Genomic DNA, 68,978 nt, shown 5'->3' on the forward strand with positions numbered 1-68,978 from the left:
GGTGTCCTGTATGCTACACAGCCCAGCAGCACTGTCACCCCCCCCCCCCCCACCCTCCCCTTTGCAACACTTTTGTACTGTCCAAATCAACTCTGTGTTTTTATATTTGAATCATTAACTCTGTGTTTTTATATTTGAATCATTAATAAGATTAATAAGAACCTTCATTCCGATGGGACCCAGAATAGGACAGGTAGGACCCCAATTTTTAAAAGTGAGGGGTCCCTGGGACCCACTTTTTTTTCGGCTCAGCGTGATCACTGGGTTATGAGGTGTAATATTAATTTAAAGTATTAATCCCGCCTACTTTGGTATTGGTTCCGCCTACAGTTGGTTTGGTGCCACCCACATAAGGCCACTTTTAGAAATTTTTCCAGGGCCACTTTTGTTTCCCAATCCGCCCCTGAATAGGGGTACCTGTAAAAATGAAAATTATACTTACTTGTGCCCCCCAGTAGCTGTACCCCTAGTAGATTTGCCCCCCAGTAGTTGTGCCCCCAGCAGCTGTGCCCCCTGTAGCAGTGCCCCTAATAGTTTTGCCCCCTGCAGCAGTGCCCCGAGTAGTTGTGACCCCCTAGCTGTGCCCCTTGTAGCTTTGCCCCCAGTAGTTCTGAACCCTGTAGTTGTGCCCCCAGTCGCTGTGCCCCCTGTAGCTTTGCCCCCAGTAGCTGTGCCCCTTAGCTGTGCCCCTTGTAGCTGTGCCCCAAGTAGCTGTGCCCCTTGTAGCTGTGCCCCCAGTAGTTGTGACCCATGTAGTTGTGACCCATGTAGTTGTGCCCCCTGTAGCTTTGCCCCAGTAGCTGTGCCCCCTAGCTGTGCTCCTTGTAGCTGTGCCCCCAGTAGTTGTGCCCCAGTAGCGCCGCAAACACGCACACATAAAAAATAAATACACACACAATACTTACCGTTCCTGCTGCGCTGCCTCCGTCTCCGGCCGCCGGCTCCTCTCTACTATGGGAGAGACGTCATGACGTCTCTCCCATAGTAGCGCCGCACAGACACTAGGGGTCAATTATGACCTCTAGTGTCAGTCAGCGACACCGGCTGCAGCGGGCGCCCACACAGCCCACGGTGTCTGCTGCAGCCGGGGACGGGGGGATTAGTATGCGGCCTGCTACTGATTGGACAGCGGATCCAGCACTGGATCCGCTGGGCCAATCACATCTGAGGGACTGACAGGGGCGTGCATTCATCGGGGCTGAATGCACGCCCCTGTCATTGAGGCACCAGTAAAGGTGCCGCTTCCCTATGCATTTTCAATGGACTTTCACAGCCCATTGCTTCGCCCTGCCCGCCCCCCGCTGCCCGGATTTTTAGTGTTAGCAGCGGGAGGCACCTCTCCCGCTGCCTCCCACCTTCAGACGCAGCCATATACACTGGGGGAAATGATTTGAATAATAAAAGAAAATATTTATCACAGAATCTGTGCTATAATTATCTTCTTTTTATTATTTTAATCATTATGCCTGCACGTCCCTGACACACAGTACTGTGTGAGAGACGTAGCACTGGCGATTTCTTACCCAGAAATCCCCAGATTTATACCTGCAGACTGTACCCCATTGGTTTTGCAAACCTTGCAAGTGACTGAGTGTTTTAGATTAGCTGATCCTTCCAAGGCGGCGACGCCCATCCCGATCCTCTGCAGCTGGAAGCTGCACAAACGTTTGCTGTTGCCTCTGAGACCTCTCCTCCCAAACATGCCTACAAGTCGTGCCCCTCGACAGCAGCCCGCACCTCCTCCGGAGTGACCGCGCCAGAGCATCCGGACAGGTAAGTACCACTGGTCCCGGAACCCGACCCGCCGGACCGTGACAGTGGATGGGGTGCATGAGCTCACACGGTTTTACACTGAAGTGCAGAAACAAGATGCAATTTTGCAGGATGGGGGTAATTAAATTATGCAGGGCAGAAAAGGAGGGCACACAGCTTTTTCCTCCCATCAGGAGGACTTGCACTCTCCACCATCTCCGATGTGCAGTATGTCATTCTGGTCTAATGCCTATGGCTATAACCAGGAGCAGTTCTTGGTGCGGGCAAGCAGTGCCTGCGCCCGGGGTGCTGCGGCCTGGGGGTGCTGCGGCCTGGGGGGCGCGGCCGCAGTCACCCCGCAGGCACCACCGCCTACCCGCACCCCGGCTGCAGCAGACGCCGTGGGCTGTGTGGGCGTCCGCTGCAGCCGGCTCCAGGGACAGACACTAGAGGTCATTATTGACCTCTTGTGTCTGTGCGGCGCTGCTATGGGAGAGACGTCATGACGTCTCTCCCATAGAGGAGCCGCGGGAGGCCAGACAGAGCAGCAGCAGCAGCGGTCGGGAAGCAGGAGCGGGGCAGTATTGTTTTTTATTTTTGTGTGTGTTTGTAAGCGGCTACTAAGGGGCACAGCGACAGGGGGCACAACTACTGGGGGCAAAGCAACAGGGGGCACAACTACTGGGGGCAAAGCAACAGAGGGCACAACTACTGGGGGCAAAGCAACAGGGGGCACAACTACTGGGGCAAATCTACTGGGGGCATAGCTACAGGGGGCACAACTACTGGGGGCACAGTGACGGGGCACAACTACTGGGGGCAAAGCAACAGGGGGCACAGCGATGGGGCACAACTAATGGGGCAAATCTACTGGGGCATAGCTATAGGAGGCACATCTACTGGGGGCATAGCTACAGGGGGCACAGCTACTGGGGGCACAGCTACAGGGGGCAAATCTACTGGGGGCAAATCAACTGGGGGCACATCTACCTGGGGCAAATCTGGGGGCACAGCTACTGGGGGCATAACTGTGGCCACGCCCCTATTTTTGACGCGCACCTCCGTCACGCACTAACTGTTTTACCGAGGGGGGGGGGGGGCGCAAGCGAAAACTTTCGCACTGGGCGCCACAAGGTGTAGAACTGGTCCTGGCTATAACGGGACGTGCTTTCCACGGTGCATATCTGAGGAGCTGCTCATTAGAAATGTATGAAGGGAATGTTTCTGGCCTAATCACGGGAAGGTGTGGACACACCCCTTATGCAAATTAATGTGGAAAAGCGCAGATTTGGGGGTGCTATTGTGCCCCTTAGCCAGGAGAAGCTGCTGACAGGTAAGGAGCACGGGCAGGGCCGGTGCTAGATTTTTCAGCACCCCAGGCAAATCTTCAGTGCCCCCCCCCCCCTTCCCCCCCAATACACGGTGGCAGCGTCCACAGCCACCGCCTGATAAATGTTAGTGCCACACCAAAGAGATATTTTCTCCCACATCCTCCCCCCTCAGATAGTTGCCAGCTGCAGTGTTGATTAGACTGTAACAGTCTATAGTACTTTTTAGATTTTCTCCTAATAAGTACCCGTCTTTTGCTATTATAGCTGCATAATCTATAATAGCAATCAGGACCAGTTCTAGACCTTGTGGCGCCCAGGGCAAACCTTTCCTTTGGTGCTTCCCCCTTCCCCATTGAAATCAAGGACAGTGCATGCCAAAGGCAGGTGGCAAAAATATAGGGGCATGGCTTTACGGGGAAGGGGAGTGACCACAGAATAGTACCAATTCACATTACACCGCACTGTAGTGTCCGTCAGTCACATTACACCACGCAGTAGTATCCCTTATACATACCAGGAAGAGAACCTTATACACATTATGCCAGGTAGAGCCCCTTTTATGCACCTAATCCCAGGCAGAGCCCCTTTTATACACATTGTGCCAGCCAGTGCCCCTTATAAACATTATTCCAGGAAGAGCCTCTTATACACTTTGCGCCAGGTAGAGCCACATATACACATTGCGCCGGGTAGAGCCTCGTATACACGTTACGCCAGGTAGAGCCCCTTATACAAATTGTGGCAGTTAGAACCTTTTATACACATTGCGGCAGGTAGAGACTCTTATACAGATTGTGCCAGGTAGAGCCTCTAATACACATTGAACCAGGTTGAGCCTGTTATATACATTGCACCAGGTAGCCCCTTATATGTGATGGTAGTGTATTAGAATGCTTAATATTTGTAGACACTCCCTTACTAATCTGTGTAAGCCTGACTCTTCAGTGATGGTCCCTGGGACCAGGGGGATGCTGGGAAGTGGGTGGTCCAGTGTGCAGTGTGCCTGGAGTTGGTGATGGAATAAACAGCACAGCAGTTAACTCACATGTCTCTGTGTACTGATGACTGGATTTACAAACGTATGAACAAAACATGGTGTCAGAAGAAGTTTAACTTGGACTGCTAGTGCTCTCAGAGTGTGAAAGAATTTTGCAGAAGTATGTAAGGCTGTGATACTCAGTGTCTGCAAAGCCTGCCGTGTGCTCCTCTCTTCAAACAGTGAGTAAACATGGATAAACTAGCTCCTCCAACCGGCATGCTGATGTCTGGTAACTTGTCTGAAAACTGGAAAAGATTTAAGCAAAGGTTTAATATATATCTTGCTGCATGTGGAGCTGATACAGAGGCTGATAAAACGAAGGCATCCATTTTCCTCCATGTGATAGGAGAGGATGTGCTGGACATTTATAATAGTTTTCAGTTTGCTGAGGGGCAGAATATGGTGCTATCTTCTATAATGCAAAAGTTTGAAGATTACTTTGTGCCAAGGAAAAATGTGACATATGAAAGATATAAGTTTTTCACATGTGATCAGAAGTCTGTAGATGGATTTGATCAGCATGTTACAGAGCTGCAATCACTCAGTAAAACCTGTGAGTTTGGTGATTTAAAGGATTCACTGATTAGAGATCGTATTGTCTGTGGAATACCTGATAATGGACTCAGAGAGAGATTGCTGAGAGAGCAAGACCTAACACTAGAAAAGGCAGTGACTATGTGTAGATCTGCAGAAATAACTAGATTTCAAGCCAAAAAGTTACACAAGGACGCTGATGCTGCTGTATATCTAGTGCAGAAAACAGAGCAAAGCAAATCTCCATTCTCAAGAATGAAGCAGTCTAAGCCACAGTCTAATAAGGAAATGTGTAGTAGATGTGGAAATGCTCACAATCCTAAAATGTGCCCTGCTTATGGTAAAACCTGCATTAAATGTGGTAGACTTAATCACTTTGCCAAATGCTGTCAAATTAAAAGTAAAACAACCAAAGTGCATGCTGTTAAACAAACAGATGAATTCTTTGTGGATTGCATTGAACTTTGCAGTGCAGATAAGAAAGAATGGATTGTCCCTTTAACTGTGAACGAGATTGTCATTCCCTTTAAGCTTGATACTGGCGCGCAGGTGAATTTAATATCATTTCAAGACTATAAGACTTTTAGAGTAAAACCTAAAATTCATCCAGCCAAAGTGAAAGTTACAGGGTACACTGGGGAGGAAATTTATGTGAAAGGTACATGCCCAGTGACACTGAAATATAAGGGACAACAGTTTAAAACATCTCTACTGATTGTGGATAAAAATGTGCAACCGATTCTAGGATTAAGTTCCTGTGAGAAACTAAGCTTGCTAAAGAAAGTTTTTTATGGTGACATCACAAGTAGAAGATGACTGCAAATCGATATTTACAGAATACAGAGACTTGTTTGAAGGTCTAGGTTGTTTGCCTGGAGAGCATAAAATAAATATAGACACGCAAGTTTCTTCAGTGATACACCCCTGTAGAAAAGTGCCGTTTGCGCTGAGAGTAAAACTGAAACAAGAGTTAAATCGCATGGAAGCCTTGGGTGTGATACAGAAAGTTGATGAGCCTACTGAATGGGTAAGCTCCTTAGTAATTGTTGAAAAGAAAAATGGACAACTCAGAATATGTCTAGACCCCAGAGATTTAAACAAAGCTATTAAACGAGAATATTTTAAACTACCAACCAGAGATGAAATCATGTCGCAATTTGCAGGAGCAAAATTGTTCAGTAAATTGGACGCATCTTCAGGATTCTGGCAAATGAAGCTAGATAAGGCCAGCTCAAAGCTTTGTACATTTAATACACCAGAAGGTCGATACAGATTTCTTAGACTACCATATGGAATTTTGTCTGCTCCAAAAGTATATCACAAAAAGATACACATGATTTTTGAACATATTCCAGGTGTTGAAACAATGATGGATGACATTATTGTCTGGGGATCCACAAAGGAAGAACATGATTCTAGATTGAGACAAGTAATGGAACTTGTCAAGAAAGTGAATCTAAAGCTAAACAAGGACAATTGTGAATTTGGAGTGAATACACTTACCTTTATGGGCGACGTGGTCTCGGATCAAGGTGTAAAACCAGACCCAAGGAAAATATCAGCCATAGTGAACATGGAACGTCTTAACAACAAAGACGACGTCAGAAGATTCCTAGGAATGATTACTTAGGAAAGTTTATTTCTCAACTCTCTAAACGAACAGCCTCTCTTAGATGGTCGTTGGACAAAGATAACGAGTGGACGTGGTCACATGAACAAGAAGAAAGTTGGCAAAACTTGAAACAGATCATTACAGAGCAACCAGTGCTAAAATTCCCGCGGATTGTGGCCTACTCATTGCCCTGAAGCCGGGGCCTCAATTTTTACTCATACCCCAGGCCGAGTGGTCTGCCCTCCCGGGACGCCTGAGGAGCCTGCCTGGACCCTGTCCCCTGTCTGGACGTCACTTTAGCCTGCTCAGTGCTCCTTACCGACCAGCAGGAGCAATCCAGGACTGGATTGGAGCCGGGCTGAGCGCTCCGGAGCCCGGGCGGCGGCCATCTTGGTTGCCGAGCAATGAGGAAAGACTCGGCGGGAGCTCGGAGGAGACATCCAGCGGCCCCCGGGTGTGCGCGGCTTGCTGACCCGGCTCCACTGAGGTGACTGCGCCTTCTCCTTCCCACGAGCTCTGGACGGGCGCCCGACCCCCGCTGCTGCGGGCGGACCGCCGGCCCGGCCGCAGCCCCCCCCTGCCTGTCAGACGTACAGCGGCTCTCTCTGCGGTTGCCCCCCCCGTCTACCTGGGGCCCTACAACCGCACCTTCCCGCACCCTGGGGTGAGAACTGCCCCGTGTGGGCGACGAGTCCCCCCCCCCCCCCCCGCTTGCTCACCTCTGGGCACCCGTGGGTCCTGCAGTACCCCTGCCCCTCTGCGAGTCCGTCCACGGCTGTGGGTGGCTCGCTGGGCAGCACAGGAGGATTGCGCAGCTTCCTCCGTTGCCGGGCAGCTGCGGCCTCCAGCCACTTTACACTAGATCCGGGGGCTGAAGTTTGAAGCTTATAATAATACGGTCGTAGGGGCGACCGCGACGGGCCTGGCCCCCAGCCCTACTGACACATCCCTCCTCCGTCTGGAATCCTCCCTTGTGGATGGGCTGCACCCCTCTATCTACACCTGGAGTTGCCAGGAGTTCTTTAAATTATAATAACCCTCATAGCGGCCTTGATTCTATATAGCCTGCCATCCAAGCCTGAGTGTCCCCAGTGTGCTTGGGGCGCTGGGCTGGAGCTCCCCCCGGTGTTTCTTTTGCGTGCATAAGAGGATGGCTAGCCTCATAGCCCGGTCAGCCCTGCTCATGCCAATGTAATACGAGAGTTATCTCCTACCCCTGCCCTTATCTACGTGATGTCTTGATAGTCCCTGAGACAGTGGAGCCTTCAGATTTTTCTATCTTCTGTGTCTGGAACCGTTGAGCTGTCTTCCTCTGTGCCTTATTATGCCTTCTAGACGCAGCAAATCGTCAAAACCTGTCCCGCAGCTTTCATTTTTCAAGTCATCTCCGAATATGTCTCGTCCTAAAGCTACCGGGACCTCTACAAAAGACGCAGTCCCTCAGACTCCTCCCTCTCTGAAGGCGCCCCCTTCTGCATCTACAGCCGCTACGAGTCTGGACAAGGTCGGAGATGGAGATGCCCTCACTGTGGGCACTATGAAGCTACTTTTGTCTCGCTTTAAGGAGGAGGTGGCGGCCGAGTTCCGTACCACCTTAACGGCATGTCAACAATCTATAGATGACCTGGGTGGCCGCACTGACCATTTGGAAACTAAAATGGAGGAAGTCGTGGGGTCCCATAACGGCCTACTGGACTCTCATGATGCATTAGAGGCGGAGGTGAAACTTTTGCGGGACAAAGTCACAGATCTGGAGGACAGATCACTTCGTAGCAATCTTAAATTGCGTGGGGTCCCCGAGTCGGTGTCACACAGCAGTTTGCACGATTACGCCGTGGCCTTATTTAAAGCTCTATTACCTAAGTCTCCATCTGCAGACTTCCTTATTGATCCAATACACCGGTTACCGAAGGCCAGAGCGGCTCCAGGCGATGCCCCTAGAGATGTCCTAATGAAGATGCACTACTTTCACGTTAAGGAGGCCTTATTGTAAGCATCTAGACCGACGTCTGACACATCTTCAGCCCTTCAAGGACTTCAACTCTTCGGTGATTTGTCTGCAGCCACCCTCTACAAACGATGATCGTTTCACCCTATCACTGCGGCCCTCAGAAAGGCTGATATCCCTTATCGTTGGGGTTTCCCTACCAAGCTGTTGATTCCCCGAGATGGCTCTACTGTCTCCATTTCTACTGCAGATGAAGGGGCGAAATTGCTTAAATCATGGAACATTGCAGGACCTTCTGCAGACTCCTCCCCCCGTCGACTTCAGCAGTACTGGTCCTCGGTGAAGTAAGGACGCCTGCTCTGGGTCAGGCAGCTTACATAGTTGCTATGTTTCTACTGTTGTGACTCCAGTGACTCTCCAGATATAGTTGTTTGCTATGTCACTATTACCTTTGCCCCTGTCTGAAAAGGCCGTGGTGTGTTTGGGGAGGCGCTGAGTATGGTGGGCGATTTGTCCATGTTTCGGACGTGTTTTCCTGATTGCATATTTTGTTATACTAATTGCCCTGTTTTTTTTTTTTTTCGAGCATTGTGCCTGGCGCCTCCCCGGACATAGCAGTTTATTATTAATGTTGGCCTGTTGGGGTAGCTTAATAAGTAGTAAGAGTCGCTGGAATGGTTCTAATGTTTGATTTCTGCGTTATGTTTCCATGATGGAGCGTTTCTGTTCCGCCTTATCTGCTCTTAAGGTTTTGCTTGCACGCATGTGTATTCATCTCTTCTCGTATTATCAAGATGTTCTTGTGTTCTTTAGTTTACAGTACAAAAGTATGGCGGCGGGTGGGAGCTATGCCACTAACCCCCCCCTTTAGCCTACACAGCCGCCACATTATGGCGACTGGTTGTGATCTCAAGAGAGATCAATTTAGTTTTGTCTTTTTTATTTTCCTTATGTCTTCCCTCCTGTTCTTTGATATGTTCCCCCCCCCCCCCCCCCCCTATCAGGTGTATCAGTTTAAGCACAGAAATTGGTCGGCGGAGTCATCAGCTCTACTTGTAGTTGAACATGGTGAACATAGTCTCTATTAATGCCAAAGGGCTTTACTCTCCCCAAAAGCGAAGATTGGCCTTAAATTATTTTCATAAGCTTAAGGCGCAAGTGGTAGCGGTACAGGAGACGCACTTTCATAGTCAGAATCCCCCTCTCTTCACTAATTCACGTTACCCCCATTGTTATACTGCAAATTTACCCGCCAACAAAGCTGGCGTGGCTCTTATAGCGCAATATGAATATCCTGACGGGAGATATTTAATCATAGTAGGTCAGCTAGATAATGTAGAGACCACTCTGGTCTCTTGCTACGCCCCAAATACCAAACAAATCCCATTTCTCAGAACCTTTTGTAGAATTCTCCAGGATCGTACTAGGGGGGGCGCTTTTGATCCTTGGAGACTTCAATATGGTGTTAGATCCCACTATTGACTGCTCCCGTCCAACCCGAACCCTTCGTGGAAGTCCAGCCCAGGATCCCTCAGGCAAATTTGGTCAACTGCTAGCTGAGTATGCGTTGTATGATGTATGGAGGGCCAAACACCCTGCAGAGCGGGATTACACTTTCTATTCCCACGTCCATAGCTCATACTCTAGAATAGACTTGGCATTAGTGGATAAGTGGACGTTAGCGGCTATAAGTAAGGTGGACATATTACCTATGTCTTGGTCAGATCACTCGCCACTTTTTGTAGTTTGGGATACCAGTAAAAGGGTAGTCCCCCATGGTCCCTGGAGACTGGGTTCGTACCTTCTTGCCCGCCCTGAGGCTCACCAGGCCATCCAGCAATCTCTAGATTTATATCTGGCTACTAATTGCCCCAAGGATACATCCGTTTTCACTCATTGGTGTTCTCTGAAAGCCGTGGTTAGAGGCTCTGCAATCCAAATAGCGGCTAGACTCAAACGTGAGTATAGAGACAGATACGCCTCGGCCGAAAGAGAGGCTTCCCGACTGGAATCTGCACATAAAATCAGCCCTGCTAATAAATCCCTCTTTAAGCAACTCCTTGCTGCCCGTGAAAAGGTGAATACATTTGCCTTAACTGAAGTTCACCGCAATTTGCAGCGGCTTAATCAAAAATATTATATGCTTGGTAATAGAGCGGGACGTTTGCTGGCGCGTAAATTGAGGGGGCGTAGAGCTAAGGAACGCATACATGCTATCCATACATCTACTGGAGTTAAAGTAACCGATCCGGTTGAGATAGCTAATACGTTCGCTGAATATTATTCGCAGCTGTATAACCTCTGAGATGAACCTGGTACCCCTCAGCCCACTTTGGCGGATATTAATGGGTTTTTGGATGGGTTGTCTCTCCCCACTATTGATTTTCAGACTCGTGAATCCCTTAGCTCTCCCTGGTTACTCGAAGAAGTCGAGGCAGCCATAGATTCCTGTCCAGTAAATAAGACCCCCGGCCCAGATGGGTACACCTCTAACTTTTATAAAACATTTAAATCAACCCTTGCCCCACTTTTGACGTCAGTCTTCAATGAAGCCTCTGACTCCACATGTTTCCCGAAGGAGAAAGGCCCGGATAGTTACTATCCCTAAACCAGGCAAATCTCCTACAGTGGTTCAGAATTACCGCCCAATAGCATTGCTGAACACTGACCTTAAATTGTTTGCTAAGATGGTTGCGAATAGGATATCCCCTCTCTTACCTAGTTTGATCAACCCTGACCAGGTGGGTTTTGTTTTGGGCCGGCAAGCGTCAGATAACACACGCAGGGTTATTAATTTGATTGAACGCTGCCAGGTCCGGGGCGAACCTCTCTTGGTCCTTTCTCTGGATGCAGAAAAAGCATTCGATAGGCTCCACTGGGACTATTTACGGGCTACCCTGGGCCGTTTTGGGTTTGCGGGCAGGATACTCGACTCCATCTTGGCTTTGTACTCCGCGCCCTCGGCTTCAGTTTTCACCAATGGTTGCAATTCCTCTACATTTAATATTACTAATGGGACTCGTCAGGGTTGCCCCTTATCACCCCTCATCTTTGTTCTGGCTGTTGAGCCTCTGGCGGAGCGGATTAGGGTGTTGGACTCAATTGTGGGTCCGGTGGTAGGAGGGATGCCCCATAAAATCTGTCTTTTTGCTGACGATATTTTAGTATGCCTTAGAGAGCCTGAATCGTCTTTACCACATTTACATTCTCTCTTGGACTCTTATGCAGCGGTCTCCTACTACAAGCTGAACACTACTAAGACTGAGGCCCTCCCTCTGAATATTTCTGATAGCACTCTTAGACGTCTAAAGAATGATTATAAGTACGCGTGGCAACTCAGATCGCTTAAATATTTGGGTGTACATATATCTAGGGAGCGGGATTTAATGGGGTGTAACTACGACCCACTCTTTCGGGCATTTGAACTGTTTATTAAAGACTGGATGATGCAGGAGGTTTCCTGGGTTGGACGAGTGGCAGCTGCGAAAATGGTTCTCTTACCAAAATTGATGTACCTTTTCCGTACCATCCCCAGGACTTTCCCTAAAGATATTTGTAATAGATTTAATAGTTTATTAACCAAATATATATGGGGGGGCTCAAAGCTGAGTATAGCGAAATCCACTTTGATTGCTCCAAAGTGTGCCGGTGGAGTCGCGTATCCAGATTTAGAGAGATACCATACTGCTTGTTTACTCGCTCAGGCCAGAGATTGGTTCACCCAGGGCACTTCTAAACCATGGGTATCCTTAGAACAGAATGCTGTATTCCCCTTTACACTGCCGGACATGTTCTGGTTGCCCACCATTTCAATCCCTGCTAGAGTTGCTGAGTGTTCCGTGGTCCACGCAACGTTGTCTGCATGGAGAACCGTAATTAAATCTCTCCCTGCTGGCGCTCTGCCCTCCCCCCAACTGTCTCTCCATGCTATAGCCCTATTGATCCCAGATTTGCACTTACACCATTGGCAGGACATAGGCCTCTCCACCCTAAAGGATGTCCTTTGAGACGGTGTTTTGGTCCCCTTTTCCTTACTCCAGGAACAATTTCGGGTACCTAAACAAGATTTTCATAAATACCTGCAAATGCGACATTGGCTTCAAAGCTGCTTTCCCAACCGAGTCCTCCATACCGGTCTCCCTAAATTATTGATGTCTCTTCTAGTGCCTAGCGGTAATAGGGGTGGCATCTCCAGATGGTACCAACATCTTGTGACCGAATCCCACCATGGAGTATTTCCCTCACAGACTAAATGGGAAAAAGACCTCCCTGCGGTCTTCACCGAAGATGTCTGGAAAGATATCTTTAAATCTTGCTTTCAAATTTCTAAATGTGTGAATCATTGTGAAATGTATTATAAATTGGTTCATAGGGTATATTTTACACCGGAACGTCTGCATAAGATTTGGCCTGATGTCTCCTCTAGTTGCTGGAGGAATTGTGGGATGGTGGGAGATGGTATCCGGACTCCAGGTCGACAACAAAAAGGTCGACACACCTTAGGTCGACGTCAATTGGTCGACACACCTTAGGTCGACATGGACAAAAGGTCGACAGGAACAAGGTCAACATGGAAAAAGGTCGACATGAGTTTTTTATGTTTTCTTTTCTTTTTTCGAACCTTTTCATACTTAACGATCCACGTGGACTACGATTGGAACGGTAATCTGTGCCGAGCGGAGCGGAGCGAAGGCACCATGACCGAAGCATGGCGAGCGAAGCGAGCCATGCGAGGGGACGCGGTGCACTAATTGGGGTTCCCGGTCACTCTACGAAGAAAACGAGACCAAAAAAACATAAAAAACTCATGTCGACCTTTTTCCATGTCGACCTTGTTCCTGTCGACCTTTTGTCCACGTCGGCCTAAGGTGTGTCGACCAATTGGCGTCGACCTAAGGTGTGTCGACCTTTTTGTTGTCGACCCTGAGTCCCAGACCCGTGGGAGATATCCTTCATGTTTTTTGGCTATGTCCGGCAATCCGGTTGCTTTGGAGGGAGGTGTTTCTTTTCATTTCCCACATACTAGGAGTGGTCCTTATACCTGACCCCCTCTTGGCACTCTTTCATTATTACTCTGGTGAGATGTCTAGTTGTGATAGATACCTTTTGGGCCACATTCTCATAGCCTCTAAGACCGCCATTGCCTCCAAATGGAAGTCGGCGGTCATCCCCAATTTATCGATGATAGAAAATAGAGTGCATCAACATTATGTTTTCGAAATAGCAGAGGGCAATTATTCTTCAGAGACTACCTCTATTAGTAAGAAATGGTTTAAATGGTCCCTATATAAGGAGAGATCAGGCCAAATAGGTGTATCTGGTGCCCTGACTGACCTACACGACCTTTCTGTGCTTCGTTCTCCGGTCCACACTGGACCTTAACTTGCTAATTGATGCAGACTTCCTTCCCTTCATTATACTCTGCTGTCATTGTTGTATTAAGATTTCCCTGATACATACCCTTCCTCCCCCTTGCCCTTATTAGTTCTGTTGTGTACGTGTCTTCTCCCCCCTCTTGATTTTATTTACCTATCTAAATGTAACTGTAATTTGTATGAAAACTCAATAATAAAAATTTAATATAAAAAAAAAGAAAAAGAACTTCTAGCGATCACATATGCATGTGAGCGATTTCATCAGTTTGTGTATGGTCAAACATTTACAGTGGAAACTGACCACAAGCCATTGGTAGCTATCATGACTAAATCATTGCATGACTGTCCCATGAGAATTCAACGAATGCTTTTCAGACGACAGAAATATGATGTACACTTGCTGTACTGTCCCGGCAAATACATGTACATTGCTGATACACTTTCTCGTGCTGTGGACAAAAGTGAAGGTTCCAAAAGTCTGATGGATGAAGAGATAGAAGCCTATGTTAATTTGATCGTAGCTTCTCTACCACTGTCTCTTGCAAGACAAGAACAGATTAGGAAAGAAACTGAGACAGATGACACAATGAAAGTGTTGAAAGATATCATTCTGAAAGGTTGGCCAGCAGAAAAACATGCGTGCCCGCTGTCTATCCATGATTATTGGATGTACCACAGTGACCTTACAGTTGTCGATGGTATTATTTACAAAGGCAATAGGTTTGTCATACCTGCACGACTAAGAAAAACTATGCTGTGCAAGATACATGAAGGCCACTTAGGAGAAGAAAAATGTAAGCGGAGAGCGCGTGAAGTTATGTATTGGCCAAGAATAAACCAAGACATAGCACAGACTACAGCTACATGTGAATAATGTCTTACGTATAGACCAAAACAACAAGTCGAGCCACTGAGTCCTCAGAGAGACCATACCAGAAAGTTGGCGCAGATTAATTTGATTGTAATGGGAAAACATACATTGTCGTGACTGATTATTACTCTAACTACCCTGAGGTGAAGACACTACATACAACTACTAGTAAAGCCGTAATCAATTGCATGAAGTCAATCTTTGCAAGGCATGGTGTTCCTATGGAAGTGTTCACTGACAATGGTCCTCAGTTTTCCAGTGCTGAATTTAGACAATTTGCTGATGAGTGGGAATTTGTCCATACTACGTCAAGTCCCCACTAACCACGCTCAAATGGGTTGGTGGAAAGTTCAGTGAAAACTGTAAAGAGTCTCATGAAAAAAGCTCAAGAAGGTAAAGAAGATTCCTACAAAAGTCTTTTAATCTACCGCAGTACACCTTTACAGAATGGACTTTCTCCTGCACAAATGCTGATGGGAAGGAGGATTAGAGCAAATCTCCCGATACATGATGAACTGCTTAATACACATAACTCAGCATTGGTCAGACTGAGTAAGGAACGTCAACAGGCGAAACAGAAACTGTTCCATGACAGCCGAGCAAAAAGCTTATCTGTTATAAAATCGGGTGACCAAGTCCGTCTCAGAGATCATGAGAAAGGTATTTGGGTGCAGAAAGGTATTGTGCAAGCACAAGTAGCACCAAGATCTTATACTATACATACAGAGCGTGGAATGGAAGTAAGAAGAAATCGGGTGGATTTAAGATATCAACCTAACCATAATGAAGACAACATGACTGAAGAATACCTTTCATCTGACATGTATGATGATCCTCATAATGGTGAACAAACCACGATTCTAGAAAGGTCCAACATGGTCGATGAAACACAGACTGTGTATGAAAGACCCAAAATGGAAATACGCAGACCTGAGAGACTCATTGAAACGTGTTAGATGATGTTCTTAATATGACATTGTTAATTGTTGCATTGAAGCATACAGGGCTTATCTTTAAAGAAAAGAGGATGTGATGTTAGTGTATTAGAATGCTTAATATTTGTAGTCACTCCCTTACTAACATGTGTAAGCCTGAATCTTCAGTGATGGTCCCTGGGACCAGGGGGATGCTGGGAAGCGGGTGATCCAGTGTGCAGTGTGCCTGGAGTTGGTGATGGAATAAACAGCACAGCAGTGAACTCACATGTCTCTGTGTCCTGATGACTGGATTTACAAACGTATGAACAAAACATTATACACATTGCATTAGGTAGAGCATCACATTGCGCCAGGTAGCCCATTATACACATTGCGCCAGGTAGTGGCTATAGTCTTTAAGCTTACCCATAAATTGCACTTGGTGTATGACTAGCTGTGGGGTCAGTGCTGCTGTACTCACAAAATTGCTGGCTAATGGCTATCCACGATCTCCTTTCCAGGAAATGCTCCCCCAACTCCTACCTCACTCAGGCCCGGTCTGGTGCTACAGGCTCCCTTGCACTGCAGGAGCTGAGTCCCTGCCTTTGACTGGGAAACTGAGAGCTCCGCTATCAAGGTATAGCTGCCACCAGCTCACCCTCGTGGACTGCGCTGCTTCAGCATCTGCCCTGCACCGTCGACACCCGCCAAAACTCCCGGAGCTGCCACTATGTTTATAGCTTAGCTAGCCATGGAGTGCAGTTACAGTGGAGATAGTGGCGGCGGCCGCTGTGTTAGGATGTTCAGAGACATACTTTATTTATCTGTTCCACTCAGTGACTCTACACTACCCTCCAAGTGCCGGCGCCCATAGACAGCTGCCTAATGGTAGCGCTGGCCCTGGGACGGGTAATTACTAGTACCCACTCCCCCTTCCTCTAGGTGGCAGTGCCTATAGTCTCTTTCAGACCAGAGAAAAGGGATTTGTCTATATATACTGTATATGAGCACGTTTTATGTTTTAGAGAAAATTCCTAGTCTTGTAATACATTGCATTGTCCTGCGTTACTATGGAGCTCTAACGCGGCACTAGACTGGGCTTCAGGGCCTGAAGGAGTTAATGCAATCAGGAAGTGAGAGAGAAACTCTGCATAAGTGCACAGTGGAGTGGAAGGGAAAGGAGCCTGTGTGAGTATGTGTGTGCGGAGAGACGGCAGGAGTGACTGTATGTGTGCGGAGAGACGGCAGGAGTGACTGTATGTGTGCGGAGAGACAGCAGGAGTGAGGACATGTGTGTGGAGAGACAGCAGGAGTGAGTATGTGTGCGGAGAGACAGCAGGAGTGAGTATGTGTGCGGAGAGACAGCAGGAGTGAGTATGTGTGTGCGGAGAGACAGCAGGAGTGAGTATGTGTACGGAGAGACAGCAGGAGTGAGGACATGTGTGCGGAGAGACAGCAGGAGTGAGTATATGTGTGGATAGACAGCAGGAGTGAGGACGTGTGTGCGGAGAGACAGCAGGAGTGAGGACGTGTGTGCGGAGAGACAGCAGGAGTGAGAACGTGTGTGAGGAGAGACAGCAGGAGTGAGGACGTGTGTGAGGAGAGACAGCAGGAGTGAGGACGTGTGTGTGGAGAGACAGCAGGAGTGAGGACGTGTGTGTGGAGAGACAGCAGGAGTGAGGACGTGTGTGCGGAGAGACAGCAGGAGTGAGAACGTGTGTGAGTAGAGACAGCAGGAGTGAGGACGTGTGTGAGGAGAGACAGCAGGAGTGAGAACGTGTGTGAGGAGAGACAGCAGGAGTGAGGACGTGTGTGAGGAGAGACAGCAGGAGTGAGGACGTGTGTGTGGAGAGACAGCAGGAGTGAGGACGTGTGTGTGGAGAGACAGCAGGAGTGAGGACGTGTGTGCGGAGAGACAGCAGGAGTGAGAACGTGTGTGAGTAGAGACAGCAGGAGTGAGGACGTGTGTGCGGAGAGACAGCAGGAGTGAGAACGTGTGTGAGTAGAGACAGCAGGAGTGAGGACGTGTGTGAGGAGAGACAGCAGGAGTGAGGACGTGTGTGAGGAGAGACAGCAGGAGTGAGAATGTGTGTGAGGAGAGACAGCAGGAGTGAGGACGTGTGTGAGGAGAGACAGCAGGAGTGAGGACGTGTGTGGAGAGACAGCAGGAGTGAGGACGTGTGTGAGGAGAGACAGCAGGAGTGAGGACGTGTGTGAGGAGAGACAGCAGGAGTGAGGACGTGTGTGAGGAGAGACAGCAGGAGTGAGAATGTGTGTGAGGAGAGACAGCAGGAGTGAGGACGTGTGTGAGGAGAGACAGCAGGAGTGAGGACGTGTGTGGAGAGACAGCAGGAGTGAGGACGTGTGTGAGGAGAGACAGCAGGAGTGAGGACGTGTGTGGAGAGACAGCAGGAGTGAGAACGTGTGTGAGGAGAAACAGCAGGAGTGAGGACCTGTGTGGAGAGACAGCATTTGTGAGGACGTGTGTGGAGAGACAGCAGGAGTGAGGACGTGTGTGTGGAGAGACAGCAGGAGTGAGGACGTGTGTGAGGAGAGACAGCAGGAGTGAGGATGTGTGTGCGGAGAGACAGCAGGAGTGAGGACGTGTGTGAGGAGAGACAGCAGGAGTGAGGACGTGTGTGAGGAGAGACAGCAGGAGTGAGGACGTGTGTGTGGAGAGACAGCAGGAGTGAGGATGTGTGTGAGGAGAGACAGCAGGAGTGAGGACGTGTGTGAGGAGAGACAGCAGGAGTGAGGATGTGTGTGCGGAGAGACAGCAGGAGTGAGGATGTGTGTGCGGAGAGACAGCAGGAGTGAGGACGTGTGTGACGAGAGACAGCAGGAGTGAGGACGTGTGTGAGGAGAGACAGCAGGAGTGAGGACGTGTGTGAGGAGAGACAGCAGGAGTGAGGACGTGTGTGAGGAGAGACAGCAGGAGTGAGGACGTGTGTGAGGAGAGACAGCAGGAGTGAGGACGTGTGTGAGGAGAGACAGCAGGAGTGAGGACGTGTGTGAGGAGAGACAGCAGGAGTGAGGACGTGTGAGGAGAGACAGCAGGAGTGAGGACGTGTGTGAGGAGAGACAGCAGGAGTGAGGACGTGTGTGAGGAGAGACAGCAGGAGTGAGGACGTGTGTGAGGAGAGACAGCAGGAGTGAGGACGTGTGTGAGGAGAGACAGCAGGAGTGAGGACGTGTGTGGAGAGACAGCAGGAGTGAGGACGTGTGTGAGGAGAGACAGCAGGAGTGAGGACGTGTGTGGAGAGACAGCAGGAGTGAGGACGTGTGTGAGGAGAGACAGCAGGAGTGAGGACGTGTGTGGAGAGACAGCAGGAGTGAGGACGTGTGTGAGGAGAGACAGCAGGAGTGAGGACGTGTGAGGAGAGACAGCAGGAGTGAGGACGTGTGTGGAGAGACAGCAGGAGTGAGGACGTGTGTGTGGAGAGACAGCAGGAGTGAGGACGTGTGTGCGGAGAGACAGCAGGAGTGAGAACGTGTGTGAGTAGAGACAGCAGGAGTGAGGACGTGTGTGAGGAGAGACAGCAGGAGTGAGAACGTGTGTGAGCAGAGACAGCAGGAGTGAGGACGTGTGTGAGGAGAGACAGCAGGAGTGAGAACGTGTGTGAGGAGAGACAGCAGGAGTGAGGACGTGTGTGAGCAGAGACAGCTGGAGTGAGGACGTGTGTGAGGAGAGACAGCAGGAGTGAGGACGTGTGTGAGCAGAGACAGCAGGAGTGAGGACGTGTGTGAGGAGAGACAGCAGGAGTGAGAACGTGTGTGAGCAGAGACAGCAGGAGTGAGGACGTGTGTGAGGAGAGACAGCAGGAGTGAGGACGTGTGTGAGGAGAGACAGCAGGAGTGAGAACGTGTGTGAGGAGAGACAGCAGGAGTGAGGACGTGTGTGAGGAGAGACAGCAGGAGTGAGGACGTGTGTGAGGAGAGACAGCAGGAGTGAGGACGTGTGTGAGGAGAGACAGCAGGAGTGAGGACGTGTGTGCGGAGAGACAGCAGGAGTGAGGACGTGTGTGAGGAGAGACAGCAGGAGTGAGGACGTGTGTGAGGAGAGACAGCAGGAGTGAGGACGTGTGTGAGGAGAGACAGCAGGAGTGAGGACGTGTGTGAGGAGAGACAGCAGGAGTGAGGACGTGTGTGAGGAGAAACAGCAGGAGTGAGGACGTGTGTGAGGAGAGACAGCAGGAGTGAGGACGTGTGTGGAGAGACAGCAGGAGTGAGGACGTGTGTGAGGAGAGACAGCAGGAGTGAGGACGTGTATGAGGAGAGACAGCAGGAGTGAGGACGTGTGTGGAGAGACAGCAGGAGTGAGGACGTGTGTGAGGAGAGACAGCAGGAGTGAGGACGTGTGTGGAGAGACAGCAGGAGTGAGGACGTGTGTGAGGAGAAACAGCAGGAGTGAGGACCTGTGTGGAGAGACAGCATTTGTGAGGACGTGTGTGGAGAGACAGCAGGAGTGAGGACGTGTGTGTGGAGAGACAGCAGGAGTGAGGACGTGTGTGAGGAGAGACAGCAGGAGTGAGGATGTGTGTGCGGAGAGACAGCAGGAGTGAGGATGCGTGCGCGGAGAGACAGCAGGGGTGAGGAGTCGGACGCTGGTGCTGCGCTGGTTTTCCACTCATCATTTGCTTATATTTTTATTTCAGAGTTGGCCACACTGCTCGGTGAAGCCTCACGATGCCGCCGGAGATCCCCACGCTACGATCCTTGGGCAGTCAACAAAAGATTTACATCATCTTCTGCAACCAGAGTCCCCGCACCGTGCAGCCCATCTGGGTGAACTTCAAGGGGGACCCGGAGCCCTACCCAACTCTGCCCCCCGGCACTGAGCTCAGGATGATCACCTATCTGGGTACAGTGCCTAGAGTGCTAAGTGTTATAGTTACTGTGCCCCTTTTGTGTGGTGCCCCGCGGGGCTGCACCCTGGACTCTGGCAGAATAAAATTCACTTGTCTATGTAACGTGGCGACGGGCAGACTATATTATACCTCTTTCAGACATCCTCCAAAATCCCGCGATTTTGCACGCGCATCAACCCGGGATTTTGGTCTGAAAGGCACCAACCTGGGAACGTGTTCCCGAGTCGCCAACCCTGCAATTTGGGTTATTACCGGGTCTTTCTTCCTGGGTTGGTGAATTTGCTTTCTGGCTGCAAGTAAACAGTTTTAATTGGCCAGGAAGGGCCACCTGATGCATCATCAGCGACAGCCGGAGAGGAACACTGCCATTCTCTTTCTCATGTCTCATTGGAAGGAGGACGATGACCTCATTATTGTGTGCCTGCAAACCGTCCCCTTAAAATGATGACACTGCCTTCAAAACTGGAAAACACAGCTTATGTCTGAAAGGGGCCAACCTGGGATTTTCCCGGGTCTGTGGAGTAGTGAGGAAGGGGGTCTCAAACAAAAACACGGGTTTTTGCTGAAGAGAAAATCTCGGGTCTAAGCAGGGAAATTCCGGGGTCGTATGTCTAAAAGGGGTACTAGTTCCCCATGACACTGACTGGAAATGCAGCTAGCAATCAACTCGGAATGACCCCCAATGTCCCGATCCCCTGTCAGCCAGGTTGGGGAATTGGGAATACACCTATTCATCAAAGCATACCCTCCCGATGCATAACCCAGTCCTGAAGCCGCGCCTCCACCCCCCTGCCTCATGCCGTGAACATCTCAGCTTTGCTTGCATACTGCCATCAGGCTACCTCCCACTTGCCTGCACCTCTTGTCATCTGTCTGTCGCCCCTCCCCATTAGATTGTTAGCTCTTCAGAGCAGGGCCCTCTTTCCTCTTGTTATCTAAGCCCTCGTCTCAACACATTTCACTCACAGCTCTCCCCTACTCAACGACCATCTTTATACTGCTAGTAAAGGCTCATCTCCATCTATGGCCACCAGCCTCTAGTAGTACGATGATCACTCCCTCAATACTTACATCTTAGCTGTACTATGTCTTGAGAATGTGTGGTGCTCTGTTACCTGTACTCTATTTCTGTTATTTATTTACTGTAATGCAATGTTTTGTCCCCTGTACTGTCCTTTGTACGGCGCTGCGAAAAACATGTGGCGCCTTATAAATAAAATGTAATAATAATAATAATACAGGCGCTCCTCACTTAACGACCAAGTTTCGTTTCTACGACTAGGTCATTAAACGAGTTGGGCATTAAGCGAGTATATTATAAATGATGCTGGTAAGAAAGATAAAGAGATAGCAGGTGACTTAGCGCTGGAACATTACACCATTTCAACAATCTTGAAGGATAAAGATAGAGTGAAAGCATCAACAGAATATATATGTAATATACACATACATATGTACAGTACTGTATCTGAAATAGTACAGTATGTGTATGCATATACAATATATGTAATACAGTACCGCAATCATTCTTATCTATTGTGAATAAAGGGGGTCATTCCGAGTTGTTCGCTCGTTATTTTTTTCTCGCAACGGAGCGATTAGTCGCTAATGCGCATGCGCAATGTCCGCACTGCGACTGCGCCAAGTAAATTTGCTATGCAGTTAGGTATTTTACTCACGGCATTACAAGGTTTTTTCTTCGTTCTGGTGATCGTAATGTGATTGACAGGAAGTGGGTGTTTCTGGGCGGAAACTGGCCGTTTTATGGGTGTGTGTGAAAAAACACTACCGTTTCTGGGAAAAACGCGGGAGTGGCTGGAGAAACGGAGGAGTGTCTGGGCGAACGCTGGGTGTGTTTGTGACGTCAAACCAGGAACGACACTGACTGAACTGATCGCAGTGGCAGAGTAAGTCTGGAGCTACTCAGAAACTGCTAAGAAGTGTCTATTCGCAATTCTGCTAATCTTTCGTTCGCAATTTTGAGAAGCTAAGATTCACTCCCAGTAGGCGGCGGCTTAGCGTGTGCAAAGCTGCTAAAAGCAGCTTGCGAGCGAACAACTCGGAATGACCCCCAAAGTAAAGGAAACTTTGTTTTACTTTGCATAACTTATTTTTAATTTGCAAAACTTGTTTTACTTAGCGTAACTCTTATACTGGGTACACATTGGACGATGTAACGAATGCCCAATATATTCAATTGAACGGCCAATATATTGCTGGTCTGTCGGCCAGTGTGTACCAGTGATATGTCTGTGAACGATGTTGTTTATAGACATATCACGTCGACTGTGCAGCACAGCCGACGACTGATCTATGTAAAGATATATCGGTGCATCGTGCTGTGTGTACGGATGGTTTGGGGTCACCATCATCGTCCTCATTGGAATTAGGGTTATCAGGAGCTGCAGAGGGCCTGGGTAAGGGAGATGACAGGTAGGAAATGTAAGGACTTATAGGGGTACTGGGCAGTGGCGGAACAAGCAAGCGGTGGGCCCAGGTGCGACAAAATGCTTTGGCCCCCCCCCCCCCCCCCCATCCAAGTCCACCCCAGGGGCAGTGCGCGCCGTAGGCGCGCGCAAAAATACATAGTGGCATGGCTTCGTGGGGAAGGGGTGTGGCCACAAAATAATACCAACACAGTAGTCTCCATTATTCAAATTACGCCGCACAGTAGCACCACTACACCAGGTAGAGACCCTTTTACACCTTACAGCGAACAGATTCCTCTTTTTACACATTACAGCAGACAGCGTGCCCTTTTTACACATAACGGCAGACCGCGTGCCCTTGTTACACATTACGGCAGACAGCGTGCCCTTTTTACACATTACAGCAGACAGCGTGCCCTTGTTACACATAGCGGCAGACAGCGTGCCCTTTTTACACATTACGGCAGACAGCGTGCCCTTGTTACACATTACGGCAGACCGCGTGCCCTTGTTACACATTACGGCAGACAGCGTGCCCTTGTTACACATTACGGCAGACCGCGTGCCCTTGTTACACATTACGGCAGACAGCGTGCCCTTGTTACACATTACGGCAGACAGCGTGCCCTTGTTACACATTACGGCAGACAGCGTGCCCTTGTTACACATTACGGCAGACAGCGTGCCCTTGTTACACATTACGGCAGACAGCGTCCCCATTTTTACACATTACGGCAGGCAGATTCCCCATTTTTGCACATAGCAGCAGGCAGATTCCCCATTTTTACACATAGCGTCAGGCAGTCCCCCTGTTTTACACATAGCGTCAGGCAGTCCCTCTTTTTTACACATTACGGCAGGCAGATTCCCCTTTTTACACATTGCGTCGGGCAGATTACCCCTTTTTACACATAGCGGCAGGCAGTCCCCCATTTTTACACATTGCGGCAGGCTGATTCCCCCTTTTTACACATTGCGGCAGGCAGTCCCCCCTTTTTACACATTGCGGCAGGCAGTCCCCCCTTTTTACACATTGCGGCAGGCAGTCCCCCCTTTTTACACATTGCGGCAGGTAGTCCCCCATTTTTACACAGTGCGGCAGGTAGTCCCCCATTTTTACACAGTGCGGCAGGTAGTCCCCCATTTTTACACATTGCGGCAGGCAGGCACAAGAAAGAAAGAAGGAAAGAAAGAAAGAAAGAAAGAAAGAAAGAAAGAAAGAAAGAAAGAAAGAAAGAAAGAAAGAAAGAAAGAAAGAAAGAAAGAAAGAAGAATTATACTTACCCTCTCCGCTGGCTCAGGCTCCTCGTCGGTGCAGCGTCAGAGACGATTCCCGGGCTGGAGAGAAGGAGGAGGAGGGAGGCTGAGAAGGGAGCCGCAGCAGCGCTGTGTTACTGGTGGAGGCGCTGCTGCTGCTGCCCCTCTGCTTCCCTATAGGCTGTTCTCGGAAGACAGCCTATAGGGAAGCAGAGGGGCAGCAGCAGCAGCGCCTCCACCAGTAACAAAGCGCTGCTGCGGCTCCCTTCGCAGCCTCCCTCCTCCTCCTTCCCCCGTCTGTAGTACCGCTGCTCCTCTCCTCTCCTCTCTTCGCCGGGCGGCTGTGCGCTGCGGGCAGCGGTTGCCCGCAGCGCACAGCGGCATGTAATGAGTCAGTTTGACTCATTACATGCTTGGGCCCCTGGACAGAGGCGGGCCCCAGTGCAGTGCACTGCCTGCACTGCCGGTAGTTCCGCCTCTGGTACTGGGTGTATCTTTCCGGAAGAATCCTGTTAGTGTGGTCTGCTTTGTCATTTTCTGTTTTTCTTCATAAATTTCACGTCATTGTAAAAGTCCATTCATTTGCCGTTCCACTTTCATTAAACTTTTAACATTTGGGTCTATACCTTCAGGTGCAAACAGCTACATTCACGTTCGAGAACTCACCAGCAAACCCCTTTACACTGCGCTTCTCTTGTACGTCTTCCCTTCTTTCATCTTCTTCTTCCTCCTCCTCCAAGTGCTGCTGCGCTTCCAACTCTATTAAATCTTTGTTAGTTAGCTCTCCTTCGACATATTCCCCTAATTCTTAAATATTTTCGACTTCAACATCTAAATTAAGCATGTTAGCAAGTTGCACAGTTGTTTGATTTATGACATAGGGGGTCATTCTGAGTTGATCGCTCGCTAGCTACTTTTTGCAGCCGTGTGAACGCATAGTCGCCGCCCACTGGGGAGTGTGTATTTGCTGTGCAAGTGTGCGATCACTTTTGCAGCCGAGAGATGCAAACACAATTTGTGCAGTAGCTCAGAACTTACTCAGCCGCTGCGATCACATCAGCCTGTCCGGGCCCGGAATTGAGGTCACACACCCGCCCTGCAAATGCCTGGACACGCCTGCGTTTCCCCAACCACTCCCGGAAAACGGTCAGTTGCCACCCATAAACGCCCTCTTTCTGTCAATCACCTTGGGATCGCCCGTACGAACGGATTCGTCGTAGAATCCATCGTTGTGCAACGACCCGCTTTGCACTCGTACGACGCGCCTGCGCAGTGCGTTGCATACGCATGCGCAGTTCTGATCCGATCGCTGCGAAAAACGGCAGCGTGCGATCAGGTCGGAATGACCCCCATAGACATGATCGTCTACATCAAACACCGCCATTATTCACAAAACATTTTAGCCATTTTTTCCGTATGCCTTGCATACAATTTGCTGTCACTCCGGTGTTCTTTCCTAACTGAAATCGGTTGTAATCGGCAAATCAGGCATTTTTTTTTTTTAATGTTTCATTTCCCCCGATTCCTGGATGGATTTCCAATCATCGCTTTACAGCAACACTTCTGAGATTTTAAGAGACGGTGTATAGCCGATATACCGTAGGTGCGTCAGCGGGTGTGTACCCCCAATATGTCTGTGAATTACGTTGTTCACAGACATGTTGCGTCAGTCCTGCAGCACAGACGATGGGCGATATATCAGCGTATTGTGCCATGTGTATAGGAGGTCTGCAGACCGCCCCATACACCCGCTGCGGTGACTGACATCACAATTTACATGTGCCCGCCCACTTGTGACATCAGGTTCAGGCCAAAGATTGTTAAGTGCGTATGTTACCGATCGTCAGATAGGTCCGGACGATCCATCGTCCTAGAGTGTACCCAGCACAAGACCACAAGGGACAGATTTGGTGTTCCAACCAATCAGCTGCCGTCATTTTTCAAACACATGACAGGAGCTGATTGGTTGAAGCAACATTTAAAATTCATAACAAGTGATAACAAGAATATCACTCGTTGTCACTGCCCCTAAATATCTGCATCTTCTTCCGTCCCGCAGATCATATTTGGGTTTTCCGTGACGTTGAGACAGACGTGGCCCTGACGGTAAACAATAAGGAGATATATCTGCCTTCCCCTAATGAGAACGGGCCGCCAGCCGTTGTGAACATCTCTTTGCCAGGTAACATTCTCTTCACGTTTCTACATCGTGTGCTGCATTTTACAGAGTGATAGTGGTGTGTGGCAGAAGCATATCTTACCGGGATACACTGCTTTAATATTTACTAAGGGGGTTATTCAGAGATGGATGCAGATCTCTCCTCCTGCAGCAAGACCTGCGTCCATCTACTCACGTGTGTTGGGCGCCGCTCCACAATGCGTTCACAATGTATTTGCGAATGCATCGATTAGAGGTTGAACCCTGCCTGCGCATTTTTTTTCTTGGAGCAGCTGCGTGTGACTTCACATAGCCAGCCCGAAACAGTCCGGTCATGCCTGCGTTGTCCGGACCGCACCCTCTAAATGCAGCGACGACGCGTGTGTCCCCCCCCCCCCCCAATGGCCGCTGCTGTCAATCACCTCACATGGTAAAGGGTCACGGATGCGCACTATGGGCCCCCCTGGATGTGGCCGCTGCGCGCGACCCCTAAGTGCCTTCTTTTGGTATCCAGTCTCAAGGTCGACCACACTTAGGTCGAACTAGAGGCGTTCCTGGGCGGATACTCACTGTTTTCCAGGCGTGGTGAGTCCAACGCAGGCGGATCCAGATGTCTGACATCACAGTCGGGACCTTCATCGCTGGATCCGCCGCACTGGTTAAGTAGCTGCAGGGCTAGTCTTGTTTTGCAGGAATCTTTTTTAGCATAGCAGGGCTGCACAAGCGTTCGCAGCCTGCTATGCTAAAATACACTCCCCCATAGGCGGCGTCAGGTTGATCGCACGAGCAGCAAAAAGTTGCTACGTGTGATCAACTTGGAATGACCCCCAGTGTGAGGCATTTATGAAACCTGGTGCAAAGTGGGAAAAGGTATTGGGATGCTTAACAAGTAACATCTGCTAGACAAGTGGTGTAATCGTATTGGCTATGATGCTTCTGCACACGTTGTGGATGAATGAGAAATAAAACCATTATAATGTAACATAAACACGTGTCTCCTCCACAGTCTTCAGCCTGAAAGATCGCTGCCTGCAGGTGGTCAGGAGTCTGGTAAAGCCAGAAGATTACAGAAAGCTGGAGATTGTGGCGTCCCTGTATGAAGACCTTGAAAACCGCCCAAATATCACTAAGGACTTGCGCAGACTAGCAATTGGTTTCTGGGAACAGAGTAGATTAGAAGACGTCGAAAGCTGACCGCTAAACTGAAGACAGTGCATTGGGAAAAGTTCTTCTGTATAATTGTGCGATTCTTCTTACGCCCCAGATGGGTGAGGAGGTGGTGAGGGGCCAATTCTCGTTCGCTATAACTCATACTCTCCCTTCTCCAGCTCTATAAAGTGTCGCGCCATTTACTACAGATGGCAGGAGCCGCGCCATTTACTACAGATGGCATTAGTTACTGCAGCGCCATGTACTACAGATGGCATTAGTTACTGCCGCGCCATATACTACCAATGGCATTCGTTACTGCAGCGCCATATACTACAGATGGCATTAGTTACTGCAGCGCCATATACTACAATGGCATTAGTTACTGTAGCGCCATATACTACAGATGGCATTAGTTACTGTAGCGCCATATACTACAGATGGCATTAGTTACTGCAGCGCCATATACTACAGATGGCATTAGTTACTGCAGCGCCATATACTACAGATGGCATTAGTTACTGCAGCGCCATATACTACAGATGGCATTAGTTACTGCAGCGCCAAATACTACGATGGCATTAGTTACTGCAGTGCCATATACTACAGATGGCATTAGTTACTGCAGCGCCATATACTACAGATGGCATTAGTTACTGCAGCGCCATATACTACGATGGCATTAGTTACTGCAGTGCCATATACAACAGATGGCATTAGTTACTGCAGTGCCATATACTACAGATGGCATTAGTTACTGCAGCGCCATATACTACAGATGGCATTAGTTACTGCAGCGCCATATACTACAGCATTAGTTACTGCAGCGCCATATATTACAGATGTCATTAGTTACTGCAGCGCCATATACTACAGATGGCATTAGTTACTGCAGCGCCATATACTACAGATGGCATTAGTTATTGCAGTGCCATATACTACCCATGGCATTAGTTACTGCAGCGCCATATACTACAGATGGCATTAGTTACTGCAGCGCCATATACTACAGATGGCATTAGTTACTGCCGCGCCATATACTACAGCATTAGTTACTGCAGCGCCAGCTCTATAAAGTGTCGCGCCATTTACTACAGATGGCAGGAGCCGCGCCATTTACTACAGATGGCATTAGTTACTGCAGCGCCATATACTACAGATGGCATTAGTTACTGCCGCGCCATATACTACCAATGGCATTCGTTACTGCAGCGTAATATACTACAGATGGCATTAGTTACTGCAGCGCCATATACTACGATGGCATTAGTTACTGTAGCGCCATATACTACAGATGGCATTAGTTACTGCAGTGCCATATACTACAGATGGCATTAGTTACTGCAGCGCCATATACTACAGATGGCATTAGTTACTGCAGTGCCATATACTACAGATGGCAATAGTTACTCAGCGCCATATACTACAGATGGCATTAGTTACTGCAGCGCCATATACTACAGCATTAGTTACTGCAGCGCCAGCTCTACAAAGTGTCGCGCCATTTACTACAGATGGCAGGAGCTGCGCCATTTACTACAGATGGCATTAGTTACTGCAGCGCCATATACTACAGATGGCATTAGTTACTGCCGCGCCATATACTACCGATGGCATTCGTTACTGCAGCGTAATATACTACAGATGACATTAGTTACTGCAGCGCCATATACTACGATGGCATTAGTTACCGTAGCGCCATATACTACAGATGGCATTAGTTACTGCAGTGCCATATACTACAGATGGCAATAGTTACTGCAGCGCCATATACTACAGATGGCATTAGTTACTGCAGCGCCATATACTACAGATGGCATTAGTTACTGCAGCGCCATATACTACAGATGGCATTAGTTACTGCAGCGCCATATACTACAGATGGCAATAGTTACTGCAGCGCCATATACTACAGATGGCATTAGTTACTGCAGCGCCATATACTACAGAAGGCATTAGTTACTGCAGCGCCATATACTACAGATGGCATTAGTTACTGCAGTGCCATATACTACAGATGGCAATAGTTACTGCAGCGCCATATACTACAGATGGCATTAGTTACTGCAGCGCCATATACTACGATGGCATTAGTTACTGCAGTGCCATGTACTAGATGGCATTAGTTACTGCAGCGCCATATACTACAGATGGCATTAGTTACTGCAGCTCCATATACTACCGATGGCATTAGTTACTGCAGTGCCATATACTAGATGGCATTAGTTACTGCAGCCCCATATACTACAGATGGCATTAGTTACTGCAGCGCCATATACTACAGATGGCATTAGTTACTGCAGCTCCATATACTACAGATGGCATTAGTTACTGCAGCGCCATATACTACAGATGGCATTAGTTACTGCAGCGCCATATACTACAGATGGCATTAGTTACTGCAGCGCCATATACTACAGATGGCATTAGTTACTGCAGTGCCATATACTAGATGGCATTAGTTACTGCAGCTCCATATACTACAGATGGCATTAGTTACTGCAGCTCCATATACTACAGATGGCATTAGTTACTGCAGCTTCATATACTACAGATGGCATTAGTTACTGCAGCGCCATATACTACAGATGGCATTAGTTACTGCAGTGCCATATACTAGATGGCATTAGTTACTGCAGCTCCATATACTACAGATGGCATTAGTTACTGCAGCTCCATATACTACAGATGGCATTAGTTACTGTAGCGCCATATACTACAGATGGCATTAGTTACTGCAGCGCCATATACTACAGATGGCATTAGTTACTGCAGTGCCATATAGCCATATACTAGATGGCATTAGTTACTGCAGCTCCATATACTACAGATGGCATTAGTTACTGCAGCTCCATATACTACAGATGGCATTAGTTACTGCAGCTCCATATACTACAGATGGCATTAGTTACTGCAGCGCCATATACTACAGATGGCATTAGTTACTGCAGTGCCATATACTAGATGGCATTAGTTACTGCAGCTCCATATACTACAGATGGCATTAGTTACTGCAGCTCCATGTACAAGATGGCATTAGTTACTGCAGCGCCATATACTACAGATGGCATTAGTTACTGCAGCTCCATATACTACCGATGGCATTAGTTACTGCAGTGCCATATACTACAGATGGCATTAGTTACTGCAGCGCCATATACTACGATGGAATTAGTTACTGCAGCGCCATATACTACAGATGGCATTAGTTACTGCAGCGCCATATACTACAGATGGCATTAGTTACTGCAGCGCCATATACTACTGATGGAATTAGTTACTGCAGCGCCATATACTACAGATGGCATTAGTTACTGCAGCGCCATATACTACAGATGGCATTAGTTACTGCAGCGCCATATACTACAGATGGCATTAGTTACTGCAGCGCCATATACTACAGATGGCAATAGTTACTGCAGCGCCATATACTACAGATGGCATTAGTTACTGCAGCGCCATATACTACGATGGCATTAGTTACTGCAGTGCCATATACTAGATGGCATTAGTTACTGCAGCCCCATATACTACAGATGGCATTAGTTACTGCAGCGCCATATACTACAGATGGCATTAGTTACTGCAGCTCCATATACTACAGATGGCATTAGTTACTGCAGCGCCATATACTACAGATGGCATTAGTTACTGCAGCGCCATATACTACAGATGGCATTAGTTACTGCAGCGCCATATACTACAGATGGCATTAGTTACTGCAGTGCCATATACTAGATGGCATTAGTTACTGCAGCTCCATATACTACAGATGGCATTAGTTACTGCAGCTCCATATACTACAGATAGCATTAGTTACTGCAGCTCCATATACTACGATGGCATTAGTTACTGTAGCGCCATATACTACAGATGGCATTAGTTACTGCAGCGCCATATACTACAGATGGCATTAGTTACTGCAGTGCCATATACTAGATGGCATTAGTTACTGCAGCTCCATATACTACAGATGGCATTAGTTACTGCAGCTCCATATACTACAGATGGCATTAGTTACTGCAGCTCCATATACTACAGATGGCATTAGTTACTGCAGCGCCATATACTACAGATGGCATTAGTTACTGCAGTGCCATATACTAGATGGCATTAGTTACTGCAGCTCCATATACTACAGATGGCATTAGTTACTGCAGCTCCATATACTACAGATGGCATTAGTTACTGCAGCTCCATATACTACGATGGCATTAGTTACTGTAGCGCCATATACTACAGATGGCATTAGTTACTGTAGCGCCATATACTACAGATGGCATTAGTTACTGCAGTGCCATATACTAGATGGCATTAGTTACTGCAGCTCCATATACTACAGATGGCATTAGTTACTGTAGCGCCATATACTACAGATGGCATTAGTTACTGCAGCTCCATATACTACAGATGGCATTAGTTACTGCAGCTCCATATACTACGATGGCATTAGTTACTGCAGCGCCATATACTACAGATGGCATTAGTTACTGCAGCGCCATATACTACAGATGGCATTAGTTACTGTAGCGCCATATACTACAGATGGCATTAGTTACTGCAGCGCCATATACTACAGATGGCATTAGTTACTGCAGCGCCATATACTACAGATGGCATTAGTTACTGCAGCTCCATATACTACAGATGGCATTAGTTACTGCAGCGCCATATACTACAGATGGCATTAGTTACTGCAGCGCCATATACTACAGATGGCATTAGTTACTGCAGCGCCATATACTACAGATGGCATTAGTTACTGCAGCGCCATATACTACAGATGGCATTAGTTACTGCAGCTCCATATACTACAGATGGCATTAGTTACTGCAGCTCCATATACTACAGATGGCATTAGTTACTGCAGCTCCATATACTACAGATGGCATTAGTTACTGCAGCGGTGTCCTTATCTCTTGATTTGCAGTATTGCTAAAGTTTAATAAAGTTATGGTGACGGCAGAAATGAAACATGGGGCTCTCCTTAGTCGTTTTGTAGCCTGTGCGGGTTTTCAAAAGTGGATGGGTTGCTCATAGCAACCAATCAGATTCTGTCTGTCATATTCTAGAATGCAACAGAGAAGTGATAGCAAGGATCTGACTGTTTCAGAAGCTTTAGTAAATCTGCTCCTAAGGGCCGTTGTCGAAGTAAAAAATATTAGACCCACACGCATCACGTGCAAACACCACACAGATGGCCTCCGTGCGAGTGCTTGTTCTGCCGTGCATGCGCATACTCGCACGTTACGTATATTGGCTCACGCAGTCCTGCGTATTAGCGCGTGGTATGAGTAAATACGGTAGCATACATACTCTCATGGAAAAGCCACGAAGACATATTTGATATTTAATCCACATAGTGCATAATTTACACATAGCCTACACGCACCACACCAGCAAGTTACATTTGCTTCAGAGGTATAACAACAGAGGGATTCAACTTTACAGGATATGTGGGGACAGAATTAGGCTAGGAGGTGGTGTTTGGTATCCAGCTGTACAGTATTTCAAGGGCAATATTCCGATGGCAGTTTGCAGAATGTGGCACGATCCTGCGCATAGATATGCACAGGAGTACAATATTAATATCACACTGTATTTACTGTACTCTTGATATTCGGCGGGAACCCAGTAGAGGACACCAGCAAGTGCACCTGGACCAGGCATCGCCCACCTATTCAAACCGACCTATGACCCCTCCTGTACTGTAAATGACCAGCCCTTTGACCTATGGATGAAGAGATTACAGTTTCCTTTGTTTCATGATTTGGACCATTGTATAAAAGCCAAGCCTCCTGTCCGGTCTCAGTCTATTCTCTGAAGGTCATCTTTCCAGATTGACTGAGGACCGGAACCGGGTGGCGCAGGCGAACAAACGTATGTATCATTGGTTGTAGCTTCTTTTTCTCTTGTGTTATTGTATTTCTGTTGTACACCCTTTTCAGTAAATATTTGTTGCTGCGTTGGACCACAACATTACATATACAATTGGTGTCGCATTCCTTTCCTGTTAGAGGTTATAAAGTGTATTCCGCCGCACGTGTAGCTACTTTGTGCTTACAGCGTTACTGCGTGCTTACGCAACGTGTACGCATTTCATAGGGTTTCACACACACTCTTAGCGGTCGCAGCGGCCTGAATATTTGTGTATTTAAGGTATTGCTTTTTCTTCCTGTAAGTTAAACGAGCTTAACAATTGGGGGCTCTGTCCGGTTCACCACATAATTACGGACTTGCAGGCCATAACAGATTTTGATCTATCAACAAAGGGTGGAGACGCATGTTAAGTAACCTTGCATTGTGTTTGAAACCATTTTGTGTTGTTAAACCACGTCTGTTCTGTATAGTCTTAGAGGTGCTGGTGTAACCGAGGGACAAACAGGAAAAAAGCCGTTTATTATTTGTGTGTAATTTTTGGCGCAAAAGCGTACACAAAGCGTACCGATACTTTGCATGCATTCTCACATATTGTTGCCATAGGTTATTATAGTCATTATAGATTTGTGTGAAATCGGATACATTTATTTGCTATATATATATATAATCTCCTATATAATAGCCCAGATCTGTGATTTTGTGATTCATTTGCTAATGCTGGGCGGAGTCACAACAGTGGGCGGAGTTAGTCAAATGAGTCACAGATCTGGCCAAATCTATAGGACACTAAGAGCAGCTGCAGAAGCAGATAGTATGGACATGGCACAGGCAGGGGTGCATACCTCCCAGCTTTCCACACACACACACACACACACACACACACACACACACACACAGCGAAAAGGGGGCGTGGCTTCACGGGAGGGCCCCTGTTTTCGTCAGTGAGGGGGCATGCCCAGCGCTCTGTGAGCTGCTGGCATGCCCCCAGGGGCTGATTATGAGTCCGGGGGGCACAGGGTACTTGAGACAGGGGAGCCCTATCTCATTGCTGTGCCTGCTGTGGGGTTGGGGACGTGGCCTAATCGCGCCACACGAGGCCACGCCCCCTTATACAAATTCCGGGATTTTTTTTTTAATGTAATTTTGGCCCCTCAGCTAGGGCTAAATCCAGAGGAGGTGGTCGCTCCCCCCTACACACCCGCACAGGGAGAAGAAAGCAGGGAGACTGCTGCCTCCCTGCAACACCACAGACCTGCCAATACGCAGCAGCGTGTGCTGACTGTAGCACAATGCTGCCGTTGTTGCTGGGGGAGCTTCTGAGCTGGGACAGAGCTACTCGAGCCGGGGGGACCCCTAAAACTGTGGGGCCAATGGTACGTACCGCCTGCCCCCCCCCCCTTAATCCGGCTCTGCTGCTGGAACCCCCCCTTAATCCGTACCCCCTGATGCCCCCTCTCCCTCTGTCTCCACTATTCACCGCTGCTCTGCTAAGCAGAACAGCGAGTACAGGAGCTTTCCAACTGACCCCCCCCCCCACCGCAGGACACTGCGACCCGCGGGTGGGACAGCGGGACAGACCCCAAAAAAATGGGACTGTCCCGCGAAAATTGGGACATTTGGGAGGTATGGGGGTGTGTGAGGGGGTATGCCGTACTTGACCCCCACATCAGCATACTCAGCAGGGTCTCTCTGGCGGGGAGGAGCGTCACTTTCTGGCACACTCCACGCTTCTTAGCTGTAGTTTTGTGGGTCACCAGCCGCTGTGCACTTTCCGTACTGCCTCTGTTATCTCCAGCCCCGGCAACCCCACCGCTAGCTGCAGCACACACTTTAGCCGGCGGGTAGCGCTGCAGAAGTCCGCGCTGCTTGCAGGCTCTCTGACCCCCTCCTCCCTCCAGCAGCAGCGTCTCCTGGGAGCTAACCAGTCACTCCCAGTCTCCCCTTACCATAGTGCCCAGCAGCCGTGAGGTCCGCGCCACGTGCATGCTATGACCCCCTCCTCCCTCCAGCCGCAGCATCTCCTGGGGGCTAACCAGTCACTCCCAGTCTCACCTTACCACAGTGCCCGGCAGCTGCGCGAGGTCTGCGGTGTGTGACTGAGGAGGGGGGGTGGGATGCGGACGGGCAGAGGAAGCAGGACTCCAGCCTAAGAGAGTCAGCCATGCCAAGTCTCCACCAGCAGCAGATCCCAACAGGTTGGAGTGGAACAGCAGCAGCCAGCAGCAGTGACTCCGGTAAGACACATCTGTCTGTCACCACTGTTCTGTCCCTAATACCAATCTCTCCCGTGCCCTGTGTTCTGTCATGTCCCTGTCACCCCTGGCCTTGACCTGCCACCCTTATCCTGGCCCTTTCACCCTTATCCTGGCCCTTTCACCCTTATCCTGGCCCTGTCACCCTTATGCTGGCCCTGCAACCCCTATCCTGGCCCTGTCACCCCTGTGCTTGCCCTGTCAACCCTATACTGGCCCTGTCACCCCTGTCCTGGTCCTGCCGCCCCTACACTGACCCTGTCACCCCTATCCTGTCCCTGTCATTTCTGTCCTGGCCCCGTCGCCCGTGTCCTGGCCCCGTCACCCCTGTCCTGGCCCCGTCACCCCTGTTCTGACCCTGTCACCCCTGTCCTGGCCCAGTCAACCCTGTTCTGACCCTGTCACCCCTGTCCTGGCCCTGTTACTGCATACCCTCCAACTACCTTTTTGGCAGGTACAGTACCCGCAGCACCTCCAGACCTCTCCCCAATGCACCACACCTCCGCACCTTCCCCTCCACCACATGTGGCACTCCACCCCTCCCCCACATGCTGTGCCTCCAGACCCCCTACACCACCCGCGGCTCCCACTCCTCCACCCCTTCACCACCCCCAGCAATCTCCAGGCCCCCTCCACCATTCACCCCCCTTATGTGTCTCCCCCACACCTGCCCCCCTCCACCCGCAGCATCTGCAGACACCATCCTCCATCCGCGGTCCCCCCCTCACCCACCCCTCACCCACCAATGGCACCCCCGCACCTGCCCCTCCACCACCTGCAGCACCTCCGGACCTCCTTCCCCATCCGCCGCAACACCCGTACCTGTCCCTCCCCTACCCATGGCGCCTGCGGACCCCTACCCCACCAGCGGCACTCCCGCCCCTTCCCATCCCACAGCACCTTCGGAACCCTTCACCCATCTGCAACATCCCCACACCTGCCCCTCCCCCACCCATGGCACCCCTGCCACTCCCCCACCTGCAGTGCCTCTGGACCCCTCCCCCATCTGCATCCCCCACTCCTCTGCCCCTCCCCCACCCGCAGCACCTCCCAACCCTTCCCCATCCGGGCCCCACCCCCACTTCTGCCCCCCCTCCATACGCAGCATCTACAGACACCATCCGCAGTACCCCCTGCACCCGCTACATTCTGTACATTGTGGCCTGCAGGTGCTGTTTACGCCGTCGCAAGGGGCTGCGCCTCCTTCACCATCGCACACCCTTTCATTGTGCAATATTTAACCACTAACAAAGGAATGCAGGTGATACTCCATATAACACAAATATTGAACCCCAGAAAGGCATGCAAGGGTTAAGGAGGCGTAGCCCCTTGCGACGGTGTGAAGAGCACCCGTAGGGCGCGATGAAGCACCTAGTATATATATATATATATATATATATATATATATATTTGAAATAGTGTGTTAAGGGAGTAATTATAAAAACACGAAACGCAGTTCCGTCCTAAACATTTAGGTATACACTCAAAAGAGGATTGCCCATGTGGGTGACTTCCGGCGAGTGTACGGAACAATTGTGTGTTGTGTTAGTGAGCAATAGTAGTTTTGTTGCTCACATTTATCGAGATAGTGTGGTTTATTGAGTTGCGAACGCACGTTTGTACATGTGGTACGGTACACGAGGAAAGCGTACAGGAGCGTGCACGTGGCGCAGGGACGCGCACGGTCGCGTGTTTGCGCAAGGTTGCGTGAAGTTGCGGGCACAAGTTCTAACCGCACAATAGCAGTTCAATTTAAGGCGGGATAGAAGACATTTATAAAATAGCAAATAGCTATCCGATTTTAAAAGCAGATTATTATAATACATTGTTTAAACTGTACTACCTCTGGGATAGGCTATCAATCAAAGGGAGTGATATTTTTCTGTACAGAAAAACATTGTGTATTTGTGTGGGCTGAAAGTAGGAGTGGACGTATTAAACCTCGAAAAACCAGATCCCGTGGACAAAACACCTGAGCAAGAAGGGGCTCAGCTGCGAGAACGGTCGCAACCTAGCGCATTTAACAAAGTTAGGCGCGTACTAAAATGTGTTGGAGGAGCGTAAAAGATTGTGATTTGTGATTGATTTAAGGTTTTAGGGTTACGCTCCGGCTGAGGAGCGTGGCTTAAAATCGACTCCCGTGATGGTAGGGCATATAGATAACTAGTATCTATAGGCCGTGCAATTGCACCACACGTCCGTGTATTATACGCAGCGCAAGGTGATACCATTTGCGTTATTTTGCGCAGGTGTGTCATAGGCGCTTTGTAAAGCATACGCAGACGAGATTGTGTAAACAAGGGGTTTTTCGCTCCTCAGGAAATTTCCCTGGTAGACATTCACTGGAAAGGGTGATCGATGGTATGTTTCTCACCCTATAAAAATTCCAGTGGATAGATACCGAAAAGGAATTTTTCGCTGGCCCTCTCAGGAAAATATTCCAACAGAACCTCCACCGAAAGAAATTACGGTGCTGAAGGGTCTGATAGCAGTCCGAAGGTTGGGTACATCGCGATCCCACTATTGACAGTGGGTCGTAGTACAGGCCAGCAGGGACTGGGGTGAGTGAAAGCACTCAATAAGAACTTTCACCGTCTGCTTGCATTGTTCATTTGGTGTTTGTGATAAAAAGCCCACAATGGGAGCCAAGTGCACACGCGAGAGGCGTTCAGCAGCCAGGGATCAGGCTGAAGAAGAGATAGGGCCTAAAGGGTCCGCAAGGTTAGTTATGTGTGGTAAGTATGGTCTACACGTAGAGGCTTTTTGTGATGAATGGAGATGTATGACCGCTGGGGATAAGGCATCATTTCCTAGGATGGGTAGTTTTAAACCAGAGGTACTGCAGATTGTAAGGAATAGAATATGTCTGATCGAGTCTAAGGAACAAAGGATCAGACATAACGACTGTTTAAATATATGGCAACAAGAGGGAGATGTGCAAAGGGAGCTGGCTCGCACAGCCAGTTCCAAACCTGACAGGAATGTGATTGCGAGCACATCATCACCGACACATGTCGATGGGGAGAGAACAGCTACAACCAATGGTACATCGGCAAATGATAGGAACATTCATGTAAATTGTATTAACCCTAACCCATGTATACTGTACCCTGGCTTAAGTTCTTTCCAAGGTCATAGGTCGGAGGAAGATGTTGGATCCTGCCTAATCTCAGCCCTCATCCAGGCAGCCACCTTGCAGGAAACTCAGGTGGGCACGGCCCAACTAGTAAGAACAGTGACGGTGTCTCCCACTGAAGGGACGGGGGAGATCACAGCCACCGGTAAGTGTGAGACTGTTCATTACACAGAGACAGTAACGCCTCACAGTGAGCCGATTAGGAATGGAATGGTTGTGTTACATCCTGCCTTGGTAATAACAACTCCCAAGGGGAGAACAGATAGCCAGGGAGTAACCCTCACCAGGAATAAGGCAATGTATTGCCCGTGGACCAGATCAGAACTGCGGTCAATCATTTCAGAATTCCCGGATCCCCGGAAAACATTTAGCCAGATATCAGAAGTATATTAAGAATCTGGGTAATGCCCATGAACCTACAAACAAAGATTGACTTTTGAAAGCGTGCCTACCCCCTAATATTGACACCCAAAAATTTATCACGGATTGTAAAATAGAGTTAGACGATCCTCTGCCTGACTAATACAATCATGAGAACGTGGAACGAATTAACATACAACTAGGATTGTACTTCCCCATTGTTGTCCACTGGAATAAAATTTTCTCCATAAAACAGAGAGAAAATGAACTGACATCCGAATATTTCCATAGGGCATTACAAATAATGTCCAGATACACTGGGGTATCGGATATAAGGAACGATGCGAATTACAGGGAGGTGGCTGTCTATGTGCTAATGGACAGGCTCAATAAGGCATTGAAGGTCAGGGTGCAGACTTCTTTGCCTAACTGGAGAGGGGTCACAGTAGATACTCTCAGAGAGTGCGCTATTGAGCATGACATGAGTATCTCCAAACGTAAAAAAACAGCAAGAGGAGAGGTTGAGGACGGTAAGTATACAGGCGCTGAAAGGGATGTCCAATCAGCCAAGATCCGAGGCCCCTAAAGACTGGAAATGAGCAAGAATATGTTATATTTGTAGAAAGGAGGGACATGTTGCCAGGGATTGTAGGAGTAATGGGACACATAGTAAACATAGACCCCCTAGACAAAGAACACGAGCCACGTTAGCAAACACATAGACGGATCAAGGGACATATAGGGGGTCATTCCGAGTTGTTCGCTCGGTAAATTTCATCGCATCGCAGCGATGTTCCGCTTAGTGCGCATGCGCAATGTTCGCACTGCGACTGCGCCAAGTAAATTTGCTATGAAGTTAGGAATTTTACTCACGGCTTTTTCTTCGTTCAGGCGATCGTAATGTGATTGACAGGAAGTGGGTGTTTCTGGGCGGAAACAGGCCGTTTTATGGGCGTGTGGGAAAAAACGCTACCGTTTCTGGGAAAAACGCGGGAGTGGCTGGAGAAACGGAGGAGTGGCTGGGCGAACGCTGGGTGTGTTTGTGACGTCAAACCAGGAACGACAAGCACTGAACTGATCGCAGATGCCAAGTAAGTCTGGAGCTACTCAGAAAGTGCACAGAGATGTCTTTTCGCAATATTGCGAATCTTTCGTTCGCAATTTTACTATGCTAAGATTCACTCCCAGTAGGCGTAGGCTTAGCGTGTGCAAAGCTGCTAAAAACGGCTTGCGAGCGAACAACTCGGAATGACCCCCATAGTAAGAATTTAAAGCCATATAGAAAACACTAATTCGGTAAATGGGAAGAACGAGAAAAATGCAACATTACCCTTTGACAAAACCTGCAAAAGTTATGATTGGGCCACTATGATGCTAAACCTTTTCTTTCTCTAACGTCCTAAGTGGATGCTGGGGACTCCGTAAGGACCATGGGGAATAGACGGGCTCCGCAGGAGATAGGGCACTCTAGAAAAGAATTAGGTCTACTGGTGTGCACTGGCTCCTCCCTCTATGCCCCTCCTCCAGACCTCAGTTAAGAATCTGTGCCCGAACGAGAAGGGTGCACCTTAGTGAGCTCTACAGAGCTTGCTGAGAGAAAAGTATTTTAGTTAGGTTTTTTATTTTCAGAGAGCTTCTGCTGGCAACAGACTCTCTGCTACGTGGGACTGAGGGGAGAGGAGCAAACCCTACCAACTGCGGGATAGGTTGTGCTCCTTAGGCTACTGGACACCATTAGCTCCAGAGGGATCGAACACAGGTACTAACCATTGGCGGTCCGATCCCAGAGCCGCGCCGCCGTCCCCCTCGCAGAGCCAGATGCAAGAAGCACGGCGTGGAGTGAAATCGGCGGCAGAAGACTTCTGTCTTCATATAAGGTAGCGCACAGCACTGCAGCTGTGCGCCATTGCTCCCACAGCACACCACACACTCCGGTCACTGTAGGGTGCAGGGCGCAGGGGGGGGCGCCCTGGGCAGCAATAAGGTACCTTTTGGCAAAAGTAAGCAGACATACAGGTAGGCACTGTATGTCTGCATGAGCCCCCGCCATTATTCACACAAAATCGCGGGACAGAAAGCCGCCATGAAGGGGGCGGGGCTTCTTCCTCAGCACTCACCAGCGCCATTTTCTCTTCACAGCTCCGCTGGAAGGAAGCTCCCCAGACTCTCCCCTGCAGAATCACGATTGAGGGGTGAAAAAAAGAGGGGGGGGGGGCACATAAATTTAGGCGCAAATCATATAATACAGCAGCTACTGGGTAAACACTGAGTTTCTGTGTTTTTTCCTGGGTCATATAGCGCTGGGGTGTGTGCTGGCATACTCTCTCTCTGTCTCTCCAAAGGGCCTTGTGGGGGAGCTGTCTTCAAAAAGAGCTTCCCCTGTGTGTATGGTGTGTCGGTACGCGTGTGTCGACATGTCTGATGTAGAAGGCTCCCATAAGGAGGAGATGGAGATAATATGTGTGTAAGAAGGTGTCGCCGTCGACAACGCCGACACTTGTGTGGATATGTGTAAATTAGTGCTGAGATAAAGTTATTGCACAAAGAAGGTTAGGAAACAGACAGGATATCTACCCAGGTCTGTCCCTATGTCGCAGAGTCCGTCAGAGTCTCTCAATGTTCACTATCCAAGATAATAGACACTGATATCGACACAGAGTTTGACTTCGGTGTCGACTATGATAATGCAAAATTACAGCCAGATTGGCAGTACAGTATTCAATATATGTTTATTGTAATAAAATGTGCATATCACTGATGACTCATCTGTCCCTGACATGAGGGTACACAGGTGTAAGGGAAAGGAAGCTGAGGTAACTTTCCCTCCTCTCATGAGGAAAAAGAGCGGGAATCTCCAGACAAGACTGCAGCTTCCCACAAAGATTTCTCAGACAGTATCCTTTACCCACTAGGGCCAGGATAAGATGGAAATCTTCCCCTAGGGTGTCACAAAAGGCAGCCCTGATGCTACAGCTATTCTCAGGGATCCTGCAGATAGCGTGCACATTATGGTACACTACTCAGACCGGCGATTGGGTCGGCATGGGTTTATAGCGCTGTGGCAGCGTGGACAGGTACCTTATCAGCAGAGATAGAGACCAAAGGGATATATATATTTATATTAATGATGCTGTCTTAAGAGATGTGTATGTATATATATATATATATATATATATATAATATAGACATGCCTATAGAGACATGAGTATACTGGGTCCTAGTGACAAAGCTATGTCGATTTCTGCTGGACGTGTCCTGTACAATGGACAGACGATGCAGCCTTAAGAGGCATATGGAAGGCTGAGGATTGGGTGGAGATGGTTTATCAGATCGTGTCTCCACGGCTATATCTGGTAATTCTGATATTTGGCCTTATATCCCTGCACGGCCTAGGAAAGCACGACATTATCAAATGTAGCTTTTCGAATAAAGAAACAAGAAAGTCCGAGATGCGTCCTTTCTTGTCAGAGGTGGGGGCAGAGAAAAGTCCTCCCCGGCCTCTACATAATCCACCGTATGTCGCTGGGGCTCCACAGGCGGAGCTAGGCCCGGTGGGGGCACGCTTTCGGAAGTGCAGCCGCAAGTGGGTTCACTACCTGTTAGATATTGTGTCTCAGGGATACAAGAAAAAATGCCCCCTCACCGACGGCCCTGACGGCTTCCCCTCACAAGAGGGAAACAGTGTGAACTGCATTTCACAAATTGTATATTCAACAGGTGGTGGTCAAGGTTCCCCTCATTCAACAAGGAGGGGATTATTTTTATTTGACCATGTTGTGGTCCCAAAACCAAAAGGTTTGGTCAGACCCATATTGAATTAAAATCCCTAAACATATACCTGAAAAGGGGCAAGTTCTAGATGGCATCGCTTAGAGCTGTCATTGTAAGCCTGAAAGGGGGTTCGGGACATAAGGATGAATACCTTCAGGTCTCCATTTACCCACCTCATCAGGCGTAACTCAGTATTGCGGTACGGGATTGTCATTACCAGTTTAGACCAGGATAATGGCGGAAGTGAGGGTGATCCTGTGGAAGCAAGGTGTCACTATTGTCACGTATTTAGAAGATCTCTACATAGAAGTGAGATCAAAAGAGCAGTTGCTGAACAGCGTGTCACTTTCTCGGAAAGTGTAACGGTAACACGACTGAATTCTATATATTCCAAAGTCGGAGTTGGTTCCTACAGCTCATCTGCCCATCCTAGGCATGATCCTAGACACAGACCAGAAAGGGATGTATCTCCCAATAGAGAGAGCTCAGGAGCTCGTGACACTGGTCAGAAATCTATATACACAAAGAAGGTGTTAGTGCATCACTGCACTCGAGTCCTGGGAAAGATGGTGGCATCATAAGAGGCCATTCCCGTCGGCAGGTTCCATGCGAGGACCTTTCAGTGGGACTTACTGGACAAGTGGTCCGGATCACAGCTTCAGAAGCATCGGTTAATCACCCTATCCCCCAGGACCAGGGTGTCTCTCATGTGGTGGCTGCAGAGTTCTCACCTTCGCGAGGGCCGCTGATTCGGCATTCGGGACTGGGTCCTGGTGGCCACGGATGCAAGCCTCCGAGGATGGGGGGGGCAGTAACACAGAGAAGAAAATTTCCAAGGTCTGTGGTCAAGTCAGAAGACTTGCCTTCACATTAACATCCTGGACCTAAGGGCCATATACAACGCCCTAAGTCAAGCGGAGACCCTGCTTCGCGACCAACCGGTTCTGATTCACTCAGACAACATCACTGCAGTGGCTCATGTAAACCGCCAAGGCGGTACAAGGAGCAGGGTAGCGAGGATGGAAGCCACCAGATTTCTTCGCTGGGCGGAGAATCACGTAAGCGCACTGTCAGCAGTGTTCATTCCGGGCAACTGGGAAGCAGAAACTGCCACAAGTAGACATGATGGCATCTCGCCTCAACAATAAGCTACGGCGGTATGGCGCCAGGTCAAGAGACCTTCAGGCGATAACTGTGGATACGCAAATGACACCGTGGATGTTACAGTCGGTGTATGTATTTCCCCTCGTCATCTCATACCCAAAGTACTGAGAATCATAAGGAAGAGAGGGGTGTGAACAATACTCATTGTTCCGGATTAGCCAAAAAGAACTTGGTATCCAGATCTACAAGAGATGCTCACAGAGGACCCATGGCCTCGGCCTCTAAGACAGGCTTGGTTGCAACAGGGGCCCTGTATGTTCCAAGAAGATGGAGCAAATATGTGTGTGAGTGGGTGTCTCCGTCGACGACGCCGACACCTGTTTGGATATGTGCTAAGGTGAATTTATTGCACCTGAGTTGGAGAACGGACAGGAAATCTACCCATGTCTGTCCTTATGTCGCAGAGATCGTTAGAGTCTCTCAAGGTTTACTATCCAAAATAAGGGACGCTGAGATAGACACGACGTTTGACTCCAGTGTAGACTACTATAATGTACAGTGTTCAATGTGACGGTTGAACATTATCACCGTATATGGCAAAAAAAAATGTTGCTCGGTGTGAGGCCAGGAATGTTCCTACTGAGGAATTCCAGCTGGGCCATTTTCTTTCATTTCCTACAATCAGGAGTGTCTTTGGGCCTAAGAATGGGATCCATTAAGGCCCAGATATCAGGCTTAGCCATTTCTTTAAAAAAGAACTGACTTCTTTTCCTGCAGTTCAGACCTTTGTAGGGGAGTGCTGCATATACAGCCCCCGTTTGTGCCTCCAGTGGCACCTTGGGATCTGAACGTGGTGTTGATTTTCTTGAAATCACATTGGTTTGAACCACTAACATCAGTAGAGTTAAAATATCTCACGTAAAAGGTGGTCATGTTTTTAGCCTTAGCTTTAGCTAGGCGTGTGTCGGAATGGGCGGCTTTGTCACATATAAAGCCCCTATCTGGTTTTTCATATGGACAGGGCAGAATTGCGGATTCGTCAGCAATTTCTGCCGAAGGTAGTGTCATCTTTTCATATGAAACAACCTATTGTGGTGCCTGTAGCTACCAGTGGCTGGGAGAATTCCGAGTTACTAGATGTAGTGCGGGCTTTGAAGAGTTATGTGGCCAGAACGGCTAAGGTCAGGAAAACGGAGTTGCTGTTTATCCTGTATGCATCCAACAAGCTGGGTGCTCCTGCTTCAAAGCAGACTATTGCTCGCTGGATCTGTAGCACGATTCAGCAGGCTCATTCTGCGGCTGGGTTGCCGCATCCAAAATCAGTAAAGACACATTCCACAAAGAAGGTGGGCTCTTCTTGGGCGGCTGCCCGAGGGGTCTCGGCATTGCAACTTTGCCGAGCAGTTACTTGGTCGGGTTCAAACAAATTTGCAAGGTTCTACAGGTTTGATGCCCTAGCTGAGGAGGACCTTGAGTTAGCTCATTCGGTGCTGCAGAGTCATCCGCACTCTCCCGCCCGTTGGGGTGCTTTGGTATAATCCCCATGGTCCTTACGGAGTCCCCAGCATCCACTTAGGACGTTAGAGAAAATAAGATTTTACTCACCGGTAAATCTATTTCTCGTAGTCCGTAGTGGATGCTGGGCGCCCGTCCCAAGTGCGACTTCTCTGCAATACTTGTATATAGTTATTGCTTAACAAAGGGTTATGTTATGATTACATCAGGTTGTCTGATGTTTTGCAATTGTTCATACTGTTAACTGGGTTTGGTTATCACAAGATATACGGTGTGATTGGTGTGGCTGGTATGAGTCTTACCCTGGATTCCCAAATCCTTTCCTTGTAATGTTAGCTCGTCCGGGCACAGTTTCCTTAACTGAGGTCTGGAGGAGGGGCATAGAGGGAGGAGCCAGTGCACACCAGTAGACCTAATTCTTTTCAAGAGTGCCCTATCTCCTGCGGAGCCCGTCTATTCCCCATGGTCCTTACGGAGTCCCCAGCATCCACTACGGACTACGAGAAATAGATTTACCGGTGAGTAAAATTTTTTTTTTTTTCCTAGCAACAATGGCCCTCATTCAGAGTTGTTCGCTCGCTAGCTGCTTTTAGCAGAATTGCACACGCTAGGCCACCGCCCTCTGGGAGTGTATCTTCGCTTAGCAGAATTGCGAACGAAAGATTAGCAGAATTGCGAATAAATAATTCTTAGCAGTTTCAGAGTAGCTCGAGACTTACTCCTACACTGCGATCAGCTCAGCCCGTTTCGTTCCTGGTTTGTCGTCACAAACATGCCCTGTGTTCGGCCAGCCACTCCCCCGTTTCTCCAGACACTCCTGCGTTTTATCCTGGCACGCCTGCGTTTTTCCGCACACTCCCAAAAAACGGTCAGTTTCCACCCAGAAACACCCACTTCCTGTCAATCACACTACGATCACTTCAACGATGAAAATTCTTTGTTCGGACGTGAGTAAATCTACTAAGTTTTGTGCTAAATTACTTAGCGCGTGCGCACTGCGTACCATGCGCATTTTTGCCTTAATCGCACTGTTGCGAAAACCGGCAACGAGTGAACAACTCGGAATGACCCCCAATGGCCCCTGACTAACGTAATCGACAGAGACTTTGTTAAATATGATATACATATTGTGTGCTCCCGCTCAGGAAGTACAAAGTATGTTAGACACCCACAAAGACTAATGTTGCATTCCACTGTTCTAGATTCATGTCCATCACAGGTAGAGGAAATTATATCGCAAAATACCGGGTTCCCTATGAAGTTAGGATGGACAGGACGCTGGATTGATGGCTGGGATAGTCCCAGTAGTGATACAACAGACACAAACTTTAAAGGGAATAGACCAAGTAGAGAATCACTTCCCCGTAGTGCCCAATCCAGTTGTCATTTTAATAAAATCCTCTTCACCTCTACAAACTTATCTGTTATCAACCTCTATGCGGTTGTTCTTCACAGTTTCCTTTTCATCTCTTACGTTCACCTACAGGAGGGTACAATACATGGAGCCGATTACAGTTAATACACCACATGCCTTATCGGTCTTTCAGAGTTCTGCCCAAACCCGGTATATCTCACCAGCATGATGGCACCAGTATATTACAGGTTGAGTATCCCTTATCCAAAATGCTTGGGACCAGAGGTATTTTGGATATCGGATTTTTCCGTATTTTGGAATAATTGCATACCATAATGAGGTATCATGGTGATAGGACCTAAATCTAAGCACAGAATGCATTTATGTTACATATACATCTTATACACACAGCCTGAAGGTCATTTTAGCCAATATTTTTTGTAACTTTGTGCATTGAACAAAGTGTGTATACATTCACACAATTCATTTATGTTTCATATACACCTTATACACACAGCCTGAAGGTCATTTAATACAATAGTTTTAATAACTTTGTGTATTAAACAAAGTTTGTGTACATTGAGCCATCAAAAAACAAAGGTTTCACTATCTCACTCTCACTCAAAAAAGTCCGTATTTCGGAATATTCCGTATTTCGGAATATTTGGATATGGGATACTCAACCTGTACTGCAGTGTGCCTTGTCATGCACAAAGTGTGGAGAATGGGAATACTGGTAAAGGGAAATTGTGTACGGACACTGATATGCATGATGGTGTGACAGCCTGTTGGTGAACGTAAACCTGACATTTTCTTTTTTATTCTCTTCTCTCTCCTCTAGAGATGTTTTTACCCCACACAACAAATACACAACAGTTAAAAATCGAAATGGAAAATTTGTGTTCCCTACAGGAGAGGGCAGTCTGGAAGGCGAAGGGATATGGTCAGGAGTCCTCATGACTTTGGACAGATGGACACGGTAAGCTGAGGCGGCACACGGTCTGACTCATCTGGGCAAGGAAGGTATGTGCACGTTGGTAAAAGCCTACTGGAGTGCACCAGGGTTCTCTTCTCATGCAGGTAGGAAAGCAATGACATGTCTTATCTGCTTGAGGAAGAATATTGGAAAGTCAATACCAACAGAACCATCCCATATCCCTCCTGCAGACGGACCTTTCCGGGTAATACAAATCGACTTCATACAGCTACCACCCTGTAGGAATTTAAAGTATGTGTTAGTATGTACCGATGTCTTTTCAAACTGGGTAGAAGCATTCCCGCTGCCACAAATACTGCTGTGTTCACTGCAAAGAAAATTGTGCAGGAATTTGTGTGCAGATATGGTATCTAGAATGATTGAAATTGATAGGGGTACCCATTTTACAGGTGAAGTCTTTCAGGTCATGTGCAAACTGATGGGTATTAATAGCAAGCTGCATACTCCATACCGGCCACAGGCGAGTGCGAAGGTGGAGAGAATGAACAGCACTATTAAGAACAAGCTGAGAAAAGTGATGGCTGAGACTGGATTGTTGTGGCCAGAAGCTTTGCCACTAGTATTGTACAGCATCAGAACCACTCCCAGGTCACCGCTTAACTTATCACCCTTCAAAGTTCTTTTTGGACGACAACCCCATGTAATGATAGACCCCCCAGGATGATTTGAAGTGCAATAATGAAATAACTGTGCAATATTTGGTTGGGATGAGCCAGCAACTGAGAAACCAGCAAAGGAATCTAACACTGGCGATTCCTGACCTACCAAACAGTAATTGTCATGACACTGAACCTGGGGATTATGTGATGATTAGAAATGTTCTACGCTCAGGTTGCCTCATTGACAGGTGGGAAGGACCATATCAAGGGGGTAATTCCGATTTGATCGCAGCATCAAGTTTGTTAGCAGTTGGACAAAACCATTGTTATGAACCACAGGTAGTGGTTCATTCCTATTCTATGTATATAGTTGTCTTGCAGGCCAGGATTTCCAGTTGCTCTGGTTTTAGAAGACTCTTGTTTGCTGCCGGTGGTGAGTCTGTGTGATTGCAGCTTGTTCCCATGTGTTCAGCCTCACCTGTCTGTTGATTGCACCTCTCAGTTGTGCAGCAGGGCAGCTGCACGACATAATTAATTAAGACTCTGTTATATTCTGGCTCAGTGCAATTCACAGAGGCTGGTGATATTTCCTGAGTTCCAGAGTTCTTGAGTTCTGAGCTAGTCTCTGCCAGTTCCTGAGCTCCTGTCTAGCAGTATCTGCCTAGCTGCTTTGAGTGTCGGTTCCTGAGTGTCGGTTCCTGTTTCGATTCCAGTGTCTGATCCTGTGTCCTGCCGTGAAGCGTTCTTGTCCAGGAGTCCTGTGGCTTAGTCTGTGCCTGGGCGAGTGTCTGGCTTCTTGGTGTCCACCGGTCTGTCGTTTGGGATTCTGCCTGTCCTCCGGTTCTGAGAGTCTGTGTCGGCTACTTTGGGGGTTCCAGTCCGTTAGCCAGTATTTGTACCGGTTCCGTGAGTAGCGGCTTTGCCGCGTCCGTCGGCCTAGGCCGCAGTATTCTTTGGTTATAATTTGTTACTGGTGTTTTGCAGAGGGTTCTGCTTATGCTATCACCGCCGGTACACAACAGTATTGCGTCGGCGAGTGGACAGCATTTCCTTGGTTGTTCTTTTCCTTTGGCGGCGTGCCGCACATATATTTAGTTTTAGGGTTGTTAGTAGCCCCTAGCCTTCTGTTTGCTTTAGTCAGAGGTCCCCTTGTTATCATCCTGTCTCGGTTCACGCCTTGTCTCAATCTAAGACCTGGGGGCATCGGAGTTGGGCAGACCTAATCCGCCCTTCAAACGCGGCTGCCGTGGGCCCAAGAAACCATAGTCACTCAGGCGTGAACTGACCACACGGGTGAAACAATGGAGGTAGGGTGCTAGGGGCTATTTCCACACCACACCTTACTTTAGCGTCACGTTCTGGTGCTCAGGACTCACTACGCAAGATCTCCCTTGTTCTGAGCACCAGGAACCTAACAACCATTTGCACTGCAGGTGTGGCAGATATAACATTTGCAGAGAGAGTTAGAGGTTATGACCATTGCACACGACAGAATGAAAGATATTCACTGCAACGCTCAGACTCCTTATACTCATACACATTATGAACACATTGTCAAGAGACACTTCATAGATAGGACAGAGCCCGCAGCCTCTGATTTGATCCATGAATCCACCGGGATTCAAATTCTTCTCACATTAGATGTCACCCATACTGCCAGAGGAATTATAAATTATAGGTACATTCATGCACTGGAGAACTTGATAGATAATATCACTGAGATGTATGATGACACCTTCAGGTATACGGGTAGGGAGCTTCAGGCCTACAAGAAGGAGCTGGTCCAGCACAGGATGGTCTTGAATTATGTCACGGCTGTGACAGGTGGGTACTGTGTTACTCTGGCAACTCAATATGGTGTGAAGTGCTGTATGTATATCACGAAACAGTACCGAAGACCCAACGGAGATCATCGATCAAAAGATGGACGAGATCTTTCAGTTGAAGTGGGAGTTCAGAAGGAAGTACAACCTTACCTTGACGGCTGTGGGTAATGAATTGACCGGCTGGGCCTCATGGTTGAACCCACTCAAATGGTTCTCTGGGTTAGGAGAGTGGGCCCAAAATGTAATTGCGAGTGTGGGAAAGTTTCTCCTCTGTATCCTGGGTGTCGTCATAATTATTGGTCTGATATTCAGATGTGTTCGAATTTTGACGCGGCGCAAACACAGGACAAATTTGATGAGTCTAAGGAGCGAGGGCGTTGTAACAGCGGTAGATTTGATTTATGACCCATCCATAGAAACAGTGTTATGATAAGGATTGTAAATGAATTTCATGGCCTGTTTCTTTCACCATTTTTCTGTTTTCCCCTCTACCCAGAAACATCCAGCCGGAAAAGACTTCAACATACCCAAATTTCTGTAAATGTATTTTTATGTCTTACCCTCATCTCTGCAATCTTCAATTAATGACACACATAGTCGATAAATGTTATGCACATATAATAGCATACACATACATTTCCCCTCCATGTATCATCAGATAAATGTGCTCCCCATTTGTTGGTATAAGAAGCCGAAAAAGGTGGGGGCTAATGGCCCTTGCCTGAAAAGAGCTCGGTAGTATTTGTTTGCCCATGTACAGACCCTTAATACGGGATGAGAAGGATTTAATGTATACTTCGCCTTTTTCCTATCTCACTAGGCTATACATTTCCCACCTTCAAATCTCCCCCGGTCACTCGAACTTTGTATATAATGTATATGTAATATTTTCAGTTTTATCAGTTATGTGTGGCAGTTATTGTTTACTGCCAAAGGGTGGACTGTTGAAGTCGAAAATATTAGACCCACACGCATCACGTGCAAACACCACACAGAGTGGCCTCCGTGCGAGTGCTTGTTCTGCCGTGCGTGCGCATACTCGCACGTTATGTATATTGGCTCACGCAGTCCTGCGTATTAGCGCGTGGTATGAGAAAATACGGTAGCATATGCATTCGCATGGAAAAGCCACGAAGACATATTTGATATTTAATCCACATAGTGCATAATTTACACATAGCCTACACGCACCACACCAGCAAGTTACATTTGCTTCAGAGGTATAGCAACAGAGGGATTCAACTTTACAGGATATGAGGGGACAGAATTAGGCTAGGAGGTGGTGTTTGGTATCCAGCTGTACAGTATTTCAAGGGCAATATTCCGATGGCAGTTTGCAGAATGTAGCACGCTCCTGAGCATATATGCGCAGGAGTACAATATTAATATTACACTGTATTTACTGTACTCTTGATATTCGGCGGGAACCCAGTGGAGGACATCTGCAAGTGCACCTGGACCAGGCATCGCCCACCTGTTCAAACCGACCTATGACCCCTCATGTACTGTAAATGACCAGCCCTTTGACCTATGGATGAAGAGATTACAGTTTCCTTTGTTTCATGCTTTGGACCATTGTATAAAAGCCAAACCTCCTGTCCGGTCTCAGTCTATTCTCTGAAGGTCATCTTTCCAGATTGACTGAGGACCAGAACCGGGTGGCGCAGGCGAACAAACGTATGTATAATTGGTTGTAGCTTCTTTTTCTCTTGTGTTATTGTATTTCTGTTGTACCCCCTTTTCAGTAAATATTTGTTGCTGCGTTGGACCACAACATTACATATACAATTGGTGTCTCATTCCTTTCCTGTTAGTGGTTATAAAGTGTATTCCGCTGCACGTGTAGCTACTTTGTGCTTACAGCGTGACGGTGTGCTTACGCAATGTCTACGCATTTCATAGGGTTTCACACACATGCTTAGCAGTCGCAGCGGCCTGAACATTTGTGTATTTAAGGTATTGCTTTTTCTTCCTGTAAGTTAAACAAACTTAACACCGTACACAGAGTCAGACGCATATGCAAATCACGATCTGCGACTCCCTCCCCCTGCCGTGCCTGTTGCGGCAGGATTATGAGGGAGCTGTTTCAGTGTGCATTTGTAAGATGTGCAAATTGTCAGTGGAACCACATTACAGCTAATGGCTGGAGAGCAGATATAATGTGACCAAGTGGACTGGAGCCTGTAAAATGCAAAGCATAGCAGATACATATTGGAATTACACTCAGACATGTATTTTCAGGCATTCCCTTCCCCAGCTGTCCACCACTTTGCTTTGTGTAAATGGATTGTGATGTAAAATCACTCTACAGTGTTACGCTGTTGGCACATATGGGAGTATTTACACTGACCAATCACACAGTCACTATGAACTTTACACTTACACCAGGTTCAGAGCCTCACAACTCAGTCCCCTCCAGTAGCCTGCCGCCGCCAATGAGACTTTCTCTTGGCTATTTTAGTTGTGCTTTGCGACTGTCCCCCGCACCAGTTGCCTAATTCAGAGTTGATCGCAGCAGCAAATTTGTTAGCAGTTGGGCAAAACCATGTGCACTGCAGGGGGGGCAGATGTAACATGTGCAGAGTGAGTTAGATTTGGGTGGGGTGTGTTCAAACTGAAATTGCAGTGTAAAAATAAAGCAGCCAGTATTTACCCTGCACGGATACAAATTAACCCACCCAAATCTAACTCTCTATGCAAATGTTATATCTGCCCCCCCTGCAGTGCACATGGTTTTGGCCAACTGCTAACAAATTTGCTGCTGCGATCAACTCTGAATTACCCCCAGATCCTTACTGCACTGTGGCTGTGACTGAAAAAAGACACAGATTGCACATTTAAAAAAAATGCAAACAGCATTTCAGCCTGGCGAATAAGGCCCAGTGCGTTCCCTGTCTGCCCCATGACATTGCCATGCAGTAATAGCTCAGTAATCACAGTAATGCACAGTAGTGCATGCAGTCCTATCTCCTGCATGCACTAAGCTCAGTTGTCGCAGTAATGCAGCCGCTCCTATCTCCTCCATGCACTAAGCTCAATCCTCGCAGTATTGCAGCCGCTCCTATCTCCTCCATGCACTAAGGTGGTCATTCCGAGTTGATCGCTCGCTAGCAGTTTTTAGCAGGCGTGCAAACGCTATGCCGCCGCCCACTGGGAGTGTATTTTAGCTTAGCAGAAGTGCGAACGAAAGGCTCGCAGAGCGGCTACAAAGTTTTTGTGTGCAGTTTTAGAGTAGCTCAAAACCTACACAGCGCTTGCAATCACTTCAGACTGCTCAGTTCCAGATTTGACGTCACAAACACGCCCTGCGTTCGCCCAGCCACGCCTGCGTTTTTCGAACGCTCCCTGAAAACGGTCAGTTGACACCCAGAAACGCCCACTTCATGCCAATCACTATGCGGCCAGCAGTGCGACTGAAAAGCTTTGCTAGACCCTGTGTGAAAGTACATCATTCAATGTAATAGTACGTCGCGCGTGCGCATTGCACCGCATACGCATGCGCATAAGTGCCCTTTTTTTTGCCTCATCGCTGCACAGCGAATGAATGCAGCTAGCGATCAACTCGGAATGACCACCTAAGCTCAGTCCTCGCAGTAATGCAGCTGCTCCTATCTCCTCCATGCACTAAGCTCAGTCCTCGAAGTAATGCAGCCGCTCCTATCTCCTGCATGCACTAAGCTCAGTCTTCGCAGTAATGCAACCACTCCTATCTCCTGTGATAAAGCTAACTATTTATCTTATTACATTCACTATAAAATGGGTAAGAGACTCAGTACGCAATTGGCGTATGGTACCGTAAGGGTACGCACTTAGCGTAGCAGACGCTTAGTCGTGGTAGAGACGCACATGCGACACGCTCGCTCACAACTTAACGCGTGGTGTCGAGCACGCTATAGGCGGCCGACTACCGTAATGCTACGCTACTAGCGTAGCGTACGCTCGTGATCACGAGGAGAACACGAGCGGCGCAGACGCTCACGGGATGACACTCAGTAAACCTTGTATGCAACACAGTGAAAGATTGAGTTTGTACTGTAAACCTTGGTTTTGTAATGTGAGCACAATGCAATGCTAATTAACCTCTATTGTATGAAAGCCTCTTGAGCGATTGAGACACTCTGAATACTCTCAGCAATGTAATAAACACACAATACCTTGCTAAGGTTCCAACACCTTTACTAACAATATCTAGCTATGTAAAAGTTAATAAAAACAGTTAACAGTTCATACACTACAGGCTAACATCAATATCTAAGCAGAAAAACTACACATAAATATACAATATCGTCACAATCTTAAACAATAACAGAGAGAGAGAATATGGCAAATATAAACAGAGATTTAGAATGGTTACAGAGAATAACTTACACACACTGGGGAATGATCGCTGCGCTAGTCCTGGTACCAGCTCCGAGTTAGTCAAGATGAAAACCGTTTGTGGAGAGAAGACTCTTGTGTCCCCAAGCCTATTTCAAACTATATTTATGTACTAGCTCAAGACATACTTCAATAGATACTATGTGTCCTCTTTTCATTGGTTAGGGGGTGGGACATGTATTGCACCTGGGATCATTGGTTAGTTCAAGAAATGGGCGATGGCTAGGACTTGTCAGTATTCTAAATTCCTCTCTTGGTTGTATTGGGGAAACCTATTGTTTGGATCTTCTCTGGTCACCTTTTTCAGTTGAGACAATGACATCTCAGCACTCATTATTCTGGAGAGAAACCTGGACCTATTCATAAACAAAGGTATAAGCCCTCTTCATAGAATCTCAAAGCTTAGTGTAAGTAAGGCTATTTGTTTTCGGTCTGTGTGAAAGAGGTGACTGAATTCCAGTCCCCCACCCTGCATTTATGTGTAATTTATTCTGAATGCAATTAATCTTATGTTCTACTTCTGTGCATAACCATGAGCAGGAATTATGCGAATCCCTCCCAACTGTCATAGACACAACACTTCTTCAATACCCCACAGCTGGACACCAAATACTACCCTCCAACCTTTATCTGAACCCTCCCAGCATGTAAAGGAGAATTTCTCAGGTCCAAGAACCGTTTTAAACTTACCATACTTGCTGACATTATTAAGGGGAATATTAATTATAAAACGCATTATATTGGTTAAATATGTAGCGATCGAGTCGCTCGCTAGTCGCACACAAACACCGCCGTAAATACCCATCTCCCTGCGCAGGCGACGTCAGAGCGTCCCCTACGCGACCTGAGGGGATGCGTACGCACGGGGGGGTCGGTGCGCGAGCAGCGGGCACGTGCATTGGGGTTAGTACAAGGCATCATAGGTCGCTATATTTTTCGACTTTGACAGTCGACCCTTTGGCAGTCATCAATAACTGCCACTTAACAATTCAAACAGAAAAATATATGTCATCATGGAATACCTTTTTATGATTGGGTAGAGGGAGGAGAGGAGAAGGTGGGAAAGGTATGACCTAGTGAGATAGTAGAAGCGTGTGTGTATGAATCCATGTTTGAGGGGTCATGTATCATCGTGCCGTACGTGTTTTAAATCAAGCTTCGAGGTATTGCGAAGTATACATTTGAATTCCTTCTTATCCCGTATTAAGGGTCTGTGGATGGGCACATTTAGTTGATGATACATGAATGGGGGGTATGTGAGTGCTGATATGTGTCTATATTCCCTATCGACTATGTGTGTCATTACCTGAAGGTTGTAGAAATGAAGGTAAGAAGCAATTATTATAAATGCAGTCATAAACTATGTGAGTTTAATATGCATTTGCCGATTGAGGTCTTGTCTGATGTCTTGTCTTGATGTACATGTTGTCTGATGTCTCTCGGTGCTTTTGCTATAAATAGCGAGCAAAAGTTGTTCCATTGTCCATAAAGTTACAGTCTCTAAAGTATTTGGGCTATCGTAAAAATTTAAAGTCACTAGGGATATTGGGGGTCTGTGGCATAGTTCATCAATGGTCTGTATAAAAGAGGTTGTCAAATTCTTCTTCCAAGCGGATGTTTTTGTACCTTGGAGGAAAACAAAGGAGAAACGGGTGAAAGAAACGGACCGTGGAATCACATTTTCATCACAACATTGTCTCTATCGTTGGGTCATAAATCAAATTAGTTGTTGTTATTACAATGTCTTCGCTCCTCAAACTCATCACTCTGGTATTACCTTTACACTTTGTTAAAATCCGAACGCATCTAAATATCAGACCAATCAATATGACGGCACCCAGAATACACAAGAGAAATTTCCCTACATCCATAATAATACCTTGGGCCCATTCTCCTAAACCAGAGAACCAATTTCGTGGGTTCAACCATGACACCCAACTGGTCAGCTCATTACCCACAGCAGTGAGAGTGAGATTATGTTTCCTTCGGAACTCTCACTTCAATTGCAAAATGTCATCCATCTTTTGGTCTATGACCTCGACCGGGTCCTCAGTGCTGTTTGGAATGTACGTGCAGCACTTTATTCCATACTGAGTTGCTAGGGTGACACAATACCCGCCTGTCACAGCTGTGAGATAATTGAGAATCATCCTATGCTGAACCAGTTCTGTTTTGTAGGCTTGTAACTCTCTCCCAGTATACCTGAACGTGTCGTCATACATTTCAGTGATATTGTCTAATAAATTTGCGAGCACAGATATATACCTAAAGTTTATCACTCCCCTGGCGGTACGAGTAATATCCATCGCGAGGAGAAATTGAATCCCGGTGGATTCATGGGTCAGATCAGAGGCATGATGCTCTGTCTTCTCTATCAGGTGCCTTTTAACGACGTGCTCGTAGTGAGTGTGAGTATAAGGAGCTTGGGCACCGCAGTGAATATCTTTCATTTTGTTATGGGATACAGTCATTACTTCAGGCAGTACTTTTCCAATATAACATAATCCCTCTGAGTTTGGGGCAAGCCACTTATACGCCTTCCTCCCGCATATGAAATATGCATCATCAGGGAGAACATATGGGACGGAGTATGACATTATCATGTTACAAATTTTCCATGTGAAATCTCCTAACCCTAATTCTCCCATCTGTTTAGTACACGTATCAGGTTGTACGATATGTGCACAGTATCCTGGTGATACTTCTCCAACTCGCATGGTCCTACTTCCTAGAGTGTACCTATACCGGAAATATTTTCCATGGTCGGCTATCTGGCGTATAAGTTCTGTGTCTATGGGCATTCTGTCGGGTCTGTATGAAAAGGTCATGGTTTGATTACTCCATGACACTTCCCAATTTCCCGGCTTTCGGGGATTGGAAATGTTAAAGCACACTAAAGACCTATCCACATGATATTGGTGGAGCTTCAAACTAGGAGGACTAGAGATATTAAACCTCTTGTCCACCGGCCTCCCACCACTTAGCTCAAGTACCTCTCCTATAGTTAAAGGGAATGGTACTAGTCCTGATTTGCTATGACCTTGAGGTACTTGAGAGCATACCCAACAGTCTGTCTGGTTTAACACTTTACCCACTAAGGAGTGATAGTCACTCAATGGATGCCGGTCCATGTGGATATTAAAACTGGACTGACATTTCTTGATGCACCCATCCTCAACTATATTGTCACAATGCCTACAGATGCAGTTCTCTTTAGCTAACAATCCTTCACAATGTCTACAAATAACATGGCTGCTAGATCGTTTTCTGGTACTCGCCTTTGCTTGGTGATTGTGTTGCTATTGGAAATTTACGCCTCCGTCTCAGTCATCAGAAACCCATTCCGGATCCTTTCTCGACCTCACTGGTACTCTCACCGAAACAGACTGCTCTGGTCAACATCATGGTCAACAGGAAAACACGGACTGCAGTCTCTTGGGGCGAGTCCATCTTACAGGAGGAGAAAGAGAAATTTGTAATGGGGGTACAAAAAATACTTTGAGGGGAAAGAAAAATGTTACGATGTCTTATGTCCTCTAGTCTTGTTGTTCTTCTTGCTCTGCTGTCATCTCAAAGGTGCTGTCCTCAGTCTTCCAAACGAACACTCGGGTGATACAATATTCCTTCCAAATCAGCGATCTCTCTGTAAGGAGCAAAAATCTTGCATTACCATTTGTCTAACTGATGTGTGACATACCATCTTTAAAACATGAGAGAGAAGAGAGGGGGGAAAAAAAAAAAAAAACGAGAGAGAGAACAATTCATCACATTTTACATTAAACAACAAACAAAATGACCATTGTCAGATCTTCCGTTCACCATCAGGCTGTCACACCAACACATCCACCGATATCTTTGCGCAGTCCTCTCCCCACCAGTATTCCCACACTGCACCCTTTTGTGCCTGGCCAGGACACACCGATGTTGGTAGGTCACACTGGGGTTAGGTAGACTTCTGCAAAGACCAAGTAGCTATGTGATGTTTGAGTTCTGCCGATGAACGTCAGAGATGGGGAAAAAGAAACATTTACAAATAAATTTTACAACGTTTACCCGGCCGTTCCTGTGTCTACAAGGAACTGACCTCCCAATATCATTAACTGTAACCTCAGGTTTACTACCAGTCCTAATGATCAACTTTCCTGACTGCATATTACAGGTGCGGCCCAAACTTCTTCCTAGGTGATTCCTGATTACAATTTCGTGTGTCATAACTCTGCTCGCATTCTTGTCTAGGGGGTCTGACTTTATGTGGGCTGTTACAGTTGCTGGCATAATGCCCTTCTCTTTTACAAAGATAACAAACCCTGGGCTCCCTCCAAGTGCCAGTGACCTGAGGTCTTGGTTGATTTGATGCCTCCTCAAATGCTTGGATGCTCATCACCATCAACCGCTTTCCCTGTACTTCCCTGATTCCTTGGATACCATGGTTATGTTGTTGTCTAGGGGGTTGATATACCTTCTGTAAATTTCTTGATCTACAATCTCTTGCATAATGACCTTCCTTCTGGCAATTATAACACCTTATCACCTTTGACTTACCCACAGGGATCTGAGGCTCCTTACTTCTCTGTGTTTCCCTGTGCTTGCTGATGTTTTGCTCATGCCCAACAGCGGACTTTCTTAATGCAGCCACCGAGATATTTCTCCAGTTTGGGTTGGTGGTCTGTACCCTTGTCCTCAATACCTCCCTCAAACCATTCATTAACACAAATACTGCTACTTCTCTATGCGGTGCACTTGTTTCGATGTTTTCTATACCTGTATACCTAGTCATGTCCTGCAATGCCCGATGGAAATAATTAGAAGTACTTTCCCCTTCGTTTTGTCTTATGGAGAAGATTTCGTTCCACTCGACAACGGCTGGGAAATATACTCCTAACTGTCGGTTGATCTGCTTAATACATTCCTGATTGTGTTCCTCCGTTTGAGGTACTTCCGTGTCTAATTGACAATCAGTAATAAATTTCGCAGGGTCAACACTGGAGGGCAAACCTGCCCTCAGCACTGTCCGCCAATCTTTGTTGGTGGGTTCTGTGGATTTTCCTAGTTCTTTAATGAACCTCTGACATGCAACTAGATCTTTCCTAGGATCAGGGAATTCAGACATAATTGCTCTCAATTCCATCCGGGACCAGGGACGGCGCATTGCACTGTCCCTGGCGGGAATGATTCCCTGAGCGTCAGTCTTCCCATTGGGGACTGTGATCACCCTGACAGGATTAAGTTCAACTACATCATCTTGTGTTGGCTCTGCAATATGAGGTACATTTGTTTGTGCGTGATATATAACACCGTACGTACCTGTGGACACGACCTCACCTGACCCTCCGTTAGGGGGTTTGATTATTGCCTTTACCGAATTGGTCGCGTCCACCTGGATGTCTTGTGTGATGGCTGCTGGAAAAGGTGCCGACATCGTGCTGGGCTCACTTTCTTGCTGGTAATCCTGAGGGAAGTTTAACATGGAGTGCAACTTGCACGGGTTAACAGTTGTACATTTAACAGTTTTACTTTTATCATTGTTACATTTGTTACACTTATCCTTATCATCTATAATACAGTTGCTAAGTGCATTTTTATCATACACCAGTGTGCCACTCTCTGTAACCACCTTCTCTCTTGTTGCCATATTTTTCTTACCACAGTGAGAGTCAGCTATGTAAGCTAATCCTCTTTGTATTTCACCCTCCTGTTGCCATAACTGTAAGTAATCATAATGTTTGATCCGTCTCTTTGCAGATTTAATGAGACATATCCTTCTCCTTAGATTTTGTAACACCTCGGGACTAAAACTGCCTACTTGTGGGAACTTTTCCCCATCATGCACAGTCATTCTTTCCCATTCATTGACCTTTGCGTGTGATCCATTTCGGACTTCCCTGTCTGTATCACACGTTATCCTTGCCGACTCTATTGGCCGGTTTACTAAGTCAACCCGAACCGAGGTTGATCGCCCCCTACCTGAACAACTGGCCCCCATCTTTGCAGGTGTTGCTTTCACTACCTCTGACCTTCAAATCAGGGTCTTCAGCGAACCCTTACAAAAACCAAGATGTCCGGGGTAGGCCGGCGGCGGAAGTTTACCGAGTACCTCCACTCACTCGCCCACGTCGACCAATACGCCCACACGCTGCCCTAGCGCTGGCGTACTCGACCTAGGGCCCCTGCGACCTGAACCTCTATTTACTGGAACATGTGGGTGTGATCCGAAGAGCACTTAACCCTTCCCAGTAACTATTGGTTGTTAGAGAATTCCCGAGTGACCAGCGAACCTCCCTTAAAATAAAAAAAATTACACAAATCACGTTAGAATGTACAAATAGCGTTTATGACCCCTCTAGCGTACGCAAATGGTACTAGGTCAAGTTACTAACTAATGCACACAATGACGTGCGGTACAATCGTTCTGCACATAAGCAACTAATCTTATGTGCGGAGCGACCAGTGGAATCGAAAATTGTGGCTGCGAATTCCTTCAGCCAGAGCTTAATGGCCTATATGGGTACCGCACCAACCCTTCCTGGTGTTGTGCTTCTTTACTCTTTATCTATAGCGGACTTCTTAGTCTGCTGTACCTAGACCTCCTGGTCTGTCTGGACCTCCTGGTCTGTGCTACAGTAGACCTCCTGGTCTGCAATACTCTAATGCTCTTTTTTTAAATGTTTAACAAGGGATGCCTCCCAAGCCACCGTGCCGTCACTTACACGTATGTACCTCACGAGAACTCGATGATTTCCTGTGGTTCAACCCCAAAAATTAGAAACTTATATATATGTATACACACTCTTTCACCTCATATACTCTTTACTTTGTTTCTGCGCAGAAATCCCTTTCATTCAGTATCGCAGGCTAATCCCGAGGAGTTGCAACTAGAGAAGGATCTATTAGCTTAAAATTTTGGACACTGAGATTGATTTGCGCTATTATCGCGTTGCCTCCTTATCGCCTAACTAAAACAATACTATCGTGTTATTTGTATTATGTGGGCATACCCAGACGCTCCGTTGCGTAATATACGCTCCGTGCGTCGGCCCTTGCGTCGCGTACGCTAGTCCCGCCCTTTGTTAGAGACACATGTACGCAAGCCAGGTATATCCACAGAAATACAATTAACACGTTTATATCAATGTAGATGATCTTTAACTGTAATCATCTACTGAACACCACACCGAACTTCCTTGTATCTTAGGCAAGCCGTGCGCGTGTTTTACAAATTATTCCTTAACGTATTAATATTACTTTTAACTACCAATAGCAACAAATCTTTCTCAGCACGTTATCAATTGTGAAATGGCAAACAGGAAAGTGAGGTGTGAAAATACACAAATGAAAAGAAATGCAGGTGTGTGCGTGCGTGCGTGCGTACGCAAAACAGAAATAAACAGTTTTAAAAGACAATAGCGTACTGTTCTTACCTTCCGGTTCCGGATTCCACCAGCACTCCTACAGCGTAGCGAAACAGACGCTTATCTAGCCAGCACTACTGTATCCCGATACGAAGGGATACTGCCTTCCCGCCCTTGCTGACAGATAAAGTCTGTGTTCGCTGGTGCGGATATGTGGAGGACGGACGAGCCGCCATTGATAAAGCTAACTATTTATCTTATTACATTCACTATAAAATGGGTAAGAGACTCAGTACGCAATTGGCGTATGGGGTACCATAAGGGTACGCACTTAGCGTAGCAGACGCTTAGTCGTGGTAGAGACGCACATGCGACACGCTCGCTCACAACTTAACGCGTGGTGTCGAGCACGCTATAGGCGGCCGACTACCGTAATGCTACGCTACTAGCGTAGCATACGCTCGTGATCACGAGGAGAACACGAGCGGCGCAGACGCTCACGGGATGACACTCAGTAAACCTTGTATGCAACACAGTGAAAGATTGAGTTTGTACTGTAAACCTTGGTTTTGTAATGTGAGCACAATGCAATGCTAATTAACCTCTATTGTATGAAAGCCTCTTGAGCGATTGAGACACTCTGAATACTCTCAGCAATGTAATAAACACACAATACCTTGCTAAGGTTCCAACACCTTTACTAACAATATCTAGCTATGTAAAAGTTAATAAAAACAGTTAACAGTTCATACACTACAGGCTAACATCAATATCTAAGCAGAAAAACTACACATAAATATACAATATCGTCACAATCTTATACAATAACAGAAAGAGAGAATATGGCAAATATAAACAGAGATTTAGAATGGTTACAGAGAATAACTTACACACACTGGGGAATGATCGCTGCGCAGTCCTGGTACCAGCTCCGAGTTAGTCAAGATGAAAACCGTTTGTGGAGAGAAGACTCTTGTGTCCCCAAGCCTATTTCAAACTATATTTATGTACTAGCTCAAGACATACTTCAATAGATACTATGTGTCCTCTTTTTATTGGTTAGGGGGTGGGACATGTATTGCACCTGGGATCATTGGTTAGTTCAAGAAATGGGCGATGGCTAGGACTTGTCAGTATTCTAAATTCCTCTCTTGGTTGTATTGGGGAAACCTATTGTTTGGATCTTCCAAACAAACTCTGTCTCTGTGCTTTGTTTACCCTCTGGTCACCTCTTTCAGTTGAGACAATGACATCTCAGCATTCATTATTCTGGAGAGAAACCTGGACCTATTCATAAACAAAGGTATAAGCCCTCTTCATAGAATCTCAAAGCTTAGTGTAAGTAAGGCTATTTGTTTTCGGTCTGTGTGAAAGAGGTGACTGAATTCCAGTCCCCCACCCTACATTTGTGTAATTTATTCTGAATGCAATTAATCTTATGTTCTACTTCTGTGCATAACCATGAGCAGGAACTATGCGAATCCCTCCCAACTGTCATAGACACAACACTTCTTCAATACCCCACAGCTGGACACCAAATACTACCCTCCAACCTTTATCTGAACCCTCCCAGCATGTAAAGGAGAATTTCTCAGGTCCAAGAACCGTTTTAAACTTACCATACTTGCTGACATTATGAAGGGGAATATTAACTATAAAACGCATTATATTGGTTAAATATGTAGCGATCGAGTCGCTCGCTAGTCGCACACAAACACCGCCGTTAGTACAAGGCATCATAGGTCGCTATATTTTTCGACTTTGACACCTGCATGCACTAAGCTCAGTCCTCACAGTAATGCAGCCACTCCTATCTTCTACATGCACTAAGCTCAGTCCTCGCAGTAATGCAGTCACTCCTAAGCTTAGCCAAAGCAGTAATGCAGCTGCTCCTATCTCTGCATGCACTAAGCTGTCCTCGCAGTAATGAAGCTGCTCCTATCTCCTGTATGCACTAAGCTCAGTCCTCACAGTAATGCAGCCGCTCCAATCTCCTGCATGCACTAAGCTAAGTCCTCGCAGTAATGCAGCTGCTCCTATCCCCTGCATACACTTAGCTCAGTCCTTGCAGTAATGCAGCCACTCCTATCTCCTGCATGAACTAAGCTCAGTCATCGCAGTAATGCAGCCACTCCTATCTCCTCCATGCACTAAGCTCAGTCCTTACAGTAATGCAGCCGCTCCTGTATCCCCTGCATGCACCAAGCTGAGTCCTCGCGGTAATGCAGCCGCTCCCATCTCCTGCATGCACTAAACTCAGTCATCGCAGTAATGCAGCCGCTCCTATCCCCTGCATGCACTAAGCTCAGTCCTCGCAATAATGCAGCCGCTCCTATCTCCTGCATGCAGTAAGCTCAGTCCTTGCAGTAATGCAGCCGCTCCTATCTCCTGCATGCACTAAGCTCAGTCCTCGCAGTAATGCAGCCACTCCTGTATCCCCTGCATACGCTCAGTCCTCGCAGTAATGCAACCGCTCCTATCCCCTACATGCAGTAAGCTCAGCCATCACAGCAATGCAGCCACTCCTGTATCGCCTGCATGCACTAAGCTGAGTCCTCTCAGTAATGCAGCCGCTATCTCCTGCATGCACTAAGCTCAGTCCTCGCAGTAATGCAGACGCTCCTAACTCCTGCATGCACTAAGCTCAGTCCCCTCAGTAATGCAGCCGCTCCTATCTCCTGCATGCACGAAGCTCAGCCATCACAGCAATGCAGCCACTCCTGTATTGCCTGCATGCACTAAGCCGAGTCCTCGCAGTAATGCAGCCACTCCTATCCCCTGCATACACTAAGCTCAGTCCTCGCAGTAATGCAGCCACTTCTATCCCCTGCATGCAGTAAGCTGATTCCTCACAGTAATGCAACTGCTCCTATCTCCTGCATGCACTAAGCTCAGTCCTCGCAGTAATGCAGCTGCTCCTATCTCCTGCACGCACTAAGCTCAGTCCTCTCAGTAATGCAGCTGCTCCTATCCCCTGCATGCACTAAGCTCAGTCCTCACAGTAATGCAGCCGCTTCTATCCCCTGCATACACAAAGCTCAGTCCTCGCAGTAATGCAGGCACTATCTCCTGTATGTACTAAGCTCAGTCCTCGCAGTAATGCAGCCGGTCCTATCTCCTGCAGTACTAAGCTCAGTCCTCGCAGTAATGCAGCCGCTCCTATCTCCTGTATGCACTAAGCGCAGTCCTCACAGTAATGCAGCCGCTCCAATCTCCTGCGTGCACTAAGCCAAGTCCTCGCAGCAATGTAGCCGCTCCTATCCCCTGCATACACATAGCTCAGTCCTTGCAGTAATGCAGCCGCTCCTATCTCCTGCATGTACTAAGCTCAGTCCTCGCAGTAATGCAGCCACTCCTATCTCCTCCATGCACTAAGCTGAGTCCTCGCAGTAATGCAGCTGCTCCTGTATCCCCTGCATGCACTAAGCTGAGTCCTCGCAGGAATGCAGCTGCTCCTATCTCCTGCACGCACTAAGCTCAGTCCTCGCAGTAATGCAGCCACTCCCATCTCCTGCATGCACTAAGCTCAGTACTTGCAGTAATGCAGCCGTTCCTATCTCCTGCATGTACTAAGCTCAGTCCTCGCAGTAATGCAGCCGCTCCCATCTCCTGCATGCACTAAGCTCAGTCATTGCAGTAATGCCTCCACTCCTGTATCCCCTGCATGCACTAAGCTCAGTCTTCGCAGGAATGCAGCCGCTCCTGTCCCCTGCATGCAGTAAGCGGAGTCCTCACAGTAATGCAGCCGTTCCTGTATCCCCTGCATGCACTAAGCTCAGTACTCACAGTAATGCAGACGCTCCTAACTCCTGCATGCACTAAGCTCAGCCATCACAGCAATGTAGCCACTCCTGTATCGCCTGCATGCACTAAGCTGAGTCCTCACAGTAATGCAGCCGCTCCTATCCCCTGCATGCAGTAAGCTGAGTCCTCACAGTAATGCAGCCGCTCCTATCCCCTGCATACACTAAGCTCAGTCCTCGCAGCAATGCAGCCGTTCCTATCCCCTGCATACACTTAGCTCAGTCCTTGCAGTAATGCAGCCGCTCCTTCCTACATGTACTAAGCTCAGTCCTCGCAGTAATGCAGCCACTCCTATCTCTTGCATGCACTAAGGGGGTGATTCCGAGTTGTTCGCTCGCTAGCTGCTTTTAGCAGCATTGCACACGCTAAGCCGCCGCCCTCTGGGAGTGTATCTTAGCATAGCAGAATTGCGAACGAAAGATTAGCAGAATTGCGAATAGAAATTTCTTAGCAGTTTCTGAGTAGCTCGAGACTTACTCCTACACTGCGATCAGTTCAGTCAGTTTCGTTCCTGGTTTGACATCACAAACACACCCAGCGTTCGCCCAGACACTCCCCCGTTTCTTCAGACAGGCCAGCGTTTTTCCGCACACTCCCATAAAATGGCCAGTTTCCGCCCAGAAACACCCACTTCCTGTCAATCACACTACGATCACCAGAACGAAGAAAAAAACTTTGTTAGGCCGTGAGTAAAATACCAAACTTTTGTGTTAATTTACTTGGCGCACTGCGAACATTGCGCATGCACAGTTTGCGACTAATCGCTCCGTAGCAAAAAAAAACTAACGAGCGAACAACTCGGAATCACCCCCAAAGCTCAGTCATCGCAGTAATGCAGCCACTCCTGTATCCCCTGCATGCACTAAGCTCAGTCTTCGCAGGAATGCAGCCACTCCTATCTCCTGCATGCACTAAGCTCAGCCATCACAGCAATGCAGCCACTCCTGTATCGCCTGCATGCACTAAGCTGAGTCCTCGCAGTAATGCAGCCGCTCCTATCTCCTGCATGCACTAAGCTCAGTCCTTGCAGTAATGCAGCCGCTCCTATCTCCTGCATGCACTAAGCTCAGTCCTCGCAGTAATGCAGCCACTCCTGTATCCCCTGCATGCACTAAGCGGAGTCCTCTCATTAATACACCCGCTCCTATCCCCTGCATACACTAAGCTCAGTCCTTGCAGTAATGCAGCCGCTCCTATCCCCTACATGCAGTAAGCTTAGTCCTCACAGTAATGCAGCCACTCCTGTATCCCCTGCATGCACTAAGCTCAGTCCTCGCAGGAATGCAGCCGCTCCTATCTCCTGCATGCACAAAGCTCAGCCATCACAGCAATGCAGCCAATCCTATATCGCCTGCATGCACTAAGCTGAGTCTTCGCAGTAATGCAGCCACTCCGTCCCCCGGATGCAGTAAGCTAATTCCACACAGTAATGCAGCCGCTCCTATCGCCTGCATGCACTAAGCTCAGTCTTTGCAGTAATGCAGCCACTCCTATCCCCTGCATGCAGTAAGCTGAGTCCTCACAGTAATGCAGCCGCTCCTATCCCCTGCATACACTAAGCTCAGTCCTCGCAGTAATGCAGCTGCTCTTATCCCCTGCATACACTAAGCTCAGACCTTGCCGTAATGCAGCCGTTCCTGTATCCCATGCATGTACTAAGCTCAGTCCTCGCAGTAATGCAGACGCTCCTAACTCCTGTATGCACTAAGCTCAGTCCTCACAGTAATGCAGCCGCTCCAATCTCCTGCATGTACTAAGCTCAGCCATCACAGCAATGCAGCCAATCCTATATCGCCTGCATGCACTAAGCTGAGTCCTCGCACTAATGCAGCCACTCCTATCCCCTGCATACACTAAGCTCAGTCCTCGCAGTAATGCAACCGCTCCTATCCCGAGCATGCAGTAAGCTAATTCCTCACAGTAATGCAGCCGCTGCTATCTCCTGCATGCACTAAGCTCAGTCCTCGCAGTAATGCAGCTGCTCATGTATCCCCTGCATGCACTAAGCTGAGTCCTCGTAGTAATGCAGCCGCTCCTATCTCCTGCATCCACTAAGCTCAGTCCTCGCAGTAATGCAGCCGCTCCTATCCCCTGCATGCACTAAGCTCAGTCCTCACAGTAATGCAGCCACTCCTATCCCCTGCATACACAAAGCTCAGTCCTTGCAGTAATGCAGGCACTATCTCCTGCATGTACTAAGCTCAGTCCTCGCAGTAATGCAGCCGCTCCTATCTCCTGCATGCACTAAGCTCAGTCCTCACAGTAATGCAGCCGCTCCAATCTCCTGCATGCACTAAGCTAAGTCCTCGCAGCAATGCAGTCGCTCCTATCCCCTGAATACACTTAGCTCAGTCCTTGCAGTAATGCAGCCGCTCATGTCTCCTGCATGTACTAAGATCAGTCCTCACAGTAATGCAGCCACTCCTATCTCCTGCATGCACTAAGCTCAGTCCTCGCGGTAATGCAGCCACTCCTATCTCCTGCATGCACTAAGCGCAGTCCTCGCAGTAATGCAGCCGCTCCTATCCCCTGCATACACTAAGCTGAGTCCTCACAGTAATGCAGCCACTCCTATCTCCTGCATGCACTAAGATCAGTCATCGCAGGAATGCAGCCACTCCTGTATCCCCTGCATGCACTAAGCTCAGTCTTCACAGGAATGCAGCCGCTCCTATCTCCTGCATGCACGAAGCTCAGCCATCACAGCAATGCAGCCACTCCTGTATCGCCTGCATGCACTAAGCTGAGTCCCCGCAGTAATGCAGCCACTCCTATCCCCTGCATGCAGTAAGCGGAGTCCTCACAGTAATGCAGCCGCTCCTATCCCCTGCATACACTAAGCTCAGTCCTTGCAGTATTGCAGACGCTATCTCCTGCATGCACTAAGCTCAGTCCTCGCAGTAATGCAGACGCTCCTAACTCCTGCATGCACTAAGCTCAGTCCCCTCACTAATGCAGCCGCTCCTATCTCCTGCATGGACTAAGCTCAGCCGTCACAGCAATGCAGCCACTCCTGTATCACCTGCATGCACTAGGCCCAGGCTCATGCCTCTTACAGATGTCCAAGTACTGCACTGCGGGCCTACAGCAAGAGTACCCACTGCCCAGTGTATGCTGGGACCTGTAGTCCCACAACAGACTGTGCACAGCAGAACCAGTAAAAGGATGCAGAAAAGACCAAGAAGCAGAGCGGTCACTGAGTCTCTGACGTCACTCCCCGCGCTCACGTGACCAGGCCTACAAGACGTCGGCGCCGCTGCAGCTACACCCGGTTACCCTGGCAACGCCTCCGGGGCCTAGCTCCCACCGCGAAGCCTCGGGATGCCGCAGGAGATCCCCCCGCTACGATCCTTGAACAGCCGCCAGCAGGCTCACGCCGTCTTCTGTAACCGGAGTCCCCGCACCGTGCAGCCC

At 47.9% G+C, this 68,978-nt stretch overlaps 2 protein-coding genes across 5 annotated transcripts in view; both read left to right on the forward strand.

Moving 5' to 3' along the window:
* Positions 1-1,687: 1,687 nt before the first annotated feature.
* Positions 1,688-27,698, forward strand: LOC134957142 (von Hippel-Lindau disease tumor suppressor-like). Of its 3 annotated transcripts, none has more exons than XM_063938857.1 (4): positions 1,688-1,773; positions 20,035-20,240; positions 25,993-26,115; positions 27,098-27,698. In XM_063938857.1, exons 2-4 carry the CDS (start codon positions 20,066-20,068, stop codon positions 27,283-27,285), a joined length of 486 nt encoding a protein of 161 aa, XP_063794927.1. In that variant the 5' UTR covers positions 1,688-1,773; positions 20,035-20,065; the 3' UTR covers positions 27,286-27,698. The 3 variants fall into 3 exon arrangements, with proteins under 3 accessions (XP_063794927.1, XP_063794926.1, XP_063794928.1); XM_063938856.1 differs by lacking the exon at positions 1,688-1,773 and adding an exon at positions 16,470-16,567; XM_063938858.1 differs by lacking the exon at positions 1,688-1,773 and adding an exon at positions 16,601-16,635.
* A 41,076-nt stretch (positions 27,699-68,774) lies between these two features.
* Positions 68,775-68,978, forward strand: part of LOC134958571 (von Hippel-Lindau disease tumor suppressor-like) — a 4,775-nt gene continuing 4,571 nt past the window's right edge. For both annotated transcript variants that reach the window (XR_010187065.1, XM_063941268.1), the window contains exon 1: positions 68,775-68,978. This exon is cut by the window's right edge and continues 82 nt beyond it. Coding sequence is in view for 1 of the 2 variants with exons in the window: in XM_063941268.1 (XP_063797338.1) it covers positions 68,886-68,978 (93 nt within the window). In the remaining variant the exon portion in view is untranslated.

This window comes from Pseudophryne corroboree, chromosome 9 (assembly GCF_028390025.1).
Source record: "Pseudophryne corroboree isolate aPseCor3 chromosome 9, aPseCor3.hap2, whole genome shotgun sequence".
NCBI classification, from domain to species: Eukaryota; Metazoa; Chordata; class Amphibia; order Anura; family Myobatrachidae; genus Pseudophryne; species Pseudophryne corroboree.

Coding starts and splice junctions, on each gene's coding strand:
- LOC134957142 (XM_063938857.1), top strand. CDS start 20,066: ATGCCGCCGGAGATCCCCACGCTACGATCCTTGGGCAGTCAACAAAAG. Junction 20,241..25,992: donor CAGGATGATCACCTATCTGG/GTACAGTGCCTA, acceptor TCCGTCCCGCAG/ATCATATTTGGGTTTTCCGT. Junction 26,116..27,097: donor TGTGAACATCTCTTTGCCAG/GTAACATTCTCT, acceptor TCTCCTCCACAG/TCTTCAGCCTGAAAGATCGC.